Below are 72,089 nucleotides of genomic sequence, written 5' to 3' on the forward strand. Positions count from 1 at the left end.
GAAGAAGGAAAAGTATGCTTCAATCATGCTGTCCAAAAGGTTACTCATTGGCAAGTCTAAAAATGGAACAAAGGTGGGGAAAATGCAATAACCAATACATCTCACTTGGACCCAGTGAATGGGTCACTAGAATGGGTCAGTTGGAAGAAAAAGAAATAAAGTTACTAATCAGGTAAAATATAGTAGGATGAAATACAGAGCAGCAACCAGCCATTGGCAGGCCTGGGTATACTGGGCACTGGATCTAGGATGTTATTAGGTTGGAATGGAAGAACAACTACTCAGATGGGCTTGAGATGGCTCAGTGCTTTTGAAGATGAATGTCAAAATTATGACTGATGGATGCACTTGTGATAGGCTGGGAGTCAGCTATGAATATGATGTCATTCATCACTGCACTCATATTGGAGGTGGGGTAAAGCAGAAAGTGTGGATCTGGCCCATGTGGGCACAAACATGTCTAAATCATACAATCCAAACAGAAGTTTTCTAAGCTGATGCTCACTAATCATCATCACCTATATTTTGGATCTCCAAACGCCAAAATAGCTGTGTCTCATATTATTCTCACACATATATTCATATGAGAATTCATACACCCAACAGAATCTTTTCTCTCATGATAAATCATTAATTAAGTCTTAATGTTGCATATTCCCCCCTGCCCCCCCCCCCCCAAAAAAACCCAATTCCTTGTTTTAGTACTACCACTGACTGGAATGTAGCATGTGTACAAACTATGAAGTCCTGTTTGTATACTGTACATCTGTAACTTCCCAGATGACATTGTTTTCTGAAATATATTTTAGAACTATTTATTTTTCATTAAACCTATACCTTTACACCCCTGTATGTTTTCATCATCCTCATTCCAAAAGACTGGACTAATTTCAAACAGATCTACCACCTCTTCATTTTACTAAGATACAACATTATTTTCTTTCTTTTATCTAATTCATCCTCTTCATCATTTATTCTTTTCTAATTCCAAGTCACATCTTTTGGCCATCATTAAATGGGTCCTCAAATATTAAACCTAATACTCACCTTGGCTTTGGTCAATTGAGGGCTTCTCACAATACTTTTTAGTAAAGTGCGGACTAAATCAGGGATTTTCAAAGATTTCTCAGCCCGTGGAAACTATTTGCTAGAGTTAGGGTTTTCAACCTTGGCAACTTTAAGATGTGGGGACTTCAACTGATCTAGAACAGTGTTTCTCAACCTTGGCAATTTTAAGATGTGTGGACCAATTCCCAGAATTTCTAGTGTGGCCGGCTAGGGAATTCTGGGATTTAAAGTCCACATACCTTAAAATTGCTAAGGTTCAGAAACACTGCTCTAGAAACTGCCTTGCAAGCCACTAATTGCACTTCATCAGCTCAGAAGTAGATATAGCCCACTAGCCACCCACTCAGGATACTTTTATTAGATTATTACTAGGATTATTACTCTAATCAGAGTATTTTGTTTTGAATCTAATTTTGCCCATCAACCTCCTCTTCACCTTCTGGGCAAGGACGTGCTGCAGGGCGGCTGCGCTTGCCCGCTTCCATCTCCTTGCCAGGATGAGTCTTGGATTGTTTTGTATCAATTTCTCTCAGCCGGTCGCACTTTTGCTGCCCTCAGGACGGGCTGAGGAGAAGGCGGCAGGCGGGCCAAAAGAAACCTCCCCTTGGATGGGGCTGAGGGAGCAACCCGAGTTGGTTGTAATCACACCCCCAAAGAGGAGAGTCCTTAAATAGGGGAGGAGAGATGGTGATAGCGCTGTGGGCGCTGCTCCAGACACGCCGGGACCAACTGCTGGGAGCTCCCGCAATCGCAGCCTCCGTCCTCAACGGCGGGCTGCACTATTCTCCCCTCCCCGCCTTTTTGCACCCCCCCCCCACCGTCGGCCGCCTGCGCCCGTCCCGCCAAGAGGCGCGCACCATGGACCCCCCGCGGGCCGCGCCGCTCGCGCACATTTTCAAGGGGACCTTCGTCCACTCCACCTGCACCTCGCCGATGGTCATCCTGCAAAGCCACCTGTTGGGTATAGAGGAGAGCGGGAAGGTGAGCCTGGGAAAGGGCGAAAGGAGGGGAGGGCAGCGTGAGGGCTCCTGGCTCGCTGCCGCTGCCTTCTCTGGCACGTGGGGGGGGGGCGGGGGGGGGCGAAGGATGCGCTCGGGGCGGCGAGGGTTCCCGCGTGGCGCGCCTCATGCGGAGCTGAAGGGCTACGAAGGAGGAAAGGTGGCACTTCGGCCGGCTGGTCGACGGAGGCTGGGAGCCGCACTTGGGACCGAGAGAGAAGTTTGAGGACAGGGCTGTGGAAGCGATATTTTTACCTGACCCCCCACCTGCCGCCCCGTTGGCATAAACCCCGGCGGTTGTAGAAACCTCGAGATAGAAGACGAAGAAGGCGGAAGGGCGGGTGGTTGTCGTGATTCACATAACTTACGTAACACCTGTGAAGAAGGTGGGGGGGGAGAGAGAATATGAAATTGGGTTTAATCCGATCTATTTTCCAAGCAGGGACCTCGTTTTCGGGTTCTTCAGAATCGCCCCAAATGATCAGCCGAAACAACAGACATAGGATTGAGAAGACAGAGAGATGTAGTTGTTAGAAAACTGGTGGTCTCCAAAACATGAAAATCTCTTCCCGTCTGTAAATGGCAGTTTAGGAAGGGGCGCAAATTATGCCAATTATAAAGAGGACCTGATAGACTTAGAGAGATTCATCACAATACTCTGCCCCCCCCTTTTTTTTGTTTGTTTGAAAGGGTCACAACAGTGTTTTCAGTGCTGGCGATTATCAAGCAGCGTAAGAAAACATGATAGAAATAAATAATAAATACTGCTGTTCATCATAACCCCAGCCGGTTCATTATTTGTCAACACAGAAGAGAAATTCTGCGGTTACGAATATATATAAAGAAACACTTGTCATCTTTGGGTGTCTTTTTTAAATTATGATTTTATAGGCATGCAAATATTTAACAGGAATTAATTTATATTCAGTCAGGTTAAAAAGTCATCTGTGCTCATTTCCTAGAAAACATCATGATGGATGTGTATATGGTGAAGAATAAATTAGTATGGGGAGTGTTGAGAACTTGCACTGGAATTTGCACTGGAAAATAAAGAACTATAAAAATGTTGAGACGATAGAAAAATAAATGACTAGATATTTCAGGACAGTGTTCAGTGCTGATCCTCTTGTTAGGCTCACCAGATTGCTCTAATCTAAGATATTACATTAACATCATGTTTAATATTACTTTATAGTATGAAATCCTGAAGTGTTTCAGATGCATTTTTTTTCATTATTTCACCTATTCTAATTTTTGGTTCCACTAGCCAAATCAGCAAAGTCAATATTTGTTTAACTATTAGATAAGCAGTATCAAACAAAGCTTCCAAGCTTTGATACTTTGGCCATCTGGCTCTATATAGCATTAGATGCCAACAACTCTAGTCTAATTAGATGCTCATTTAACAAGAAGTGTAATTATATGTTCCACATTCATTGGTGGTATACAGTTTAAAGCTTAATGAAGCATATCATTGTGCAAGCTCATACACTTTCAAATATGTGTATGCGTGTAGAGAACAGATGATTGCAGTGACTAATATATGAATGTGTTTGGCATAGCAACCACATCTACTTGGTGGCTCTTGATTTTGTAGACCATTTAATCCATTTTTGCTATAGTACAATGTATTTTCTTGGCTCTCTATGTCTTTTTGTACACTTGCAATAGTTATTTTATGACATGGCAGTTTTTCTCATAAAATAAGAGGCAGCTAACATCATTAGATTACAGCATACTGCCTATATCAGTTAGGCTTTGATAAAAGTGCCAAAGTCCCGTTCAATAATGGTTTGGGTTGTGGCCCATTTTGGGAGAAATAGCAAGAGGTATAAAGGATGAAATGGTGCCTTACCTGTCTGCAATGCTTTAGGCAACCATTTTGTCCTGTGATATTCCTTCCATCCCATAAGAGCCAACACTGATTCCAAATTTTGGCTCTGCCAATCCTGTGATGGCCACAGAAGGAAAATTGGCAGGCCATATTTGTACTCCTCATCTAGCAGATGGTTTTGGTCAGCTGTTGTACTCTGTTAGTATACTTGAGGCTTTTAGACCGATTTTCTTCTATTGAAGGCAGAGCCAACAGAACATCTTCTTAAACAATTTACTGCTTTCTCATACATATAGCACAAGTTGTAAGAGACAAGTTGTAGCTCCATCAGTTTTTGCATATAGTAGGGGAGAAGAGGAGCCATCTTTCTGCTAACAAGTGGTTGAGCCAGTTCTCTCACACTTATTTTTTAATATAGTCATATATTATCCTTGCTTACTAAACCATAGTTGAGGGGAGGTTTCAGTGGACTTTGGTCTTAGAACAATCCTGGGATGAATGCCATGCAGCTGTCAATTCTGATGAACTAGTGATAAAAATGACACTGGAAAAATGGTAATCTGACAGAAATTTGGTGATTTTTTTTTTTTTGCTTTATGTTTGATGGCTCATTATCTTCCACTCTCTTTTGAAAATTATCGTTTGACATATCTGGTTGCTGCCTAGAACAATGGAAACAAGACTATGTGAAAGGTATAAAAAGAAGGAGGTGATTGGTTTTAATAGAAGAGAATATACTGCATGTAGCTCAGGATGTATACTAGGTACTATAAATGAACAGGGAGCAAACCCTATACTCATTTGCACTGATGATGTTACCTAGCTGGGTAACGAAATACCTGTAAGCAAATAACCAAATTCAAAGAGCACCAAGGACTCCACAGGGGAATATTGGTTCTGGAAAAGTTCCAGTGAGTCTAGTTACTGGAAGGAGACCACCAAATGAAGGCAGATGGGCTTCTCCTGTTCCATTCCTAGGCTATGAAACATGCTCCTTTGGGAGCTGTGATTAGGTTCCACTCTTGTTTTTAGAAGATTGTTAAACAGATTTTTATATTTTTAGGTTTCTTTAAACAAACATATGCAATTATTCTCAGAAACAATCTTAAGAGAAGTGAAGCATAACTTTCTAACACTCCAAAGAGGGAAAAATAAAAACTGGATTATTGAGTGATGGAACATGCTGGGATGCCACGGATTCAAATTCTGCCCAGATTTTCATCAGCATCCCTAATTAAGAACAAAAATTAGATAATTTATTTTCCTCCTCCTACTTGTAATTGTTGTAGATGTACTATTGGAAAGGAGGCACAGAAAGAATCAATAATTCATCCTACCGTTTTTTTATGCTGGAATTTTTGTTTCTTCCTGAAGAGTTTTCTTAATTCTGGACATGCAGGGAGGTTCAAAATGGAAAGATATGATGAGGCAGAAGATAAACCTGTCCTTGTCTCACTTGTCTCATTCCATGTAAACTTATAGGTTCAGAGAATAACAATTAGGTAATGTACAGTTAGGCAATGTACAATTAGGCAATGTGCAGGCTCATCACAGCTAGTGATATAATGATTGCTTAAAGCAGTTAATAGCAATTGCTTTTAGGCTTGGAGCCAGAGTGGAAATTACCTACCTAATAGGGATGAGTGTCTGAAAAACTGGCATCCATTGTTTTATCTCACGGAGCTCACTGATGCTGTGGAAGAAATAGTAAAACCTAAAAATAATTATATTTTGTTTTAGTATGCCTATGCAAATTCAATGAAATGTAGAAGCACCTCATTTCAAATCACATCTTTTTGAAGGTTCATGCGGAAGTTGCTCCTGGCTGTCTCTATATGTGTAAAGTAAAGTGGTTCCCTGTGCATCCACACACAGGCACACACAAGACAAACTGGGGGACGCTTCTGCAGTATTCATGCATGTTTGGCTGGAGTAAGAGGCTGCATATTTCATATCTTTTTTTGAAGGATGGACACACATAGCCCTATGTGATGGTTCATTTAATTCAATTAACATTTGGCATGGTATTTAACCATAGCTGTATTTCCTCATGTCCTTATTGCTCAGAGTTCTTCACTAGAATACAAATGGCCATAAAAGTGAAAATGCAAGAACCTTTGTTTGGCAGTGCTATTAAAAAGGAGATACATGGATAATTAATTTTGACTTTTACAATCTCTGTTTCGCTTTTTTTCTTCTTTGAAACCCTTGTACTTAGCTACCGGTATGTAAAGATAGTCTCTGAATTACAACCATTCATTTAGTAACCATTCAGCAGCATGTTCTTATGACCACTCCTTGCACTTATGACTATTGCAGCATCTTCATGGTCACATGATAAAAAAATTGGGCACTCAGCAATCAGCATGTATTTATGATAGTTGCAGTGTCCTGGGGTCATGTGATCACCATTTCTAACCTTTCCAACTGTCTTCTGACAAAGTCAAAGGAAGAAAGCTGGATTCACTTAATGGCTGTGTGGTTTTTTTGCTTAACGACCATGGCAAAAAAGGTTATAAAATTGGGCATGATTCACTAGTTTCAATTGGGGGCATAAATCAAGGACTACCTGTACTATACAAGAACACATTCATTTTCAGTGAACTGAATATTTGGCTGCTTTTTAACTTTGAACAGATAAATAATCTGAAACAACTGTGGCAGGGTTCACACAGTGTTCCAAGATATTCTTAATGTTTTCTAAAATTGTGTGGGTACATGGGTACATATATATACTAAACCAAGACAAATTGCACTTTGGATTTACTCAGTGTGTTGAACCTAACTTCTGTGTATATGGATGGAATATCCTACTGAAGAATACTTGCCATGTGTCTTGGAAGGTAAAAGAAGGCTTTTCATTTAAGACAATTTACAATAATTGGGATTGAATCAATATTATCAATAATCAATATTATTACTATTTTTTAATTCAAATATACACCAGTAAGGCACTGATGTTGATATAATATCCTTCAATAGAACGTATCATTTAGAATATATAAGTATAGTAAAATAAAGTCAACTTAACTTTTTATGACCTAAGTCACACCTTTCTCTAGGTTCCTCCAACATGTCTTTTCCCTGTCCATCTTTTCCTCAATCTAATAATTTAAAATTAAACTTTCATACTTCTGTCACTATCCTAGTCTGAAATCCTTACTTTAGAGTGGCTGCTACCTTTTCCATTCCAGCAATACAGTATATGCCTTTGTCTGGACAATGCGTGTACATTTTATGTAGTTGATAATTAACTTTTGTTTCAGTTTATTTATCTTTATCTTACACAATCTTATAGTTCATTCAAGTTCAGCAATTTGGGGATGCAACGCAACTGGCTCTTGAACAGATGACTGCTGTAGTAGCAGACACATTATTTTACGATCTTGCATCAGGCATGTTTTTTTCAATGGAATAGGTTCACTATGATACATCAATGGATGAACATTTGACAAATCAGATAATGTTTATACTGTATGTATATTCCTTTATGAACTAACCTTTGCTTTACCATCTGATTAATGTATTTTATCAAACATTGCTGACAAACAACAGAAGTAGACATTGATCCTATTGACCAACCGTTGAAATTTGTTTTTAGCAACTCTAGTCTTTGTGGGCCATATGCATTTGCTTTCTTCATAAAATGATATTTGCATAATAAATACATTATTGCACTATATGCTGTTCTATAATAACATTATTACAAAATTGCTGTGCTATAAATATAGCATTGGCAGCTTGTCTTCCATGACAACAGTTCTGCTTTCAACAGTTACCATCTGGTGCTACTGTATATGTTTATCTTTATTTCATTTTTTCTGGTTATGAAATTTGTATTTAATCAGAGCATTAATCCCCCCCCAGTTTACTTCAACATCTCTGCAGTACAGGATTATTTTAATTTCTTATCAAAAGATCTGAATGTATGTGTAAATTATATAATTACATGCTCATGTGGAATCATGCCATATTATTTGATTTATAGTTACTTATCTCACATATGTGACTCTATGTGGCTTACAATGAAATAAATAAACCTAGATACAAAAAATTAAAATATATAATGAAAATATTCTCCTTTAGGATACTTTATTTGACAGTGCCAAATAGAATAGGAGATACAATCTATCATAGAAATGAAAGTTTTACAGCACAAAAAAGGCAATGAATCTGCCTCTTTTTCACCACCCAAACTATTTGCGAAGTTGAATAAAATCTAATGACTAGTCTAATGACTAGTTAAAAGTAATGAAACAAGAAGACATTTCCAATTTGTTCTTCGCTATAGGAATTATTGCTGATACTGCAAATAAAGCATTTGATGTCACTGAAAGGAATTTAGTTGCAACTAATCTAATAAAAAGAAATTCTGAAGACTTAATGTGAGATTATTATATCTGGAGAATGCCAAACATCATTGCATCAATAAAGCTAAAAATATTACACAGTTATATGAAAATCAGAATACATTATATTTTGCGGTAAATTACTAAATGATTTATTCCTGGATATTAACTTTAACCTCAGGACATGGAAAGTGTATATCTTTCAGGGCACTATCATCATCTGGTAATAAGTGTATCAGTAAATGTCTATGGAGATTCTCAGTCATCCAGGTCATGATTGTCCCAAAGGTGCTTTTTCAAGAGGCAAGTGGACTTTCTAGTTTTTCTTTGAAGACATTTCACTTCTCATCCAAGAAGTTCCTTGCAAGCACCTTTGGGACATCTGGTAATAAAAAAAAAAATCAAGACAATAAGTTTTAAGTTTATTATGTTAAAAAAGCTATCAATCCAAAGGCTAAAACAAAGAGAAAAATTATGTTGTAGAGCAGTGGTTCTCAACCTTCCTAATGCCGCGACCCTTTAATACAGTTCCTCATGTTGTGGTGACCCCCAACCAGGGGTGGGTTCTAAATTTCTTTTACTACCGGTTCTGTGGGCGTGGCTTATTTTGTGGGCGTGGCTTGGAGGTCATGTGACTGAGTGGGCGTGGTTAGCTGGTCATGTGACCGGGTGGCCATGGCTATGTGTCTAGGGACTACTCAGAGGGCTGAAAAAAAGTCATTTCTGACAGGTCCTCGCACTTTTGACTGGTCCTCACACTTATGACCATCCTCACATTTATGCCTGTGCAGCATTCTTAACAACCATGTCACTCATTTCACAACTGCTTCTCTTCAACATGGTATAAGATAGGGCAAAAAACGTAAAATGTGAGGACAGTCGTAAATTCGAGGACTGGTCAAAAGTGCGAGGACCAGTCAAAAATAACTTTTTCAGCCCTCTGAGTAGTCCCTGTGCACAAAAGGACTACCCAGAGAGCTGAAAAATGTGATTTCTGACAGGTCCTCGCACTTTTGACCGGTCTTCGCAGTTATGACTGGTCATCATTTATGCCCATTGTAGCATTCTTAACAACCATGTCACTCATTTCACAACTGCTTCTCTTCACCACGGTGACAAGATAGGGCAAAAATGTAAAATGTGAGGACAGTCGTAAGTTCGAGGACTGGTCAAAAGTGCGAGGACCAGTCAAAAATAACTTTTTCAGCCCTCTGAGTAGTCCATATGCATAAAAGGATACAGCAATAGAGAGGGATGAAGGAAGGGAAGGGAAATTAGAATAGGAGTGAAGGTAAGAGAGGGAGGAAGAGAGGAGGAGAAGGAGAAAGAGGAAGTAGGGAGAAGAAGAAGAGGGGGGAAAGAGAAAGTAAGCAAGAAAGAAAAGACAAAGGTGGTAGGTTTGAGGAGAAAGATTGCTGTACAATAAAAAAGATGAAAGGGAAGAAAGCCAACCCCAAACAAATATAAAGATATTAAGATAAAGAATGAATTGTTAAACTTTAAAGAATAAAAGAGAACAAATAGGAATAAATAGCAATAATTAGAAACACACATACAAACATACAACATATTTTCTTTGAACAGAGTATTTGGCTGGTCCACAAATTTAAACAGTTGTAGGAGGTTAGCAGCCACCCCTTTCCTAGAAGAATGAAATATTTTGGGAAATATTAAAAAGGCAGAATATTATATTTCCCTGGATGAGAAATGGAGAAGCATATTTTACAGACAAAGCAGCTCCCACCTTCCTGCCCCCCACCCTTTGTTAATGGGCCAGAGGCAGAAAGTCAATCCTTTGTCAAAGGACATTTGAAACACAATAGCAACAGAAACTAACACAATGGGCCCCATCAAGCCATGTGATCCTGTCCACTATTAAAACATCTTTCCAACAGTCTCCATGTTTCCAGTGTCTTTTTCCCCACTTGGAGCAGAACCCAGAAGGATATTTCTTCCAACACAATATTTAGTCATTTCAATTAAATTTACAATTTCTATATTTCCTTTTTACCATATTTATTCCTCAACTATTTTTTTAAAAAAACAATATTACCCTTCATCCTCATCTCTAATCTTAATCAAATTCAATTTTTCCCTTCTATTCTATATTATACCCCTTTGCATTGTCATCTATTTTTATATCCATCCTCATATTGGTTAATTATGTAATACAGTTGTTTAATACAAATTCAACATTTTAATATAAATCAATTAGTTATATAACTATCTTTTTTGTATATTTATCAATATGAACATGAATATTCCAATTATTTCCATGCAATCCAATTTCTTACAAATCAATTAATTATATTTACCAATAATAATAAACCAAATAATTTCCCCCATATATTCCTCCAAACCACAACTTAACCATTTCTGCTTTCAACACAATATACAATTAATAGTATCTCAATTATTACAATTCCCTAGTTAAATAGAGCTTTTTTTCTTTTGTGTTTTAAAATCTTGAACCTCCTCTTGCCCTAAATTTCCCATTGTTTGCAGTTTTGTACCTACCTTTTTTGGTGAGAAAAAAGAAAAAGAAACCTCTCTGCCTCATTTTGTCACGTTGCAGCTAAGACTCTGCTTTCGCTTTCTCTTTTCAGTATAGCTAGGGGGAAAAAAACTTGCTCCAGGAATTTACCTCTTTGCAGCTAGCTCTTTGAAGCCCCGCGGCAAGAATTTAAAGTTTTTTTCCCTCTAGCCATCAGCTGGGACTCCGGAGCAGCAATAGATTGGGAGTGGGCGGGGTAAGCGAACAGCGACCGGGCGATCCAGCAGAGGCAGAGGGTGAGTGAAGGCGGGGGAGGGGCAGGAGAGGGCTTTGGCGACCCCTGGGAAATGGCCGTTCGACCCCCAAAGGGTCGCGACCCCCAGGTTGAGAACCGCTGTTGTAGAGAAACAGAGTCCAAATATTTTAAGATTTAGCATCTGAAATTCTGCAGAAAAGAGGCCCATTTAAAACTTACCTTAGAAAATATGGGAGAATTTATCTCTTTGATATTCCTCTTCAGATTAGAATTCAGTCTAATGGGAAGGAAAAAAAATCAAGTCTATAATTAATAGATGAATCAAATGAATTTAAAATGAAGTATCTTGAACTGATCAATCAAGATAAACAGATCATGCCAAATCCCATCCAAAGAGCCACTGAGAGGAGGAAGAGCAGAGACAGGGAGAAAGAGGAAGATCGACTATCAGCTCTGGAGTGGAAGAAGAAAAGAAATCTAAAAGAGGGGAATAATAAGTGATAATAATGTTAAAAGGAATAATATATATACTGTAGAGATGCTGATTTCTATACAGCATTTAATGATTAATAGCTAAGTAAGCATATCGTATTTTTCAAAGTATAAGACGCACCTTTTTTCCCCCTAAAAGGGTGAAAGTTTGGGTGCTTCTTATACACCGAATGTAGCCCCGCCCACCCACTGGCCCCCACCCTATGGCCTCTGCTTCCCAGCAATTTACCCCCTTGCAGCAAGCAGCAAGAAGAAACAGCTTGTTTCAGCTTCAGCACAGCCTAATTAGCATAAGTTGATTGTCCGTTGGGGCCTCCCTATTCTCAGCTGTTTCAGGGATTGCCATTGCCTATTGCTGTGCGGGCCTCTGCTGCTTGCTGCAAGAGGTAAATTGCTGGGAGCAGAATTTTTTTCTTGTGCTGATCAAGGTATGCTGAAAATGAAAATGAAAGTAAAGCAGGCTGTTTGCTACAATGAGGCAAAATTGCTGGGAGGCAGAGGCAGATTTCTTTTTCTTGTTTTCTTCACCAAAAAAGGTAGGTGCGTCTTATAGTCTGGAGTGTCTTATACTCCAAAAAATATGGTATAAGAACTTTAAAAAGGAAGTTCTTCTTTTCTTTTTCTTTTTAGTTAAGTAATTCATTGCAATACAATACCTTGAAATTACAGGAAAGCAGAAGTAAAAAGCAGAAGCAGAAGCAGGAGCCTGGATAGCTCTGCAGACTAAAAGCACTGTAATTTAACACCAGCTGTCTGCAATTAAAGTAAGTTCAAATCTTGCCAGGCTCAAGGTTGACTCAGCCTTCCATCCTTTCTAAGGTAGGTAAATTGAGGACCCAGTTTGTGGGGGCAATAAGCTGACTTTGTATAAAATATACAAAAATATGAAGGTTATTGCTTAACGAAATGTAAGCAGCCCTGAGTCTCCGGAGAAGAGCGGCATATAAATCAATTTTTTTTTAAAAAAGTCTATAGTTACACACAGTGCTCAGAATAGGTTTATCTGTGTGACAATTGTATTATCGCTTCTGGAGGTGACAGCTCTTCAGATTGGCCTGTCTGTGGTCTACAGCAGGAATTCCTGTTATCTTTCCTTACATCAATCACTATATTATTATTAAAATAGTGTGTTTTGTGGACCACCATGTAAGAAAGCCATTTTAACATGTTCTTGTTTGAGGATAGCAGAAAAGTAATCAATCTCTATTTAGATTCCATATTCTAACTGCCAAACATGCAACCAGCATTTGCTCACCTTGATCTCTGCAAAAGTTTTGTAAGGCTTGAGGTTCGAGAGGAGTGAACTAGAGTCAAATGGTCATTTCAAAAACAGAAAAAAGTCTCTTATTTTCAAGCAAGCAAGGGCTGCTCCAAATATCTATTAAATCAGAATAGGAAAAACAAATCTCAAATTTAAAGACTTGAGTATATCATCATTATTTACATCTTTCCACTTATAGGTAGAAATGAGCCATTATATGAGGCTTCATTCTTTTTTTCAATGAAGATTTGATTTAACTGATCCATATCTATGTTTTCAACTAAGACAAGACAAGACAAGATATCAAGCTAAGCAGGAAATGTCATGAAATTTAAATTTAAGCCCAAGTTGGGAAGCCTGAAATGATCACAGTTTATATTCAGAGAGTATTGTATTATGCAAAGATGTCTGGGAATTAAATTGCATTTCAGACAATGCCCTAATGCAGCATCCTTTATAATATTAAATATAATGCAGAAAAGTTATATGTATCTTAATTGCAATATCACATACGTATTTCCCCTGCTCTTTAAAACATCAGCAAAGTTGTCTGGATTTTAAATTGGAAACTTCTGATTACAGTAATTAGAAAATTTTGTAATTAGTAATTTTGTTTAAACAAAATGTCCAGTCATGGCTGGCTTTATAGGCTGAGAGGCAGAATTGGTAGAAATGTTCAATAAAGGAAGAGTAGGCATTCCTGTTAATATGAAATGAAATCAGCAAGTAAACTCGTGACTCCTAAAAGATAACCACTGTAACTTCTTTATTGCCTGGTTTCAAAGTCCGGAGAAAAGGTGATATTTTACATGCACAAGTCGTAGGAAGAGAGAAAAAACACAAAGAAAATTGGAAGAAGGAAAAGGGTGGAGGAAGAAATAGTTTGGTAACCTATTTCTGATATTGTGAATTGTATTTATTTAATAAATTTATCGGCTGCCCATCTCATACACATGATATGAATTTTTGAATCTCTATGTATCTGACTGATAGAATGACTGAGTATGTCCAGATTCTTGGCAGTTTACACCATAAAAAAAAAATTAAAATAGCCATGGTTAAAGAAACCCCAAACAATATTGGGATGCAGATGTTCCTGGTGGCAGAGAATATTTCTATGGAGTAAAGCAGCTGGTGCAGCATATTTAGTTGGCTCTCCCCAGGTGTTAGAGAGAGGAGCATCTCTAAAATAGAGAAATTACTTGTACAATGTCTTTTGTATTCAAAGATAGAATATCTTCTTTCAGAATGTTCCAAACTTAGCTTATGGTAATTTGTACTGAGATGAACAATAAACTGTTACTGATCTATGGGATATCACAAGTTATTTAATTCATCACTATTACTGTATCTGTGAATTTGAACTAATAGCTGTGTCTACAAGAAATGCTTAACCTGATCTTCTGAAGGTCCAATGTATAACTAAGATATCCAGCCACACCCGCTGAAAGTGAAAGTATTATAAGGTAACTCTAGATTATTTAATTTCAATCAGGGGCAGGATTAGCTCCCTCTGAACAAACAAGAATTCTGAGTCAAAAAGAGGGCGAGGATAAACATAATGATTTTTTAAACTAAACTAAACAGTGGCAACAAGAAATTGCCAGGTGTGCTGCCAGCTATATTGGATCCTGGGATACCAGCTGGGATGATTGCTCCCTATTTCATTTGGCTGGTTCCTGCATTAATGACATACTTTTTACAGAACCAATGACAGGAATACACCACAAGCCCAGAGGAAAACATCTTTGGTGTTAGGCTTCTTCTGTTATCAGACTTGATCTCAACTGAAGGTACTCAGACACTTGACTACCACAGGGCTAAACAAGTATCATGGCTGCAGTCTTAGAATGAAGTAACTGAAGTTAGTGGATAAGACTTAAGTCATTGCATTCTTTGCAGTTCAAATCCACCATTGCTACTTCCTGCCTTTTCCATGGCTTACCAAGAACTTCTGAAGTATCTAGAAGGGTGACTGCCTGGGGTTTGGCAGACAAGGGAGATCCTGGGCTCCTTCTTGCCCAACAGTTTCAAACTTTTATATAGGTTAGGTGTTGTGATGGAGAAAGTGCAGAAAGGGTTCCAGGAATTCCTCCTTCTCCTTCCCCGTTCTCCTTCCCAGTGAGGTATTTCTTCCTCTCTCTACTTCCATGTTTGAAAGCTCAAAATCTTTGAGATTCAGAACAGTATGAATGCATGATAGTCCTTCTTCATTGCAGAAGGCTTTTTCCAGTTGGAGTCAATGAGATCTATGCAGTTTCAGAAGCCTTCTTCTTCACGCAACAAAGTATCCTCTGTGAGATAATGGAAGACTCTGCCCCTGTACCTCCCCCACATCGTCACTCTGCCCAAGCTTCCTCCCTTTCTCCTTCCACTAAATTCCTTTCTGTCCCCACCCCACCCAAAATCAGTTCATTGATCAGGTAATTTGGGTTTAGGAGGTATGACAGATAGAAATGTTGAAGGAAATGCATTTCTTATATGTTATGTTAGCCATTGCCTCCCAGAAATATTTAATCTCCTCCAATGCCCCACATGTTCTCATCCTGCAGTGTGCAGTGTGCATCCAGGCTGCAGTCTACTTTAAAATCTTCCTTCCCATTTATCAATGGTAGATGTCCTAAAAGCAGTAAAACAGTGGAAAAGTGAGTATATTTTATAATGTGACTGGAAGCTGCAAGTGGAAAGAAAATGGACTGATTTGTGCCACAATGGAGAATGGTCCAGCTGATCTGTCATCCAGCTTCTTAAATAATTGTATAGAAGGAAATGCTTGATAGGCAACCAAAAACAATGTTTGACAGCAGTGGAAGGTTGTCTTCTTAATATTTTGTTGGAAGACATGGCATGGCCCAGCCATAGAATTACTGAATTGTTTGAAACTCCTGAAGGAAATGGGAGGCTTCTGTGATGACTATAGACCAGAAGATGATTAGAAAAAAGGAAAGATAGTATTCATAAATAACCTTAAAACATAAATTTTAATCATATTTTTAAAAGAAACTTAGCAAGCATAAAAGAAATGGCTGGTCATCTTTCTGAAAGTCAACACTTCCAACAAAAGTATAGTTCATAAGTAACATTCATCTCTCTTGTTGTGGACAATAGGTTAAGGATAGCAGCTTTCCAGTAATTGAAATAGTGTGAACCACAAGACGAAGATCAGGTCAAGAAATCAATCAACACTACATTAAGGCTACAACTACAGCAATTTTATTAAAATTGGCTATAGTAATACATAAATCTTGCAAATGTGATTATGCTTTATCTCCTTTTCTAATACTTATTTTGAACTATGGGGGTGTCCCTCAGAAATACTTACAGTATACATACCTTCTTCATTTTTTTGGCTGAAGCAATGTTTTCCTTTTTATTGCTTTTGTAAATAGCTCTTCCCTCTTCCTGTCAAGGCCAACTTTTTTACTACCTACAAATAGGGCCTGCCAAAATTATACCATGAACTGTGGGCTCCTATCACAAATCAGGTGGTTGGGCAATCTGTTACTTCAAACAACTTATTGAATTAACAGATGGCCTGTTTAGGGTGCATATGAGAAGCCAAGCAGGGGATAAAGTGAACAATGTTAGAGAAGAGAACAACAGCTACCAAAATAGTATGGTATTTAGATTTTTGAGAAATGGTAGGTCACTTATAAAGACCAAGGAAACCCTTTGAAGGTCCTTGCAGGTGGAAAGTCTGTGAGCTTTGGGATAGACAAATGTCATTATGCCATGCAATTCTTAATTTTTGCTCAAGGCAATCAAAAATGAAACAAAAAATATGGTTTGTTTTAAACAACTCGAAATGAAATTCAGTGGTGAGAAAAATAAGGTTTTACACTTAGGCAAGAGAAACCAAATGTACAGGTATAGAATAAGTGGACCAGTGGTGGGTTTCAAAATTTTTCACTACCAGTTCTGTAGGCGTGGCTTGGTGAGCGTGGCTTGGTGGGTGTGGCAGGGGAAGGATACTGTAAAATCTCCATTCCCACCCCACTCCAGAGGAAGGTTACTACAAAACCCCCATTTCCTCCCGATCAGCTGGGACGGGAGGCAGAGAATAGATGGGGGCGGGGCCAGTCAGAGGCGGTATTTACCGGTTCTCCGAACTACTCAAAATGTTCACCACTGGTTCTCCAGAACTGGTCAGAACCTGCTGAAACCCACCTCTGAAGTGGACCCTGGCTGACTAGCAGTAACTATGAGGTGGATCTTCAAGTCCTAGTGGATAATCTCTTAAATATAAACCAGCAGTGTGCTGCATCCGTCAAAAAAGAGAAAGCAATTCTAGCCTGCATCAACAGAAGGATAGAATCAAGATTACATGAAGTGTTAGTACCACTTTATAATGCCTTGGTAAGACCATACCAATTGCATCCAGTTTTGGTTGCCACAATGTAAAAAAGATGTTGAGACTTTGGAAAGAGTGCAGAGAAGAGCAACAAAGATGATTTGGGGGGTTGGAGGCTAAAACATATGATGAATGGTTGCAGGTATTGGATATGTCTAGTCTAGTGAAAAGAAGGACTGAGTGACATGATAGCAGTGTTCCAATATATCTCCCAAGCACTTGAAGGCAGTGTCAGGTTCCAAGTAATGCATGTTTTGACTGAAGGCTCCACCCCTCTCCAGTTCCAAGATGTGTCAAGCTGAACTCATATTAGGATGTCCAAGGATACAAACAATCCCATACCCCAGTCAATTTCAGGCTTGACAGGCAGGACAAGAAGCAATGGATGGGGAGCTTCCGGCTGGCACCGCGGCGATTCAGGTGGGGAATTAGTGGGGCTCCTCAGAGCCCCGCAAAAACCCCGTCTGTCAAGCCACCGGCGGCAGGTCTGTGGACCTACCCTGTCCTGTAGGGACAGGGGGCTAGAGAGGGACCCCTCAGATGGCTGAGAGGAATGGGCAGATTCCTTGGGGCCAGAGGCTTGCCCTCTGTGCTGGCGACAATGGATGCAGCAGCCGTGGCGGCTGCCCCGAGACTGCGGCAACCGGAACAAAAGGATGTGCAGGAGGAGAAGTGGAGAGCTGAGCAGGGAGCTTGAAAGCCGGGTGAATGGACTTCTGCCCATGCGAGAACTGCCCGTAAATCCTGGATTATAAAAGTAATCCAGGATTACTTTAAAAGCTTTAACAGTGGCTGTGAACTACTGGGGCAAAAAGACTCAAAGAAATGCTGGAAGAAAAAGACCTGTTGATGGATTGTGTTAATTACTGACTTCTTGGAAATGATTTCCTTATAGATTTGGGTTTTTTTCTTTTTTTTTTTGTGTGGCTAAATGAGAATGAATTATGTTTGAGAGAGAGAGGAAGGAGAAGAGGAAATAAATATGCTTTTAAAAGCAAAGACAAAAGACAAACGGGAATGGACAAAATGGTTGCCAGCTGAGAAGGGAAAGTGTAAATTCCAGACTGCTTGTTACTTGAAAGAGAAACTTGCTTGTTACTTAAAGTGGACTATTTTGAGAAAAAATTCAGGAGGCTTGGCTTTGGATATATATATATATATATATATATATATATATATATATATATATATATATATATATATATATATATATATATATATATATATATATATATAATCTGTTTATTGGAGGATTTACTGATGATCAGAAAGAAGAAACTAAATGGAATAATGAAAACTGAACTAATAAGTGTGGCAATAAGAGAAAAACGGTGCGGCAATAAAAGAAGGACATGATGATACCATATATGGAATAGCTAACCCAGAACTAACTTTATAGAACTTATAACTTTGATGACATTGAAATGGAAAAGAAACATACTTAGACAGATTGGAGAAAGAAAAAAAATTGGAATATATTATGTAACAAGATAACAAAATACTACAGTTTGATTTAAATGGATGTAATGGTGTCTGGATGTTTGAAGTTTGAATAATGTTAAGAGATACTTTTCCTCTTCTCTTTGTTCTCTCTTTGTTTCCTTTTCAGTTTTTTTATTTTCTCTTTTGTCTTTTTTCCCCTCTCTACTTTTTCTAACTCTTTTTTCAATCTCTTTTGTCATATTTCTATTCTCTTTCCTTTCTTTATTTTTGCTTCTTTTTTCTTTTTTATTCTAACTATTATAAATATTGTTATTATTCTCTCTTTTTCTTTACTATTATTTTTATTGAGATGGATTTTATAAATATACAAACAATTTGATTAGAAAATAAGAGTACAAATGATTGAAAAACATGATTTTTGGATGCTCTAATGCCTTTTTAAATTTTGAATTCTTAATAAGCTCTATTTACAGACCTAATAATTTAGAAGAAAATGTTTTTCAAGGTGCTGGATATTAAAAAGAACTATTTACAGACTTAATAATTATAGAAAATTGATTTTAAAATGACTTAAAATGTTGTTACTTATAGAAAATAAGAAATAATAATGGAATGGGAGAAAGCCTATGAGAGAATAGGAGCTAAGATATTTGTTGATATACATTCTTATTTTAAATTAGTAAAAGATATGGAGGAGAATGGATTGAAAAATAAATATGGGTAATACATTGTGAATTAATTTAAAGTTAAAAAACTGAATAAGAGATGTAGGAATGGAGGAAAACATAAAGCTGGACAATAACTAAAACAAAATGCTATGAACCAGCTAAACAAATGAAGTTAGGAGTGGAGGGAAGCATGATTCTGGAGAACAGTGAAAGAAAAGCTGTGATCCAATCTTACAAATAAGGTAGGAGTGGAGGAAAGCATCATACTGGAGAACAGTTAAAGCAAAACTGGGAACCAGTTAAAAATAATTAAAAAAAGAGTTAGGAGTGGAGGAAAGCACGTGCTGGAAAGCAGCTGATTAAGTTGTGAACCAGCCAAAAAATAAACCTAGGAGGAAGTGGAGGAGATAATACTGGAGAATAGTTAAACCAAACTGTGAACCAGTTAAACAAATAGAGATAGAAGTGGTAGAAAATACCACTGGGAAATAGCTACTTAAATTATGAATCAGCTAAATTCAGACTTATTAGTATTAGAGAACAAGCCTGAAGTAAATGAAATAAAGTATTTTGGGAGTAACAAATTATAGATGGAAATGTTGATTGATTTTGAAATGACTTCAAGAGAGGAGGAAAATATTCTTTGTCAAGATCATGGATACTAGCTGCCATTTAAGAGAAGTAGAATATAGATTTGATGTAATGGGTCTTAGGAAGGAATATATATGAAGTATTGGTTGTTAAAATGACAAAGATTTGGAATGGTGTTTGTTTGAAAATAATTGTTTAGAATTTTGGGTGATATAGTAGAATGATAAATGTTTAGAATAAGATTCTTTCTTTTCTTTTTCTTTCTTTTTTTTTTTTAAAGATGTAAATGGAAAAATTTGGAACAAAATTGGTTGAGGGAATGTGAGTAATTGTATCTATTTTATACTGGATCAAATCTTTGCTCTAAAAAGATGTATTTTATGTTGTATGTTTAAAAAAAAAAATAAAAAAAAAAGAAGAAGCAATGGATGGAAACTGATCAAGGAGACAACCAACCTAGAATTAAGGAGGAATTTCCTAACAGAGTGAACAATTAACCAATGTAACAGCTTGCCTTCAGAAGTTTTGATGCTCCATCACTGGAGGTTTTAAGAAGACATTGGACAGCCATTTGTCTGAAATGGTATAAATTTGAGCAGGGATTGGATTAGAACACCTCCAAGGTTCCTTCCAACTCTGTTATTCTGTTATCAGGGGTGTCAAACTGGCGGCCCGCAGGCCAGATGCATCACATGCAGGCCACACCCACCTCAGCTCTGTGTAGGGAAAAAAGTCACAAAACGTCACATGACAGCAACATGACACCATGAGTTTGACACCTGTGTGTTAAATGATGCTGGTTATTACAGAGTTTTCCTCTCATCAAAGGAAAAATCCTTTATATACAGTAGGTGGCTGTTCTATCACAATCCCAAGAAAAGAGGGGGCAGTGGCAAAAGGACAACCTCTTACAGATCATCCAATCTAACCTGCATACACAATGTTTCTCTAGAACTATCATGTTTAAGTAATTGATTTGTTAGTTTAATCTGTTGAAAATCCTGTGGTTTTCAATTGAATTAGGAAACAGATTGTAAACATTTGCTAAAATTTAGTTGTAATAAAACAATTCAGTTTTAAAAAGCAATTCAACGATCAAGTATTGGTTTCAAATCATTAAATATTTTTAAAATTGCAAACAGTTGAGACTCTGGAAAGCGCAGAGAAGAGCAACAAAGAGCAACAAAGCAGTTTCTAAATTAGGGTTAATTAGGTTAATTAGCACTGTCATATCTGGGTGGCAAAAATCTGGAAAACTCTAGATGACATCAAGAAGATTAAAAAATCATTATAAAAGATTACAGATTATAAAAATAATCTGTATTTTTGTAGCCATGTATGATTATATTAATTTAAGCCATATCAGAAAACAAAATAAAACTCTTGGGAAACAGCTCACAAAAATTAAGGACTGGTTTATAGAAGATTAGTGTTTGTGACTTAGGTTAGAAAAATCTAAATAGAAAATTATGGCTGCTGGCGTACCCATTTTAGGATCTGCTGGTAGAAACCCTTAACAGATTCTTCCAAAGGGAATTTAATCATGGACAAAAAATAATTTTCACATATGCTTTTATAACATTAACCAAAGACAGAAGACTTGACTTCCTAATTTGCGGAAGCATCAATTTGCAAGTCTGCTTCTCAGTAGGTTTACTTCTCAGTAGAAAAAAAGGGATGAAGGAATCTCAAATGGGAGAGGAATCCAAATCACTGTGAAAATTATTTTGTGGAAGCTGAATGGATTTTGGAAATGTATTCCTTCTAAGCGACACAAAAAAACAGAAATGTTAGAGGAAAGGGTAGAAATAATTATGCAAATTTTGCATTAAACATGTTGCAATATTTATAAAATATCAGCTTGCAAATGCCAACAATATATATATATATACACACACAGTGTTTACAGAAGGCAAAGTAAATACACAGATATATAAAACATTGTCTTCTGCAAATATATTAGTTTTCATATTTACAACTCTATCTCTCACACACATACAATATATCATATATTATTTAGGATATATAAAAGAAAATTGTCTATTTAAAAAAAAACAATAAAATGAAACATTCAATATGAATTAATTTCTACCATTAACAAAAATAAAATAAATATTTGCTAAATTGCCTTGCATACAGAATGATATAATGTATGTATTTCATTCTTTTACCCTTGTCTTAGATCGCATTTTTTGAACCAGCTGATGGACAAGACAAACTAGTGAAGAAGTGGGGATTTAAAGCAACTGATATACAAGAACTCAGTAATAAGTATGCATTTGTTCTATATTACATTCTCAACAAATTATTTGTCAGGTTTTTTTTCAAGGACAAATTGTGGCTTATAAATCTACTTGACTAAAAGCAGAACAACCAGTGGCACCAGTTTGGCTATAATAGCAAAGAAGCTAGGGACAAAGCCAAATAGGATTGATGAAATAGTATGCTCCACTACAATTGTTTTTAGTGTATTAGAAGAGGATCATTATGCAAGAATTTAAATCTTAAATCTACTGAGACTTTGTAAGATTATTTCTGTTGATTCTTGTTTATTCTTGTCCTTGTTCTTTACTTAGCTGAAAAAAATAAATCCATTTATGTAATTTCCTTTCTCTTCCTCTGCCATGAGGTATTCCAGTTTATTAATTTTTTATGGCTTTTTAATTTAGTAAGAGTTGTACAGGCATCAAATCTATTGCAGAAGTGTTTTGGACATTGTTTGGTCTTGAAAAAAAAGTCATACAACTCATTAAAACAGTCACATCTTTTTTAAAGCTTCAACCTGTAATTATATTTATGAATATCAGAGGGATGCTGTGCTGATGGGAAATCTGCCAATTATAAATAATTGGCAAACTGTGTGCAATACCATTATCAGTTGTATCATTTGATTATCTATTTAAAATATTTGTGTAATGCATTGCACAAAGAAATCTCATAACAATTTGCACTTAAGAGAAACTGTTCAAACAATTGATAAAAAGTTATATTAAAACACTATAAATGTAAAATAATAATATCTCTCTCACACACACAGACACACATTAATACAGTACTGATGCCAGCTTCGAGCTTATCACTCAGGCTACATGAAAAGATTTAGGGAACATTCACCTTACATCTGTTTGGAACCCGCAATTGAGCGTGTCCAGAGATATTTCACAAGAAGAGTTTTCCACTCCTCTGCTCCCAACAGAATACCTTATGCCACTAGACTTGAAATTCTGGGTTTAGACAATTTAGAACTATGCCGCCTTCGGTATGACCTAATCATCTGCTACAATGTCCTACCTGTCAAAGACTACTTCAGCTTCAACCACAACAAAACATGAGCACACAATAGATACAAACTTAAAGTGAACCGCTCCAAACTCGATTGCAGAAAACTTCAGCAACAGAGTGGTTAATGCCTGGAATGCACTACCTGACTCTGTGGTTTCATCCCAAAACCCCCAGAATTTTAACCTAAGACTGTCTACTGTTGACCTCACCCCATTCCTAAGAGGTCTGTAAGGGGTGTGCATAAGTACACAAACGTGCCTACCATCCCTGTCCTAATGTTCCCTTTATCTGTATTCATTTCTTGTATTCAAATCATGTTTATACTTATATATATTATCTAATACATGCTTGACAAAATAAATAAATGAAATAAATAAAAAGTTTAAGGTGCTCCTGCTTTAAATAAGCTTAAAAAAAACATGTCCCACTGAGACACTGACCACATCCATTCCAGAATATTTGCTGGAATTACATAAGATGCAATGTTGACAATAATATATGAAATATATGGTGTGACAAAAATAAATATTTTTAGGCAGCTGGTTCAGTATTATGTAACTTAAGGAATTATCTTGTGATGGGCCTGCCTGTATTGATTACGAAGTCTTGATATTACAATTACCACAATCTTACTGCAACAAGAAATTATAATTCAAAGTACTTTGTAATTAACTATGATGGCAAGGGTTCCTTTCAAGAAAAATGTTATTATCTGAGCCTGACTTGATATTTGAGCCAGAAACTATCCATATCTTTCGTTCCTTCTCTGGAATTTATATCAAAATGTCTTGTCCATTTTTGTGGGCAGAGAATGCCAGGATGTTTGTTGACTATGTCAACCAATCAACAATTATTTTTACTACGCACTGATGTTAAGTCAATGAGATTTCCCAGTTCACTGCACAGTAATCGACAAGTTCTTTAGCTACCCTACTGCAAACTACAGTTGCTTCTATCAGCAGCAGAATGTAACTTGCCACTGGAAAGGCAAATTTTACGGCAAATCCTAGACCAGCATATCTCAATCTCGTCAATTTTAAAATGGATGGATGGCAGCCAGAGGAATTATGGGAACTGAAATCTTCCCATCTTAAAGTTGGCAGGGTTGAGAAACTCTTCCCCAGATGATTACACTACAAGGTTCATGCTCAATCTAGTACATAATAATTCTGAACATAATTGCAATAAATTCTTAAATACTGTGCAAGTCACCCGCTTTGATTGAAGCAGTTTATTTTGGGCATAATCCATGTAGCAGCTGTGACAGTTTATTTTATGCTTACAATGACTTCCACTTCATTAGCAGTGAACAGTTTTTTTAAATAAAGACCTTGGTCCTGCCCTGTAACAAAACATGAGGAAAGAACAGAGACAAGGAAGTTACACAAGAAACACTGGGTGTTCTTCAGTAATTTTTAAATAGGATGACTTCTGGATAAAGTTTCTTAATAATTGTTTATAAAAAGCCACCAGCAGATAAATCATGTAGAATTACAATATGATTTATAAAACCATGATAAATAGTTTAAGACTTTTTGGTGTTCTCATCAATTAGCACCAGATACTCAAAAAATACAATATACAGAAATGATAAAAATGAACTAAACAATGGCAGAAGCAAAACAAACAAACCCACCTCCCAAATTCTTCACTTAAAGATCCAAAACTAGCCAAGCCAGCAATGTTGCTACAACTTCTCATCACATGACTCTGGGGGCACTACATCCATCATAAATATGAGCAAATTGCCAAGCATCTGAATTTTGATCATGTGACCATGGGAATCTTACGACAGTTGTGTGAAAAACAGTCGTATGTCACTTTTTCAGTGCTGTTGTAACTTCGTACCATCACTAAACAAATGCTTGTAAGTTGAGGACTACCTGTATAACATGTCTTATCAATGACTTGGAGATAACAAATTGTGTAGCAGGCTTTATTATTTCAGCATGCTTCCATTTCCATCATATTGAAGATCCTTGTGAAACAGTTTATTATAAGCAGAAGCTGAACTTGCCTTTCTCCGTTTCCACATCTTGGCACATCTTTATGTACATTTTTGTGGGAAACTAGGTTTTGTAGGCACGCTAGACATATTTTTGTATCCCTCTCATACAGTACCAACAAACATTAAAAAAATGTCAAATCCTCTTCAGCCAAATCATGTTTTTGCAAGTCATTGCAAGCATTGAAATTAGGCTGACTCACTCTTGTTAAGGTTTAGTCATTGTTAAATTGTTTTATTGTCATATTTTGTTATTGTAAACTGAGAGTTTGTTGAACAGAAAAGTAGATTTCAAACTTAGGAAAGAGTATAAATATTATTCCTAATTAGACAACTCATATAGTGCAGTGGTTAAAGTGTTAAGTAGGAGTAACAAGTCCATCCTTCCCCACAGAAGCTCATTGTCTGACTTTAATCCACTTATTCTCTCTTAATTCAGCCTATTTCAACAAACTGAGGGAGAAAATTGGGGGGGGGGGGAAGCCAGGAAAATGAAGCGCCATGTAGATCACATCTAGATTACATCAAATTCTTGAATGAAAATGTGTGTGTGTGTGTGTGTGTGTGTGTGTGTGTGTGTGTGTGTGTCTGTACACACTTAAAACACTTAATCTCTCTCCTGGCTCAAACTGATTAAGGGAGGAGAACTTGTGGCTCAGAGGTTAATACAACTGCCTAACATGCAGGCAGCCCAAGTTCGTAATCCAAGTAAGGGTATGGCTAGCTGATGAGAGCTAAATAGAACTATACTAGTCTCCCTTTATTTCTTTATCAGCGAAATATAAATTATATTAATATTTATTATATATTAATGATATCAAAGTGTAGTTGAGAGGCAGAACCAGTTTCCTATATGCAATTATGTATATACAAGTTATAAATATATAGAAACAGCACCAATTACTTTGCATAATGCTGGCAATAATACGTATGACCTAACCAATCACTACATTTATCAGTATTAACCACATATAAATTAATATGGTATTTGTTCATGTGAAAAGGTAATTATTCCTTTTCCTTAGTAATAGCATATATATGGTCTTCAGGTGCTTTGGTTTCAAGCTAAGATTATTCCACAAGCATATTAAGACATCCAAGTGAGATTTGATTAGGGGATCTGAAGAAGCAGGAGAAAATGATGCATCATAATGTCATAGCACAATACTGTATTTACATGCTTGTGTCAGACATCATGATGATGTAATACTGTGCTGTATGTAACTGCAACATATGTGTGATTACATCATCATGAATATATGATAATGTTAATATCACTGTTACTGAAATCACTGGATTTAATAAAATGCAAATAATAACATTTGGAAAGTTGATGTGCTTGTTTCTCATACTTTTTTTTCCCAGTGAATTCTTCATGCCAGGTTTGGTTGATGCACATATCCATGCCCCACAGTATTCCTTTACAGGGATCCGAGGAAATCTGACTCTTTTGAAATGGTTGGAAAAAACCACTTATCCAGTAGAGGCTGAATTCAAAAAAATTGATTTTGCTGAAGAAGTATACACTAGAGCTGTGGTAAGACAGATGTCTGTCTGTCTACTTGTCAGTTTGGCCCTATCTATTGTACCTCTTTTCCTTATCACTATAAACATCTCAGGGTTCTTTCCCTACTATTACTATGGTTTACAATTATATAAAAAATATTATTTGGGAAAGGTTATGATGAATTTTATATAATAATTTGATAATCCTTTATCTCTTCTTCTGAATTCTTCATTTCTAAATCAATACAAACATACAAAGAAAAAATTCTTCTTCCTGATTCCTTACAGTTCAACATGTATAATTCATGAATAAACAGGAGCAATTGAAATATATAGTAAACATTATTCTAAAGCTAGAATTATTAAACCTCTATGTCATGGCCTGCTCCCAGATAATTAAAGCATGAGCAGATAAAGCTAAAAATTGCTTTAAAACTTAAAATTTAAATTTGCTTTGAACATCTTGTCTGGCCTCCATTCTTCTTCTTCTTCTTCTTCTTCTTCTTCTTCTTCTTCTTCTTCTTCTTCTTCTTCTTCTTCTTCTTCTTCTTCTTCTTCTTCTTCTTCTTCTTCTTCTTCTTCTTCTTCTTCTTCTTCTTCTTCTTCTTCTTCTTCTTCTTCTTCTTCTTCTTCTTCTTCTTCTTCTTCTTCTTCTTTTTTGAAGAGGATTAAGATCTGGCTCTGTAAACTTGCCTGGATACCCAAGAATGATATGCAACCTGGGAGTGTTGGTGGCTTGAGGGTGCTCTCTCCATCTTTTGAACTTTGTCTAGTTCTGTAGGATTTTATGGTGTTTATTTGTAAGCCACTCAGAGTCACTTAGGGTGGGTTGTGAGATGAATGGTGTATAAATTAGATAAATAAAATAAAATGCAAAACTCTGGAAGAAGAGTTTGGTTGTCTGGAAGAAGCCCCACTGAAGTCAGAAAGATATAAAAAGTTGAGTAATTATTTGGGCTTGATTTCAGGAAAGTACTGCAGAACTATCCATCTACAGCTCTTTAAAATAGCTGCAAAGTTCAACTGTACAATTCTGGAAAAAAACATGGCTCCTTTAAAGAGCTCATAATATGTCCTTTCTGAAACAGTTTTAAGGAATCAAATCCAAAATGCTGCCTAACCCTAATGAACACATATGTTTATGCAGCTGGAAATCAATGTTTTATACAATTAGTTTTGCATGGAGTAGTTTTCAACTCTTTAAATACAAATGGATGATTTCCTAGTTATTACACCTGATTTATAAAACAGGAAAAGCTAAGTAAATATAATACTGTTGCTTTGGTAGAATACTTTATGAAACACTAATTAGATGCATGCATCATTTTTAATCTCTGCTCGTGATCTAGCCATTTTTAAGTGCAACTAACCTCAATGGTGAAATGGGGCATGTAATTTTTTTCTCTCTTTGAAATCTGTGGGATTTAAAAAGGGAACCAACTCTGAATAGATTGGATTAATGAGAGGTTAGACATGGGGCTGAGTCACAATTGAGCTGCTTAGAGTCCATTAAATATAATGTAGTCTTTGTTCTATAATCAATTTAAAAATGACCACTCTTATCACTCCCCTTCCCTTTAATATACACTCTTTTTGCTTTTCTTCTATTTTTTCTGGGAAATCAAATCCGTCATATGGAAAAACAAGATGCAAGTTGATATAATTTGTAAAAAACATATATTTCAGGAAAAAATTAGGACAAAGTAACACAGTTTGTACAAAGGAAAAAGTAAAACGAGTCTATAAACTGTACACACTTACATATTAGTCATTCAGATTAAACAGAGATAAACCAGCTATTCTGATTTATCACTGGCTATATTTGCACAGTGGATTTGTTTCACTGTGATTTATTGAATAAATTATAATGCTTAACAATATGCTAAACTGGAGGCAAGAAACAGCATATTTGTTTTGTATAATTTGAACTAAATCTTTGTACAGGAAAAAGAGTAATAGTTTCTGCTTTGTTTGCTAAAGGCCATAACTGAATCCTTAGTAGTTCTCAAGAGACAGAAGGAAAGAAACAAGCCAACCCAGGAAAGATAGAACTCAAGGACACATTAGATATACTGTTAAGTTAATACACCGTTAAGATTTTTTTTTAAAAAAAAATAGATGACATGTGGTAGTATGAGGTATTTTTTCTATAATGTCTATAATATTTTTGTCCTGACAATTGTCATTGATTATATAGATGTGACAGGTTTTTTTAGAAAATGGTAGTATTATTCACTGCATTATTCTTTCTTGAAACAAATAGATTGTGAGGATTTTTTTTTTCTACAGAGACGAACACTCAAGAATGGTACAACTACAGCTTGCTATTTTGCCACAATTCACACAGATGCTGCTTTGCTTCTGGCTGACATTATAGGTAAGATTGTAAAATTGTCAAGAACTTTTAGAATGGGCTAGCAGAAAATAAATTGGGATTTATTGGTCAGTGATTAAAAGTAGATTGGTAAGGCTTTATGAAGTACAGTTATCTAATAATAACAATAATTAAAATGTATTTCCTCCTCAAATTAGTTGTCAGTAAAAGAACACATGAAGGAAAATCAGAACTACTATTGATTTCAAATTCCTGAACTAAGTTTGTGAGGCATCTTTTCTTCTTCTTCTTGGTATATGTCTGTGTGCCCACATTACTAATTTGTATCTGGTTTCTGGGTTAGTGGAACTTGAGAATTTTACTTTTTTAAAAAAAGTAAACAAAAGTTGCAAGTACCGGTAGATCCTACTTTTACAGGTAATGAGAAATTTTCAAAAGTTCCAAGTATAATTCATATTGCTTTTATCATTGTGAACTGGATCAATTAAATGATATTCCTGTGTTGAGTATAACACACTTCAATCCTTCAATTATTTTCTATGCAGTTAATAATATAGGGGTTTATTTTCTGGAGTCATCACTCATACAAGCTGTACATTCTGTTTCAACAGCAGTGAATATATCTAGGAAACTTCCCAACTAGATATGAAAATAGTTATTCTTTGCTCTTAGTCAATGAAAACTGCATAACAAAAGCTAACATAAATTCATCTAATTACCAAAAACAAACCAACAAATCCCAGTTAAGATTGTAGTTTTCATCCTTTTCATGAGAAAATGTTTCCAAAAAGTATGTATTTTTCTACTGTTATTTTTATTTACCTTCTACTACTTATATAGCATTTTTTCAATGTTTGAAATATTTTGTTTTGCTTTCAATTCCTCTAAAAGAATCTACACTGGGAATAAATGAAATAAGTTTTAACTAAGGAATTTATAGCTAACATCTCACAGTGGTAACTACATTATATTAGATCCTATATTTTGTAAATGCTTTCAGGCGGTGGGGGAACTGTAATGGTGTGGCTAAAAAGACACAAACTACACAGAGAGATAATTATGAATTGCATGGAACTCTTTCTATACTATTCTATTCCAAATGAGTGCCTGGAATTATGAGATATGCTTGTAATGTCAGAATTTATTGGCAATTTTTTTTTTTTTAAAAAAAAGACTTGTTAACATGAGGATCAAGGAAATTATTCTTAATCTTGTTCTTCATATTTTATAGATAAATTTGGCCAGAGGGCATTTGTGGGTAAAGTTTGCATGGATATCAATGAAAGCTTCCCAGAATACAAGGAGGCCACCAAAGAATCAATTGAGGAAACTGAAAGGTGAGCCAGATAGTTCTTCCCGTATAATTTAAGCAGCAAAATTTTTTAAGAATGATGAAAGAAAGAGGACATGGATTACCAAAAATTAAAGCAAAGACTAACATGTGACATCTGTTTCTATTTTATGTGTTTCTAACAGGCTCATACCACACTAGGAATAATTTCACAGTATTTGGGATTTTTCTCAAAAATATTGCCAAAATGTTTGAAAAAGGAAGAAAAGCAGCTATAGAGAAACTAATGCCGGTATTGATGTAGCAACAGCAATAGCAATAACACTTAGATTTATATACTGCTTCATAGTGCTTTCCAGTCCTATCTAAACATTTTATAGAATCAGCATATTGCCCCCAACAATCTGGGTCCTCATTTTAATGACCTTGGGAGGATAGTAGGATTGAACTGCTGGAGTGGAATGCAGAGTTAGCCTGCTATAATACTGCATTATAATCACTGTGCCACCATGGCTCTTATATAACACATTTATGGGCATATAACTTTTCTAATATCTTAATGGTCATTGAACTGAACTCAAAGCTCATGTGTGAATAAGATAAAGTTATAAGCAGAACAATGCTACACTTTTATGAAAGTTCAAGTATTAAAGGTATTTATTTCTTTATATGGCTGCACTTCTTAAGCAATTTTGGGTGACTTACAATGTATTTCAGACAGCAGTGACTGATAATGTATATATGAGCATAGTCATAGATTTCTGCTCATGCGAAGAGACATCCTTCTCTTCAACTTCTATGTAACCCAATTGATTGATTGATTGTTGGTTGATTCATTGGATATAGTCACCCATCTTGCTTTGGTAATTCCAAGACAACAATATATAAAAGCACAATCAAAATAAACAATAAAACAGCATTTTAAAAAACTATGAAGGCAGACAAGATAAATCTCTACAAATAACTTTTAACCATAATCATATGGGCTCCCATTATCTACATGATTCCCAAGCCTGGAACATATCTATGTCTTCAAAGCTTTTAGAAAGATTAACACTGCATTGGCATTCCATTGGAAAATGCTTTGTTCTGTTTGCCTTGCTGGGAACTTGAAAACTAATAAGTTATAGTAGAATATATATATATATATATCGTGGGACACACTCAGAAACTGATTCTAATTCTGAAGAAAAGGTTTCAGCAGAACCTGTGGAGTTTCAGCCTCAGGAGACACAAGAATCATATAAAAGTAATCAAATATAGGCATCACATGAACAGCTGGAGCAATCAGATAAGAATGACATAAGGCTTCCCGGACCATGCATTCTGCAAGTAGAGAGGAGAGCAAAGCAGAGAGGTTGCCAAGAAAGGGACAAATCTCTTGAATTTTTATTTTTATTTTATTTTATATCAAATTTATATACCACCCTTCTCCCTGAGGACTCAGGGCGGTGTACAGCCAAAGTAAAAACATAAACTACAAACATTAAAATACAATTAAAAAGATATATATATATATATTTGGCCCCATAATTAAAAGCAATGACAAAACAATTAAAAACATTTTTTAAAAAGTGTTAGGCCAGCCCGGCTTGCTGAAAAAAGAAAGTTTTAAGAGCACGGCGGAAGGTACCAAGGTCTTGGATTCTCCTTATCTCTGGGGCAGCTGGTTCCAGAGGGTAGGTGCCCCCACAGAGAAGGCCCTCTCCCTGGGGGTCACCAGCCTACATTGTTTGGCTGATGGCACCCCGAGGAGGCCCTCTCTGTGGGAGCGCACAGGTCGATGGGAGGCCGTCGGTAGCAGCAGGCAGTCTCGAAGATATCTAGGTCCTATGCCATGGAGCGCTTTAAAGGTGATAACCAACACCTTGAAGCGCACCCAGAACACCACTGGGAGCCAGTGCAGCTCACACAGGAGAGGTGTTATATGGTAGCACCATGCAGCTCCCATAACTACCCGCGCGGCCTCATTCTGGACCAGTTGGAGCCTCCGGGTGCCCTTCAAGGGGAGCCCCATGTAGAGAGCATTACAATAGCCCAGCCGGGAGGTGACGAGGGCGTGAGTGACTGTGCACAGGGAATCCCGATCAAGAAGGGGCCGCAACTGGCAGATCAGGCGAACCTGACAAAAAGTCCCCCTGGCTACAGCCGTCAGATGTTCCTCCAAGGACAGCTGCGTATCCAGGAGGACTCCCAGATTGCGAGCCCTCTCCGAGGGGGCCAAAGACTCACCCCCAATAGTCAGGGATGGACTCAACTGACTATATCGGGATGCCGGGAACCACAGCCACTCAGTCTTGGAAGGGTTGAGCTTGAGCCTGTTCCTCCCCATCCAGATCCGCACAGCCTCCAGGCACTGGGACATCACTTCAAGGGCATCGTTGGGGTGGCCTGGGGTGGAGATGTACAGCTGGGTGTCATCAGCATACTGATGGTACTTCACCCCAAAGCCACGAATAATGGCAGCTGACTGCAGCCTGATTTAAGATCCAGCCTTGATCCTCGTTTCTTTGCTGGAAACAATTGTCTGATTTGTGGCTCTTGCATGACAATTCAGGTGGATTCTTCCCATGAAATTCTGATCTCTGGAATGACTGACAACCCTCACCCAGCTCTTGGAATCTTGGAATGATTTTGGAATGTTCTTCACTCTTCATTTCTCAGACACTCTGTTTTGACTTGTAGGCTTTGACTGTTGTTATGTCTTTTACCCTGAGTAAACTATGAACTACCATAGCAAATACTGAGTCAGTATTTGAAATCAGAAGCAGAACAGTTTGTTTCCAGCCTCATTAACTCTCAGCTGACTTGGGAGTGAAACTTTAACTAACAGTCACACTGAGAAAAATAAACAGTGTAGAAAAACATGCCATTGGGAATACCCAGCTGACTCAGCAACTTGCTTTACTCACAGCCCAAACGCAAATATTACCAGTCCAGTCAGCATAAGCAGTGACTGCAGCAGCAACTACTCCCCACTCTTGCAGAAAATGTCCTATTGCAAGGGTATCAAACTCAATTTCATTGAGGGCTGCATCAGGGTTGTGTTTGACCTCGGGGGCGGGGATTTGGGGCGTCAGGGTGGCTGTGGCTAGAGAGGGGGGACATGGCCAGCTCAAAGTCACTTGTGTCAGGGGCATCTGTGTTGGCCCATGCAGGCCTGGGGGGTGGGATCCATTGTCTCCAGCGGTGGAATTTCTCAATGCCTCTTGCCTTGTGATCAAATGCCATTTTTGCTAGTAGTTTGTGAAAACGGAGCTCGGGAGGTGTGTGCATGGACGTCGGGCTCCATTTTCAGCTGTGACAGCCTCCTGCAGCCCTCTGCCAGCGAAAATGGATGAGCTCCGTTTTTGCTGCCAGAGGCACCACGGGCCAGTCCTTTGCTGTTTCCAGGATGGCCCCACGGACCAGATCTAAGCACCCCATGGGCTTTGAGTTTGACAGCCCTGTCCTATTGCCTGTCCAGAAAAGCCTGATGGGATGCTATATCAATTTTTTAACTTTTGGGCACAATTCAATCTATATATGAACATGTATGGGGAGGATTTTTCAACAGAAAGACATTGAGGTGGCTTTATAATAAGCTTTTTATCTAGAATTGTTACTACCGGTAAATGGGTCACATCACTGTTAACACAACAGAGCCTCCTACTCAATGACTGCTGGATTTAGTTGACAGATCTAAACCCATTTATTCTGACCTTGTGACAGCACATTGCCAAAATTTGAGAACTGAAACAAGGGTGCCACTCAGTGGCTGAATATGTAAGAGCTTTCCAGCTAATCTTCCAAGATCTGGCTTGGATGAAGCAGCACTTATCAATCATTTTCAGGAAGGGCTGGCAGATGAAATTCTGGATGAGCTAACAAGACATGCAGGAATTAGTTCAACCATGTTTTATAATAGTTAACAGCAAAAACTAGAACTTGAGCTAACAAACATCTCTGCCCACCGAGCTAGCAAACATCTTTGTCAAGCATCTCTGTCCACACCTCGCCTTGAGAAACCATCTCAAGAGGAGCCCATGCAAATCAGGGTTCTCACCCTCATCTGACTGATACAGAAAAGGCACAAAGGTGCAGAGATGGTCTATATTTATACTGTGGGAGCCAGGACCACCTAGCTCCTACATGCCCTGCCAAGAGACCAATTCACACATTTTTCTAGGTAGGTTATAATGAAATATTTTTATGCATTTGAGAACACTATGCGCAGAAGCATGACTTTAGTAGCCACATTTTAAATAGCCTGCATTATAAAATGCTATCTAACCAGAAGTGTTTGTAGCCATGTCTAATTAGTTTAGAAAGAGCAAAGTTCTGAATTACCTCAAGAATTATATTAGCCATCACAATGCAATGACTGTGGAACCCACCCATACCTGATCTATTTTAAGATTTTAAGAACAATGCTTGTTTCTCTGTATTGCTCAAAAGCAGATAAATGTTAAAAGCCCATGGCGGAGAGAGAGATAGTATCAATTAAATAATGTAGGATAGATGTGAAATTAGAATTCACATTTTCAGAGTATTGTCAATGAAACATATTTATGCCATACAAAATGCCGCTTATCAAAACAGAACACTTCAGTTTTCTGATACAGAGCCAAAAGTTCTTACTTTCTAAAAAATATGCCCATAACTATAACATACAATTATGCTTTCACTTGATTTTGTATGTTATCTATTTAGTTGTCACAGGAAACAGTAATAACCAGTTGTCTACTGTTAATTATCAACAGCTTGTGCACATTTAAGATCAAAATCCTTAGCTGGTGCACATTTGCACAGCCTCATTAACCACCACAGAAAGTGTTGATTTCCTGCAGTCTTTCCAAATATGGCAACAGGGAATTCTGGAAGTTGTAGTCAAGACCCTTGTGAAGCGTACTAAATTGAAATAATAATTGATTTCATGGTTGATGTCCAGACTCGCACATTCATTTATATGTCTTTTTCTAATTCCCTTTTTTGATCTTTTCAGATTTGTTCAAGGAATCCTGGGGAAAAAAGTAAGTAAGCTGACTTTTCTTCCACAGAGCAGTATATATAATTTCTTTATATCCTATGTTTAGGTTTTTATGTAACAAAATGATCTTGCAATATGAAACCATGTATTGCCTAGATGTCTTAAATTGAACTCCTGTGTACTGCTACAAGTCAGGGATTATAAGCGCTCGTTCAGATAGGATAACAGGAGGTCTCATGCTTTGCCTAGAATGGTATCCGTCTACAGAAGGTATTGCTTTAGTTTTTACAGATCTGCCAAAAGTGAAAATCAAACTGAAAGTTCTAATCTATCAGAAGGATAACATTAGCTATATTTAATTACATATGAACACTATGCAGCTATAGTTTTATCCTGGTCTTTACATTTTATTCTTCAGTTCCCATCCAATTTCTTTTTTTTTGAGACTCCATACAGCTCCCAGGAACCAATCTTTTGTGCTACATAGCTTTCTTCTCATTTTCAGATTGACTTCTAAAATGTTGGGGTAATGTTGGTGTGTAGATCAAAGGATGGGCCACAGGAGATGAGAGGAGATAGAAAACTTTACCTTTAAAAAAAAGAAGCCACAATGACATTCAAAGAATTGAGTCAGTTACAATCACATTTTTGGGGGGAATGAATTCTGAACTTCAGAACATTAATTTCAGTGAATGTAGTGAAGGTTAATTTCACTGTCTCTTTTATGAATTATTTTTGTAAAATAGGCCATATGAGTGGCTTATTTCACAGGCTTGTTATGTGGCTATTTTGTTTTGATAAAGATATGGGAAAGTATTCATTACTGATACTTTACCTAAATAGCAATTCGGCCTTATTTATTTAACTTTTTTCTAGATAACTCCCCACAATATATCTTTGAGATTGCATTTAGTTATCATTATAAATATATGAAAATAATAACTCTGTTAGATACATATTAATTTTGTGCTAGATATGAATCAATGACTTTCTAGAATCAAATAGCACTGTATATAATTATTAGTTTAAGCCTGAATTTGCATACACTTGGTGCTTTATTTTTATTAGCTGATAATCATTATTTTGCTATATTACATTATATTACATTGTTTTCATAATAGTGGGGTTGAAAATGAGCTTAAAGGCCTTTTAATTATGGTTTAATAGATTATACATATACAGCCATAGATATAGCTTAAAATGCTATTGTGCTCACATATTTATCGTCTATTCTTTCTATTACTTGAATATCCTTAGTATCCAAGAATACTTCCTATAATAACACCCCGTTTTGGACTATCTTGTACAGAGGAATTACTTAGTAGCCTTGGTAACCTGGCAGAGACTCATGATATTCATATACAGGTAAACCTTTTGCTATTGTATTTACTAAAATGTTATTCACCCAGCAGTTTTCAGAGTACTGGTTCTCTCACTCTAAAGTTAAATTGTGACTCTCTTCTTTCTATAATCTGCCCTATATAATCTCCAAAACCATCAATCATAACTTCATTTTTTACAGAAAATGTCCACAAGGGTTTTCCAGTCACCAGTAAATATACATACGCTCTTTTCTCTATTTAAACAAGTCAGTGAATTCCATCATTTTCACCAACCATGGTTCTGTTGTAGGCATTGCCGAATCTTTCCATTTTTATGTATTCAATATTCTTGTTTACAGTTGTCATATATTAAAAACAATGTTCCATGACTTTTTTTCCAATTGCTTATCCATCAGTCCCAAAAATTCTGGTTTCAGTTGAATTTATCCTCTGAATATCTGTGTGTATTTGAACTCCAAATTTTCTAGCTTTTTTGCATGTCCACCAAGCATAAAAAAAATGACCCTTGTAGTTCATATTTCTAACATAAATTTGAAGTATTTTTATACATTCTAGATAGCTTTTCTGGTATCTTATACCAAGAGTACATCATTTTATAAAAATTCTCTTTAAGATTGTAACATAGTGTAAATTCCAGCCCTTTCAACCACACATTTTTCCATTGTCCCCATTGTAAATTTTAATAATTTTTATACACCTTATCATACATTTCTGTATTTATCCTTTCAATAAAATTTTAGGAATCAGTTCATTTGTATGCAAATCTCTTTCAAATCAGTCTTAAAATGTTCAGTGTTGTAAGCTGCCCAGAGTCGAGATGGGGGAATAAATTTTATAAATAAATAAACAAATAAATAAATAAATACTATAAATTATCATTATTAACTTTAAATTTTTTGAATTGCTCGAAATAAGGAAACCATTGTCACGCGTATCCCTCTGCCATCCGTTCTGTTGATTTTATTTTATATACCACTGGACAAAATTCTGTTATCTCAGGTTAAGTTAGCCATTTGTGTTTGCCATTTATTTCTTGTCTATTACAAGTAGTCCTTAACTTACAACCATAATGGAGCCTGCCCACATGATTGCCTCGCTTAATGACCCCCATTCTTGATGCAGTCATTAAGTGACTGCATGGATTGTTAAGTGAAGCACAGGGTGCCTCAGGGTTGTGGGAGGCTTAGGCAGGCCCAGGCCTGCCTGCCCTGGGCCTGCACTAGGCCTCTCCCACCCCAAGGCACCCCTATCCTAAGCTTCCTTGCGGTCCCAGGAGGCTATAGGCCTGCTTCTCACCCCACTGGGTCCCTCTCACTCCTCCCTGTCACTCATTTACATTTTAGTCAGAGGTGGGTTTCAGCAGGTTCTGACCAGTTCTGGAGAACCAGTAGCGGAAATTTTGAGTAGTTCGGAGAACTGGTAGTAAAAATTCTGACTGGCCCCACCCCCATCTATTCTCTGCCTCCTGAGTCCTAGCTGATCAGGAGGAAATGGGGATTTTGCAGTAACCTTCCCCTGGAGTGGGGAGGGAATGGAGATTTTACAGTATCCTTCCCCTGCCACGCCCACCATGCCACGTCCACCAAGCCACGCCCACGGAACCGGTAGTAAAAAATTTTGAAACCCACCACTGATTTTAGTTCTTCTGGAAGCTCCAGTGATCACATTGGGGAAGGAGAGCAGATTGTTCTGCCCCTCGACTTTCCTGCCTGTCTCTGTCCCAGAAGCGGGTTGTCTTTTTGGGAGAATCACACAGAAAGATCTTGCCACAGTTTTCTTGTAATTTTATTATACATATTACTACCTATGTTAAAGTCAGTGGCATGAATCTATTTAGATGCAGTATTTGAATACCATTATGTCTGTAAGCTGGTCTTGAGATCAGAACAGAAAACTATTCTAGATAATTTGAGAAGACAATTTTGATGCTAGATACCATTGTGTTGGTCCTTTTCCTTGTTTTTCCATTAGCCTATCTTTTAGGTAGAATATGACTGTTTCAAAAGCACTCTGATGAGTCAATCTGCCTCTGACATTCCCTTTGAGAAAAACAAATCACACCCAGGAGCTTAGGACTGATGAATTGCTATTATGTTGACATTTAACTTCTGGAAAATGGGAGTTCATTACTATTAGATTGTGATTCATATTGCTTTTAAATTTGTACAGTTATACTTCTTTGGGTTGGGTGAGCTGGAAATGGAATTGTTTATTTTTATTTCCTGCCTTTATTACTTTTTTATAAATAAGTCAATGCGGCAATAAGTCCTTCCTCCTCCTGTTCTCCCCACAACAACATCCCTGTGAGTGGGGCTAAGAGAGTGAGATTGTCACACAGGTCACACAGTTGGTTTGCTTGCCTAGTGTGGGACTACAACTCCCAGTCTCTTGGCTTCTACCTTGATAACCAACCACTAAGCCAAAGTGGTTCTTTAATTATTATTAATTAATTAATAATTCTTTTCTTTCATGCAACAAAACATGAGAGAACTTCAAAGACACAATTCAATGTTCACTTTGTGGTTCTTTGAGAAAAAGATAGTCTAGTCCCGTGATGGCGAACCTATGGCACGCGTGCCAGAGGTGGCACGCAGCACTCTCTTTGTGGGCACGTGAGCCGTCGCCCCAGCTCAGCTTCACCGTGCATGTGCACGCACCTGCTGCCGGCCAGCTGGTCTTCAGGTCTCTACCACGCATGTGAGGGGGACCAGGGGGACCAGGGCGCATGCAGGGGGGCAGGGCGCATGCAGGGGGCCCACGTATGCATGCAAGGGGGGTGGGGGGCATGCCTGGGGCACACATGCACGGGGGAGAGACGCATTACATTTTGGGGGGGTTGTGCGCATGCTTTGGGCACTCAGTCTGGAAAAGGTTAGCCATCATTGGTCTAGTCTATGAAATAACAGCTCATTGTTAATATGAAGAAAATGTGGGGATTCTTTGCTCTCCAAGGATTGGACACACCACAGCATAGCAAATCTATACAGAATTCTTTATTACAATACACACCTTCCCCAACAACAAGCTCTTGCTCTGTATTGTCACTCCACCCTTTTAGGATCTTGAAAGGTGATGTTGCCACATGAATGTTTTTAATGCTCAGACCTTTATACTCAATCTTTTAATACTCAGCCCAAGCAAAAGTCTCAAAGTCTTTAAAGTAACACACAATCTTTTTGTGTTTTCCTAGACATTCTTATTGTAGTTGGGATGAGTTGCTGCTTCAGTGTGGTTGTTCCTAATCTAATAATTGCTCCTTCCAGGTAAAGGCCCAGTAAGGACTCCTATCAGGATATGCTGCTCACTATAGCTTGTGATGCTGGCAGTTGAATGAAAGTCCTCTTGTCTGCTTGTAATAGCTGCCAATTGTCTGCCAATTTGCAGACGTCGTCTTCACTTCCTCATCTTTAGGCCATTTACTTTTACCTTTCCCGGTATACACACACACTTTCCCAGTGGTGTGATTCAAATAATTTAACAACCGGTTCTCTGCCCTAATGATTTCTTCCAACAACCAGTTCACCAAACTTCTCAGAAAGTTAACAAATGGTTCTCCTGAAGTGGTGCGAACTGGCTGAATCCCACCACTGCCCTTTCCCCATTTAATAACTATAGCATTTGCAGATCCTGCATACTGCAGATCCTATTAGCCAAGGAATTTCAGCTGGCAGAATCCTAGACTTCTCTGCTGTGGATCCTATCCTCTGGAATATTTTACTGCCTAAAATGAGATTGGTTCCCACCCTTCTGAAAGAACCTCAAAACCTGGCTGTACCAGATGGCTTGGTGACCCAGTGGGGGAGTTCCATATTGGAGGTGGTGGATTAATTAAAATTCAATGTTCCCCTCTCCCCTCCATGTGTCTGGCTCCCTTCTTTGCCATCTTTTCTCCTTGATTTTATCTATTAATGTTTTTATCTGCTGTGTTTTTATAATGGATGATTGTATGGTTTTTCAATGTTTATATTGTAAGTTGTTGGATATGAGATGGACGGCAAATAAATTTTATAAACAAACAAACAAACAAACAAACAAACAAACAAACAAACAAACAACCCAGATAGACTATTGGAACAGTGCAATTAAGTTTTATTAATGAAATATTTTTACTTGACAGGAATCCTTGCATTTTTAAATAGCTATCATGTTTTACTCAACACGAGGCAAGAATTTGCCACACTGAAAATATGTAAAGTAGCTAAGTAAGAAACAGATATGAAATCAACGGATGAAGGGGGCTATTGCTATGATGGCGACTGGACTATATAGGTTGTTGTTATGATCCTGGACTGCTCTAATATCCCTTAAATCACAAATCATTGCATTTCAACATCCATTTGTTTGTCTTTAATTACAATGTATAGTCTTTTTTTCTTTGTAAAGTATGATTCATGAATTTCAACCGTTGCTTTCCTAAATCATCAGGTACTGTAAAATAAAATGACTTCCTGCTGACCTAGTTCAACTTTGTTTTCCGGAATTAAGTTAGATCATAAATATTGGTGTGTGCCAATTGAAAATTATGTGAAAGAAATATTTTAAAACTTGAATAAACACAGCACTATTCTGCTATGCATTGAAGCAGCCCAACATTACTCAGGCTTCTTCTATGCTGTCTATAATAGCTGTCTCTTTAAAATACTGTTCTCAGCTATGAAGGGATTCCATCAGCTCTTTCCTCATATTAAACATCTAACATTCAATATTCCAACTTTTCAAAATGTGGTCTAGATTAAGCAGCTTTGCTTCATACGATGCTCCCGCGGTTCTTTATATCATTAATATTTGTAAGGATTTTAAAATCTGTTAAAGCAAAATGTTTCTCTTCTATTTTTAATTTTTTTGCATCGTTTGTCTAAAAAGCTTCTCAAATAATAATTTAATTTACCATAAAACTACCAATAGTACATGACATGATATGAATTTTATAAATATTGTTTTCATTTAAAAATGTAGCTTTGTATTGAATAGCTTCAATAGCTTGCATGTATGAAGACATTCATATTATTCTTTCAAGGTGTGAAATTATGTGAAATACTGACCACTGTCTCTGTGTTTCTCCCATCATCTTACAGAGCCACATAAGTGAGTCTAAAGGGGAGCTCAGACTTATAGAAAGCACGTTTCCACACTATCAACATTATACAGAGCTATATGATAAAAACAAGCTGCTTACAAACAAGGTTGGTTATTTGTATTAATCGTGAAGATATTTTGAGTAATGCTACTTTTGGAGTTACAAGTGTTGAGTTACTGCTGAAGTAGAATCAATGTTGAACAAGCCAACAAAATGGGCATTGTTCAGTTTTATGTGTTCTGATCTTTCTTTATCTCATCATTTTTATAAATATCTTAAAACTTGTGGATAAATTATTTATGTTAGAAAAACAATAAAAAAACCAATGTTTATTTCAAGAAGCTATTTATCATTCAGCTCTGGGTTGCATAAGTTCAGATGTTTACTAGGTAGTGGCAAAGGGATACAGAAAGTTCTATCCCTTTGGCAGTTGGCTGAATGTATAAAATATATTGTTCTGTTCTTTGTCTGTATTTAGTTCATTTATGCTTACCTGACAAGACAGATAATTTGGTATCTCACAAAATTTTAAATGTTTTTATATATATCAGCTACCATTTACAAAAATGCATTTCAAATACATACTATGCTACTTTTTGAATATTTTTTTAAAAAAAATAATGGATGCCCTTTCCTTTTTTTTAAACCTTCCTATATTTTTTCCTTGTAATCCAACCTTGTTCTATTACGTTAAGCTCACAACTTTAAAGTTCTAACTGCTCCCAGTTTTCACATGCTATTATAAGAATTGCATGAAAATTCCACATTCCGCATGAATAGCACATTCATGTTTATCTACTCAGAAGAAACTCCCACTAAGTTCATTGCATATTGCTACCATAGAAGTAAGCAGTGGTTGTCAAGGGTTATACCGTGGGCCTATTAAGATGAATGTTTATTTACTTTATCTGTAAATGTGAACATCTGAAAGAACAGTATTAAATATAAGCTTCTAATTAGTAACCCCAAATGGGTGCCACTTTAATTGCCTTTCAGTAAGGATTTGGAAGACCGAAATTTTTACTAAAAATGTTGAGCAATATGTGATGCATTACAGGTTATTGCTGTAGTGATTTTCACAATAGATCCTAAAATTGTTATCTTAAAACCTGAATTGTCAAAATGAAATAATTCAAATAAGTAAAGGTAATATTACTGTATTTACTTTTAGACTATAATGGCTCATGGCTGCTATCTTTCTGATGAAGAACTGGACATATTTAAACGTAGAGGAGCTGCCATTATACATTGTCCTAATTCAAATATATCGTGAGTAACATAGTGTCACAAAGTAATAACACTTTCAAGAAATGAGTTTCTGTTCAATCTTTCCCAATCTGGTGTTCTTGGGCTACATATTGACTTATTCTCACACTCCTAAATAACGAATATAAAAATGGAAAGCACAAATTTGTGATAGGTTGCTTTAAAAAATGTCAGTGATGAGTTAAATCACAGGTGTCCAACCTTTTGGTGATGAAGAATTGCCTTGGCCCACATATAAAATATATAAACATAATTAATGTATACAAATGACATAATAATATTAAAAGTTTACAATCTTATGGGACCGCATTACTAGATGTCCAGGGCAACATGTCCAGGGCGCATCTGGATTAAATATTGGAAGCATTTGATTGTCAAATTTTTCAGGTATGAATCTTGGATGTCTTAAAGTGAGACAGGGAACCTAAAATGTACTCATCAATTCCATAAAACACATTCTGGTTATTTCCAATGGTTGATCCATTCAATCTTCTTTCACATATTTATAATATCAGAAAAATCCAATTTATATGCTTGGATTTTATTGATTTTATGCCCAAACTTAAATACCAGGATTATAGACATTTCAGAAATGATTCAAAAGACTTTTTTAAAAACATTCATAGGACCCCAGCATTTATCTTCTGTTCATTAAAGCAGCCATGCCTTTTCCCCCCAGACTTATGTGGGAGTCTGAATGTCTTTAATTTAAGGGATCTGGTAATTAAAATTAATGTAATTCTTAAAGCAGCCACATCTTTTTTCCAGGTCACACAGAAGCATGAAAATATTTTAATGAACAGTACTGAGGTAGTATGTTCTCATTAGGTTTTCAAACTGAATCTTTTTGATTCAGCTGTATTAAATATAGCATAGCCTAATTAAAGTGGAATATGTTCATAGCAATAACACTTATGAAGTTATACTTAAAGCAAGTCCTGTTTTACATCTTGTTCTAGCACTTTGTGAACAGCTTTTAATGCATCAACACATCTGCTACAACCTTTTTTTTTTTTAACTTAGAAAAATGATATCCTTTCATTCTTCTATTTTCAATCTAGATTAAAGAGTGGCCTTTTAAACACAAGGAAGATTCTGAACCACAATGTAAAACTTGGATTAGGCACAGGTTAGTCATTTATTATGTGTTTACTTTCAGGTACTTTTTTAAAAGATTAAAAAAGAAATGGGTCACATACATAAGCCCACAAGGCATATGAAATGCAGATAATCCTTGTTTACTCACTCAGTGACCATTTGAAATTACCAGTATTCAAACTTATTTAAAAAGATATATCAATAGGAATGTGAAATATTCCATGAATAAAATGGAATTATATAAATAAAATGGAACTTTTTCTGACAGCTGCTTGGGAAAGTGCATAACTGTCTTATAAAAATATCTTTACAGTAAACATTTTATATGCTTATATAACCTCCCAAAGTCACTTGATTGTGAGATGGCAGCTATATAAATATGATGAATAAATAAAACATAATAAACCAAGCAGTTGCAACCATCTACAGGTCCCTCCAACCACTGCCTGATTATCACATATTTATAAACATCAGGCCCATCATGCCATATCATCTCAGATGTTGACCCTGGATCTGTTTATCACTTGCCTGTTTGCCATCCATTGAGGAACAGCTGAGGTATAGAATCTTGGCTTTATCCTTGAGATTACAGCTATAGCAGTATCACTGTCCATCCTGAACTGGAATGGCCTGTGGCAAGAATGCTCAACTTCTGTCACCTTATTAGTACCACCAGGCCTGCCCATCCAAATTTTTTTACTACAGGTTCTGTGGGCATGGCTTGGTGGGTGTGGTGTGGGTTGGTGGGCATGGCTTGGTGGGCGTGGCAGGAGAAGGATACTGCAAAATCTCCATTCCCACCCGGCTCCAGGGGAAGGATACTGCAAAATCTCCATTCCCACCAGGGGTAGGTTCTACTTACCTTTACTACCAGTTTGAAATGGGACAGTGTGTGTGTGTGTGTGTGCTTCAGCGCATGCGCAAAAGCTTCCTGATGATGTCTGGGTCGGTGGGTGGAGCCTCCCACTGGTTTTACTACCAGTTCTTGTGAACCGGTCTGAACCGGGGGCAACCCACCACTGATTCCCACCCCACTCCAGGGGAAGAATATTGCAAAATCTCCATTCCCACCCCACTCTGGGGCCAGCCAGAGGTGGTATTTGCCGGTTCTCTGAACTAGTCAAAATTTCCACTATCGGTTCTCTGAACTGCTCAAAATTTCTGCTACCGGTTCTCCAGAACCTGTCAGAACCTGCTGGATTTCACCCCTGGGCCTGCCCCTCACAAATGGGTGGAGGCTGGGCTTTTTGGGGGGAGGAGATTCAGGAGGTGAAATGGGTGGCTTAAAAACTCTTTTGTTTCTGAACTCTTCACTGCAAAACAGGGAGAAAACTTTTTGTCTCACAATTTAAGCTTTGGGACCCCCAGATATATGCTGGCAAGCTATATCTGATCTTTGGCAACACTTTTTGCACCTCTGACCTAGAGCATGGACATCCTCCTGTACATAGTGAATTCCTGGAAGATACATTTAAATTGCCAGCATGATAAAAAGCCTGGATGAGATCATACCTATATTGTAATCATAAGCATCTGCCTGCATATTTAATGAAACTCCTGTTTCCATCTAACGCATAAGCCTTCCAGATTGATTGTAATGTCCTCTATTGTTAGATGTTGCTGGTGGCTATTCTGTTTCCATGCTTGATGCTATCAGAAATACGATTGTGGTATCTGAAGTCCTTCATCTTAATAGTGAAACAGATGAAAAAGGCTTAACTCTGAAGGAGGCATTCCAACTAGCAACTCTTGCAGGAAGTCAAGGTAATTCTCTTCTTTTTAACTGTCTATCCCCAAAACACAGAAATTACATGTGATATGTAGCCTGGCTTGGAATAAACTTTCCATTTGAATGTTAGCATATCTTACATCCTAATCACTTCATTATACTGACCAAATGCACCGAGTATGTGTAACCATAGTTTTCTCACTCATGATTTGTGAAAGAAAGAAAGAAAGAAAGAAAGAAAGAAAGAAAGAAAGAAAGAAAGAAAGAAAGAAAGAAAGAAAGAAACAGTTCAGACATCATATAAGACAAGATTAAAAATACTAAATCTCTATAGCTTAATATGACATTGTTAACAAAACTGCTAAAATATGTGTATGCCCATGTGGTGTAGTAGATACAGTGCCAAATGAGGACCAAGATGCTCTACTCAGTACTACTTTTTACTCTGAAGATCCAGTGGATGATTTTGGATCATTTGCTATTTCTCCTTCTCACATAACTCACATGAGTATTTTGTGTGGAAGATTGGAGATGATCTAACACTGATCCAATATGCTATGAAATAAGGGAGAATATAAATCTATATGAATGAACAAATAGGATTCTCATTTGTTGAGCTCTATAAATAAATTTAAAATGTTTAAAATATTTGAATGATGTTTTCACAGACTACAACCATTTGACACTTTATTTTTCTTTCTTCTATGGCTGGGATTCAAATTTGTTCCCCTGAAGCTCCTTTTCCTGGTTTGAAATATATGATTTTATGGTCTAAATATCCATAAATTTACTTTGATCCTCTTCTGCTTCTCTTATTAAACTTTGACAGGCATGTGGCTATTGATATTCTACTGCCCCCTGCTGTTTAATATGGAAACTATATTAAAGAGGATTAGGAAAAGCACCCTACAAAGACACTAAAATTTAGTATTTCAAAAACAGTACTCCTCAGAATTGATGCTGGATCAATTCCATGCCGAATGTTCATCCTTCTTTTGGTCATCAAATTTTATTTTATTTTAAAGAATTTGAGACATTTTCTCCTCCTCTGTTATTTAGATTAGAATTATAGTCATAACAGAACTGCAACGAAGAACACAAATATAACCTTTGTAAATATATTGTTGGGTCCTTTCTATTGATTTCAAAAATCATCACTTGTAATGTACTTAATTTCATGGTGTATAATAAAGAGATTTTTTTTTTTTAATTTACAGCTTTGGGATTAGATCGTATAATTGGAAACTTTGAAGTTGGCAAGGAATTTGATGCACTACTTATCAACGCCAAAGCTTCAGATAGTCCTTTTGATCTATTTGCTTCTGACCATATTGAGGTAATCAAATACTGCATAACTGAAGTACGTTGCATATGTATGGACGATCCACATATAATGGAATGTCTAGCAGGCCCTGGGAATAGGCAGGAAGGAAACAAATGCGAGAGAGACCCCTCACCCATGCAGACGGAAAGGACCATGAGAAAGAGAGTAACTCTATCTTAAAGTATAAGTTGATCTAAGTGGTGATTCTCAATCTTGGCAACTTTATGATGGGTGGACTTCAACTCCCAGAATTCTCCAGCCAGGATTTGAAGTCTACCTATCTTAAAGTTGCCAAGGTTGAGAAACACTGATCTAGAGAATTCCTTCAACAGTTTTTTAAGGTTATGCACTTTACCCTACTGGCAGTATAGACCATCTCAGAAATAATTCTTGTTCCTGAGTCTACCTGCCTCATAAGTATCACTCAAGCCAATGAGCTTTCTGGTTGTTTTTCATAAAAACATAAGAATTTTGCTTGATCAGGCAACAATCCATCTATTCAGCATCCTCTGTCACACAGCAATCAAACAATTGTAATAGGAAGCTCATAAACATGAAGAAGATAGGGATATCTCTTTTGCATTATTACTTTCTAGAAGCTGATATCTATGGCATGCATTCCAGTGGTTTAGGAGGTAGTTAATTAAGACTAGTGCTTAACAAACAGCAGAATTTTCCATAAATGTATCTAATCTCCTTTTAAAAATCACCTAAATTAAGGGCAATCATTGCAGTAGCTCATAACGAATTCCATAATGTACCTTTGGAAAGGTAAACAAAGTAGCTCCTTTTACTGGCCCTCCTCCCCCATTTACTTTGAATGAATAGTTCCAAGTTCTAACATTGTGAAAGAAAAAGAAATATTGGTCTATATTTTTCACACCATCCAGGATTTTATTATCTCTATCTTACCTCTTTTTACTGCTGTTTGGTCTAAGTTAAAGCACTAGAAAAGCTGCAAATTTTCCTTACAAGTCAATCATTTTAGATCCTGTTTTTGCATGTTTTCCAGATCTACAATATATTTGGGGGATGTGTGATAGATTTTATGTCAGAGCTCTTGTATTCTTTTGATACAAAACAATTGGCATTACAATTTTTCATTACTTTCCTAATGATTGCTAGCATAAAATTTGTTTTGTTTCTTTTTTTAAATAGTACCCTGTTCCCCTAAAATAAGACATTCCCTGATAATAACCCAGGTCGGGTTTTTGAGCCCAAGAGCTAAAGTAAACCACCACCCCCCGAAAATATTTAAATGCAGAGCTGGAAATCAAGTAAGACAGCAAGAGGAGCCCCATCTTACTCTAGGCGCCCCAAAATAATCAGACCTCCCCGAAAATAAGGCCAAGCGCTTATTTCGGGGTTCAGAAAAATATAAGACAGGGTCTTATTTTCGGGAAAACACGGTAGCAACCTGCTGGATTGATTTTCTCACTTTCCTGTTAATTTTGACTCTATAGTAACTTTTTCTTTATCAGTTGCAGTCAGCTCAAATTATATTAATATGTTTGTTTTAGAAGAAACATGGACCATTTTCCATGATTTGATTTCACAGCATTTGCTACTTAAAAGCCAATTCATTCATTTGGAAAAGCACTGTTGGAATTTCTTATTGAAAACTTATTGCAATTTCTTACTGAGATTAGTACTCTTAAACTTGGACTCATAGATAAAATGTGTTGCATCTCTAGTCCTGGTAATTTCACACCATTTATTACCAAGTTAAAAAGTGCCAATCCTGATGTTGATCCTTGGTGATCCTATTTTGCATGTCTCTAATACAGTCTCTAATTATATGTTGATTCCAGTTCTCTGTTTCCTATTCTTATCTTGTGATCATGAACTCACAATTGGAATTGTTTGCTGAAAAATTTTGAGGGTTTATGAAACTCCAAGTATACAGTATTTGTGAGATCACTCCTATCTCTTAAAAGTTTAGGTGGGTTGATGCTGAATTTATATTAAAATATTTGGAGATGCTTGTAATCTTTTTCCGCACAAGCCATAAATGCATGTTTTTAAAAAACATTGATTTATGAGAAAAAATTAATCCTAATAGACATGCTGAAGTGGAACTGAGGAAACCCAAATTTGACTCCATTTGACCAAACAGCTCACTTGCCAGTCCATTTTTCATAACCAGCAGTGTATTGGGTAGTACTTTTATGAAGTTAAAAAACCCTAACCCTAACCCTAACAGTTAATTGATTAAATAAACAATCTCAGAAGATTCCTAGAAAAATTGCAACAATTAAACTGAATCAATATCAGTTCACTTCATGGAACAGGTCTTTTGATGGGGCCCATCACCCTGAAAATTCCAAGATTTCGTTCAAAGAAAGGAATAGGACACCCCAACAATGTAAACAAAAATATAAAATGAAAGAAATGAAAATACTTATTGAAAAATAATTTGCATCAGAAGAAATTTTATTTTAGTTCTTCAATATTTTACAATGCTGGGTATTCTTGGATTCATAGTGTATTTGAGTTTTTCTTTTTGTGACATTATGTTTGTTTAATTTTACAAATTATTAATGTTTTATTATCTACTTTTACAATAAAAAAGAACTACATTTTGAATATTTCCCTTTTCACCCCACAGGATATAATTGAAAAATTCCTGTATCTTGGTAGGTATACCAGTTATAATTTATACAGATAGTTTCATATGATTGCAAAGTAGGTTTTTTCTTCTATTTTTATTAAAGTAGTCTCCTTTACTCTTAAAAAATTCTTAAAATATCAGTGTGTGTGTATGTTTAATACTTATTAGCTTTATAGTATAATGAAATGTTATCATTCACACTGAGGATTAATTCTTCCTTTATAGAAGTGTTTTTTAAATCACTTGTAAAAAAGATGATTTCTGTGCAGTACAAAATGCTGGAGCAAGATGAATTTACAGATTCAAGACAACTTATTTTGTCTTATATTTTCTTTGTATTCTTGGCATATTGTGTTTGATACATATTGCTATTGATCCCTTAAAGTTGAAAGGATTATTATAGATGATTCTCATTGATGTCTTCTTGTACAAATCACCTTTTTTGTATATATTGCCTTTGAACTGAATCCAGTATGTCTTCTAATCCTTTTAATGTATTCAGAGCAGCTTTCTCCAAACTGGTGTCTTTTAGCCTTGTTGCAGTCAACATGGGAATTCTTGTAATGGTTAACCCAAGCTTAACAGAATCAAAATTATTATAAAATAATCATATCCACATCTATAATATTTCCCAAAAGAATTTGGATGTAATTTATTCCAAAGTATAGCACTATGGCGATATTTCCTGCCATTATGAGAGTCCCTGCGATTATGTCTATGATTTTCTGGTTTATCTATGCAGCAACATAGTTAGGAGATGATAAGATTGCTTGTATGAGTTCAGAATTCTTTATGTGAACTGACTCCAGATATGAACTGTGCATGATGGCACCAAACTATATCTTTAACTGTAAAATCTTACTTCTGATGTGAGGACTCACTGGGGGGGGAGGCTGGGGGGAAGGAGAAACAATGGAACAGACTTCTGGGTAAAAGCAGATGGTCAGGGAATACTTAATTCTGGGTATCCTTCAGTACTTCAAATCCCACTCCATGACCTTCATTAAAAATCACTGGGACAGAATTGTATCTGAAGAATCTGCTACAAATATATACTCTGGAACTTAATCATGACTATGGGTAATTTTCAATTTTATCGTAACTTATTTACATTATTTAGAAGCTGTCCAACTCCAAGCAACCCTGGGTGGCTTACATTTTAAAAAGCAGGAACAATGAAAACAAATAAATAAAAAACAGATCATAGATATCCAGCAGAGAAAATATAATCAAAGTCAAGTTTTTGGAAGAATGTGAACTATGCATGTTTATAAACAAAATTCACAATTATACAGAAGTTAGTAATAATGGATGCATACTTTAAGGAAATAATCTCATTCATCTTTATATTTTCAGGTGATGACAGAAATATCGAGGGGGTGTACGTGGCTGGCAAACTGGTGGTTCCATTTTCAAGCTCTGTGTAAATTGGATTCCCATTCTGAAAAATGCTCAACTAGTTATCGTTTGGTTTGGAAGAACTGGGTAGAAATGCAGTGCCTTGTTGTTATGCTGATTTTATTTAGTATGTTTCTGATATGCAGAAGAAAGATTGTCAACTTGGCAGTGACAAAACAAAAAAAAAATATGCCAAAAAATCTATCTCGTTTGAGCAGGACAGGAAGCAGCCCCAATTTTTAAAATAAAGTGAACTTGCAATTGGAATAAATCTTTCCACCTACACCTTAATAAAAATATTCAGAGATGGGTGCAGAATGTATTTCCTCTCTTCAAATATGAAAACCCAAATCCTAAAAATGTATCTGATGAGAATTTAGGGATCTTATTTGTGAATATATTACAATTACTCTCATTGACTTAGAAACAAAACACACTTGTTTTGGGTGGTGTCCATTTTCTATAACTTTCCTCCTTGAATAGACTTCATGTGATCTTGGCAGGGTTTCCCAATCAGGAATTGAAAAATCTGTTTCCTTTTCTCTCTACTGGGGAGTGACATGTCTCCTGAAACTTTTACCTTTATATTTGTCCATCTAGAGCCACGATGGCGAACCTATGGCATGTGTGCCGAGGTGGCATGCAGTGCCCTCTCTGTGGGCACGCAAGCTGCCGTCTCAGTTCAGCTCCACCGTGCATGTGCCAGTGCATCCTGCCAGCCAGCTGGTCTTCGGGTCTCTGCCATGCATGCATGGGAGGCAGGGTGTGTGCAGGGACACCAGCGCATGCATGGGAGGGCAGGCGCATGCTCTGGGGCCACGTGCATTGCATTTTGGGGGTTCGGGCACGTGCATGTGCATTCACACACGCACACACTTTGGGCACTCAGTCCAGAAAAGGTTCGCCATCACTGATCTAGAGTGCAGATTGCTTAACAGCAAATATGGCATGATGAATGAGGATATAAAAAGAAGAGAGTCAGATCCCATGTTCACAGTTTATGTCATCCAGGATGGCTTTGTTCACAAATAATGCAAAGCTGTAATGTGGTTAATTTAAATTTGGATTTATATGATGGATTCATTATGGATGCATTTCAAGTGAGAAAAAGGCCCTTTTTAGTATGAGGATAAGGCTGTAGCCTTGATACTTTACTGATATGGGTCAATTGGGTGTAATCTAATTGGAAGTGTTTGTTCAAATTGTAAATTCATTCTTACCCTACAGTTCAAAGCAATCTTGACAATCAAATCAATATGGAAAAGGGGGCTTTTGCTTTAGAATATGATCTCTGAGTTTAATATTTGTATAACTGCTCTATTTTCTCTGATAAAGTATATAAAGTACATGGGATAAATACTCAGTAAATACAAACAATAAAACTATTTTTTTTAATCTTGCAACCCAGACATGGCAGGTATAAATACGATAGGTTTGCACAAAACACCTTTGGAGGAATGTGTGCCTTTTAGGATCATTATTGGTTTTTTAGTTTTGGGGAGGATAATTTTAGAATTCTATTATGCAGCGGTTGCCTCTGAGAGATTCTCAGTGGGAAATAAACTTTTGTTGATAATTGTATAAATAAAATAGAACACTTTTTAAAGGGATTTGTCTCTAAACGTTTGGAAAGCCTGTTGAAAACTGTCAACCATCTCCCAGCACACACAACGCCTTCTTCATCCGCCTTTGTTCCCTCCCAGCATGAAGTTTAGCTGAAAAGGTTGGGCAGCCAGAAAAAGAGCCTTGGAAATTTACTTGGGGGAAAAGAGAAGCCTAAATGTCTTTTATGAAAAAGAAGCATTTTGAATTTGTGAAAAAGAAGCATTTTGAATTTGTGAAAAAGAAGCATTTCCGTCTTACTGTACCATTTATTAACCTTCTGTTTGAAGATATTAATGAGAGCGAATATAATTTGTGCTTTGTGGAGTTAGTTGAATGATTTTGGTGTGGCAGTTGGATTTCAGCAGTATAAAATGTTGACTTAGCTTTAATATGCACGCTTTACAATATTTGCAAAACAGAAGGCTAGGGGAACTCAGGAAAGCAACTGCACTTTATTTACTTATCTATTTTATTTTACTTTTTCAAATATAGTAAGTCTGTGCATTTTTTTTTTGCACAAGAAAGGAGAAAAAAATGGTCCAACCTCTGCATTTATGCCAAAAAATAAACTTTTATTCCTGCTGATAAAAATAATAAGTCAAATATGCATTGGAAGTCAAGGAAGGAGAACTAGAATATTTCACAGAACTATATTTGTTGCACTAAGAAGTTTTATAGTTTTATAGACAAAGTTTATGAGTATCAGCATGTTAGTGAACTCAGCTGGCCATGAAATATGATGATTAAACCATGGCTTAACATGATCTGTTCACCTATTACAGGCCTCATTCATAAGATATGCTAAAAATTGTCTTTATATTATTTTAATATATACTATAGACTATATAATATATACTGTATTAATAAGAGTATATTATTTGATTATATTAAACTAAAATATATACATATGTGTTGACAAAGTCATATAAAATTGAAATGAAGGAATAAAGAAAAGAGGAAAAAGCTTGGGAAATTAAACAATAAACAAAGTATTTAAGACAGAACAAAACTTTCAAGTCCTCTTATATTCATTTTTTCCAACAAACCAAATAAATGATAGATTAGCATCACCTACAAGCCCAATTGCCCAGTTAGATGGACTTTGCTCTTGATGTGAAAACAATTATGATGTGTTTGGAATAGGAGTGAAGGAGTAAACATTCTCATTTATACTCTTTGAAAAAACAAATTACCTGGATACTATGTTCTGCTGTTGATATTGCCTATCATGTACTGATTTCCATCACAACGTAAAACAATTTTGGCACATTTTTCATCTCGTTTTGTCTGATCCTCAAATCAATGTAACTAAAAGTATGATCCTTTAAATCGTATCTGTTTATAAAAGTATAGCATTATCATATCACTAACAGATTTGGAAAGCTGTTTGGATATATTTATTGCTAATTACAGTGGGAACATGTGGGAGAGAAGTTGACCTCAGCAGCTTCGGGGTAGGCGGGGTCAAAAAGGGCAAGGTGATGGTTATGGAGTCTGAATTGAAGCCACGCCCCTTTCCCTACACCTCCTGCAGATGGCTTTCTCTTTTTCACCCGCATTTCAATCTTGGTATGGAGTGTGTTTGGCATGAAGAATGCTATAATTTTATTGTATAGCTTTTGATTGATGGAAAAAAATGTGAATTAATCTTGCCAGATTTTTATTTTTCTGACTGTATACTTTCAAGGTGAGAAATGCAACCCCTCCCCAAAAAATAATTTGTTGCTGTGTATTCCAACTGCTTGATTGTCAGTAGTTATAAATGAGCCCCTCTCTGCTTGTTTAACAGAATAAAAAAGATATGTTTACTATGTTTACATTGGTTCATTTCTTAATGCTTTGAAGGAAGTGGAAACAGCATAATCCGCTGATTGACTCCGAAGGAACACATACATCGAAGAGAGGGAATCTATGGATGCTGAAGAAGAAAAAAAATCCTAAATAAGGTTCTTAAATAAACCAAACCACTCAAACTGAGGGAAAAACATATATTTGCATAAGGTTCATCTCCCTTATTGTCCAGTCAATAAGGCTGAGCACATCCTTTAAAACAGCTGCTTTGAAACGTGCTTTGGAATTAATGTTCAGAGTATGAAAACTAAATGATATGAACTTTAACTATTAATCCTAAACTACTATTCATTTAATTGATTAATTAAAACCCTAACTCCTCCTCAGCTGTCTCTCCCTCCCCCCCCCAATTATGCCAGCATCATCCAGGGGCTGTTTTAAGGTGTACAAAATCTGTTAAGCTTTCTCATTCATTGCCCTGGAGAGAGGTTAGGTGACTGGCACTGTGCTTTGTTATTAGGGGCAAGAGAGGATTACCATTGGGGACAGAAAATGTCACGCCAGGCCTGTTTTCTGCCAAGTGACACACAGCTCATAATGGCCTTCAGAAAATCTCTCTCAGCCTAGCCTAAACAACCCTCTTGCTTTTTGGAAGTGAGGTAAAGTTGTATTATTTCAGCAGGCTTTGATTCCTTAGCTGTGCTTGGGAGGCCATCGTTCGTAGTTTCTTGTCATAGATTTTTAATGTTTACATTTTGAAATTGTTCGCTGCCCAAAGTTTGTATGGATCGGGGAGGCTTGTGAATGTTTTTAACAAACAAACTCTGAACTGAACAGAAAGCTATAAATGGAAAATATATTTAAGTTAATACACATAGGATTGCACTGATACCGAGTCCAGTTCCATCCTTCTATGTCAGAGAATCTGTTGCTCTCAGTTTAATTTCCCTTCTACAAGTAATCATTGTAGGGATCTTACGAGGAGCCTGTCTGTCTCACAGCTACATGCTGGATAAACAGGGTAGAGAGAAAAAGAATCACATTCACTCACCAGCTTAGGATCAAGTCCTACCACCAGTGATAGTGATATTCCTCTTCTAGTGAAATTTTATCCAAAAGAATCCATTCCTTAAAACCACAGCAAAATGGCCCCCATGGTATGCCAATCTGAAGAGGGAAAAAAGTGTTTGAACTAATTTACAAGCTTCCATAGCAATAGAAATGTGGAAATCAATCTACTGAATCTTGTAGAACAGCAATATCTTAAATCAAGAGGTCAAACCCCACTCTCTACTAGCACTGATGATGTTACCTATTTTGGGGTATAAAATGTCTTCAAGAAAACTACCAAGCTCAGGGAGCACCAAGAACCACTCATTTCAATCCTGAGCTACAAATATTCTCCTTTATCAATACCTTAAACCCAATGGTGGGTTTCAAATTTTTTTACTACCGGTTCTGTGGGTGTGGCTTGGTGGGCGTGGCATGGCTTGGTGGGCGTGGCAGGGGAAGGATACTGTAAAATCTCCATTCCCTCCCCAATCGAGGGGAAGGTTACTGCAAAATCCCCATTTCCTCCCGATCAAGTAGGACTCAGGAGGCAGAGAATAGATGGGGGAGGAGCCAGTCAGAATTTTTACTACCGGTTCTCTGAACTACTCAAAATTTCTCCTACCGGTTCTACAGAACTGGTTAGAACCTGCTGAAACCCACCTCTGCCTTAAATCCTTTAGCCGTATTCAGTGGAAAATACAGAGCAATAATCTCATGAAGTATTTTTAAATCTCCACAAACAAACCATCGGTAAAAAGCAACATCTGCTCGCTTGTCTTGAAAATAACTTGTTTACCATCTTGAGAATTAAGTTGGTGGTTTTTTTTTTTTTACAATTTTTTACAAAAATAGATTCAAATTGTGTTGGTGTCGCACCATTCCCTCTGTGAAGAAAACACTAGAAACTTGCTCTTTGTTGTCAGAGTCTTTTACAATCAGCAGGAACACAACCCTTTTGATGAATTCAGAGCAAATGCATTTTCATGAATTTATTTCCACAACTCAGTTTTGGATGGCAGCACATGGGCTAGAGAAAAGACTGGAATGAGCCACTTTCCAGCATATATGAAAAATAATAGCCAATTATTTGCATATAAACATTTTTAACCATTTTTTTTTTTAAAAAAAGCAGTTGTGGCTTTCTTATTGTCTGAATAGTTTTATTTTCTGAAGTAGGCACATCGTTTGGATCTATTCATTTTAATCAAATCTATTCATCCACGATATTACACTCATGGAATCCATTACAATACTTGAATTCCTAAAGGAACAGCTTTTATACAAATCTCCAGCCCTCATAAAACATGGGAGATATGTGACCTCAATCAATACAAGGTTAAGGACGCTGCACTGGCAATGAAATAATAGTGTCTATAAAAGGTTTCCAGAGTTAGTTAGCAAAATGTTCTCATCTGTTTTGTACAATGCAACCTCCCATATTCATATTCAAATTACTGTATTGCTGAAAAGAATATCGCATTTAAATATCTCAAAATAGACCCAAACATGTAATCTCTCTCCATTTGATTTTCTCAAATCAAGGAATTTTTTTGATGGCCGAGTGAGAGGGAGAGGGGCATATTTTTTTGATGTATTTTAGGGAGGTTACTAAGGGGCCCCAAAGGAAAGAACTGTAACTTGGTGTCATCTCTGCAGTGTGCAACATTTTGAGAGAAACATGTTGACATATTTTTCTTTGATAAGGAAGGGAATGAGTCAGGCCTATTCAACCACTCACCGACAATATCCAATTATTTCCTCTAGTCCAGTAGAAAAACCACACACAATCATTTCTTGGCAGATTGTTGACAATATTCAAGAACACATTTTCTAGAACATGTTGGCTGGGTAATTCTGGGAGTTGAAGTCCACAAGTCTTAAAGTTGCCATGGTTGGACACCCCTGTTCTAGAGATACTCAGGCTGAAGTCCACAAGTCTTAAAGTTGCCATGGTTGGACACCCCACAAGGAATAAAAGTGGGTGTGATTGCTCTTCAGGCTTTGTGACGGTCAAAGTTAAAAACCTGAGAGTCACATTGCGTTACCTGAAATCTGGCTTGTGCATATTTTGGATTGGACACCCCTGTTCTAGAGATACTCAGGCTGCAAAATGAAGCTTGGGAGCGACACATACTTGTTGGCCTATGAGTTGCTCATTCTCATTTTAAATCATACATCACGTCACCTGCTTTCCTTAACAGGCCAGGCTATTTCCTGGAATACAAGTAAATACTGAATAAAATAGTGAAACAAATATTAATATCAGTTAGTAAGACAGCACAGTAGTTAAGGCACCAAGGTAAACCCAGAAGACTGGGAGTTCTAGTCCTGCATTAGGTATGAAGCTAATTGAGTGACTCTGGGCCAGTAACTTTCTCTCAACCCCAGGAAAAAGGCAATGGCAAACCACTGCAAAAAATAAATAAATAAAAAAATATCTGCCATTAAAAGTAAAGCAGTGTCGATAATAGTTATCTGAAGCCCTACTTAACTCTACTTGAGGGTCGTCTTCAGCTCTTGTGAATCCTCCTTAGCTGCTTCTCAGCTCACGGCTGAGATTCTATAAAGCACATTCCTCTTTCACATAAAGACAGCTTCTGAGTCCCCATGCTTGGCACTTCTGGGCTGATTTAGAAGTAGTGAGGTACATTTGTTGGTGGAATCTTCTCATTACAGTGCTTTTGTTCTTTCCAAGTTCTCTTTTGCCCAACTGCTCTTTTATATCAGCCAGCTCTTCTCTGCCTAGTTTCAACAGGTTTTGTTCTCTCTTGAATCCCTCCTTGCTTTACCCTGAAAGTAGTCTTCCACTATTCATGTAAGCAGCTGATTGTGAAGAATTTTAAAAATAGTGATACTCTTCTTATTTTTTCCCACCAAGTAACCAGGAGAACATTTCAGACTGGAAAGCATCTTTCACCTTGAAACGTATTCATGAAAAGCTTTCCTTGCAAATTTCTAAATTTCTAAAACTATTTGTTGTCGTAATGAAATAAAAAGTTCTTGAAATGTTAGTTGTATTTGTGACTATTTGTGTGTGCAACTTCGAATCCTTGCTGTCTCCTGGTGACTTACCTGGACAAATCTGTCATTTTCTTGGCAAATTTTCAGAAGTGGCTTGCTACTGTCTCCTTTCTGGGTCTGCGAGAGAAGGACTGACCCAGGTTCCCCAATTGCCTTTATACCTAAAGCAGTTTCTAACATGGTACTTTAGCTACTACATCAAGGGGTGTCCAACCTTGACAACTTTTAAGACATGTGGACTTCAACTTCCAGAATTTGCTGGCTGGGAAATTCTGGGAGTTGAAGTCCATAAGTCTTAAAGTTGCCAAGATTGGATACCCCTGCACTGAACCAAACTGGCTATCTTATTCAGTACAAAACATTTTAATTGTTTTTCTCAGGTATGTTCTAGGCTAGAATGCATTTAGCTTTCTAAATCCACATTTGTTTCAGTCTGAAACCTTTATAAATCATGAATTTAACCATGTAGTTTTTTTAGGTGAAAAAGACCACTTGTCCTTCCCATGCATTCTATCCTGAGACACCCATCAGTGATATATAGGAAGAATAAAGCATCTATCTCTTTCATTGAAGAAATGTGTTCTGTCTGAAAGGCAAATGTAGATATTGTGATATGTTATAGCTCTCTTCCTTCAGAAGATGGCACTCTTTTCTCCAGATCTTCACTATATCAAACCAAGGAAATTCAGCAGCACTACTGAAAGAAATTATTTGGCTTCTGAACTGCAATAAAACCACACTCTCTACAACTTATGAAAATATTTGTCAATAGGCTACATTTAAAAAAACACCTATCCTTCTGTAATAATACTAAGGACCTATTTATAATAACCAAATGTCTTGTAGAGTCAGAATACTCAAATAAGCCACTCCAACAACTACAGAATAACAGAGTTGGAAGGTACCTTGGAGATCTTCTAGTCCAACCCCTTACTCAAGCAAACAACCTTATATCATTTCAGACAAGTGATTGTCCAATCTCTTCTTAAAAACCTCCAGTGTTTGGGCACCCACAACCATTCCACTGATTAATTGTTCTGTCAGGAAATTTCTTCTTAATTCTAGGTTGCTTCTCTCCCTGATTAGTTTCCATCCATTGCTTCTTGTCCTGCCTTCAGGTGCTTTGGAAAATAGCTTGACCCCCTCTTCCTTGTAGCAGCCCCTTAGATATTGGAACCCTGCAACTATGTCACCCCTAGTCCTTCTTTTCACTAAACTAGACATATCCATTTCCTGCAACTTCTTCGTATCTTTTAGCCTCAAGTCCCCTAATCTTTTTTCTTCAACTTGTCAGCAGAGTACATAAATTAAGCTATCCGATTAAGTAATCTTTGTCACCCAAAATAATAACAATAGTGTACCTGTATAATCACAAACAGCATTTTCTTTATTCAGCATTTTCTGAATAAAGGCAAGATAGCGTTTTTCCATCATTATTGGAAAAAAATATCACATAAATACTAAAATATTAAAAGGACAGAGCAACTCTGCATCCTCTTGAAAATCACTACACTTGTAATATACCTGTATTATCCTTCTGGGATAATTCTCAAACACTGCAAGCAAAAATGTGTAGCTATTATTTGATGTAGGCTATCCTTAAATGATTAAACAGAAACATCAGTGTAGAGCTTACCATTAACCTACTTCAGAAATGAATGAAACCTGCTGGGGTTATGCAAATCATTAATTACTGATACACTTTGCCAGAACTTTAGCTGTCTTCCTGGGGATTAGTAGAATCTTTCAGCCATGCTTGTATCAATCTGCTCCAGCGATTATATTAGAAAAATCTTAATTATACTTGTATATAAAGCCCAATGTTAACAATAGCAATAACACACTTATATACCACCCCACAGTACTTTATAGCACTCTCTGGATGGAGGAATGCAGATATCATAAGAATAAGGGCATAGTAAAAGAAGTGTCAGACCATGCGACCTGATTTCAGCACAGATCATCTACAAGAGGGATCAATGTTCCATGCCAAATGGAGGTTGGAGATAACCAATACAGATAGTCCTTGACAGTGGTGGGTTTCAAAAATTTTTACTATCGGTTCTGTGGTTGTGACTTGGTGGGTGTGGCATGGGAAGGATACTGTAAAATCTCCATTCCCACCCCACTCCAGGGGAAGGACACTGTAAAATCTCCATTCCCTCCCCAATTCAGGGAAAGATTACTGCAAAATCCCCATTTCCTCCCGATCAGCTGGGACTCAGGGTGCAGAGAATAGATGGGGGCGGGGCCAGTCAGAATTTTTACTACCAGTTTTCCGAACTACTTAAAATTTCCACTACCGGTTCTCCAGAACTGGTCAGAACCTGCTGAAATCCACCTCTGGTCCTTGATTTATAGTCCACAGTGGAGACCAAAATTTAAGTTGCTAAGCAAGACATTTGTTAAGTGAGTTTTGCCCCATTTTACGACCTTTCTTGCCACAGTTGTTAAGCGAATCACTGCAATTGTTAAGTTAGTAACAATCTGGCTTCCCCATTGACTTTCCTTTCAGAAGGTCGCCAAAGATGACCGTGTGACCCTGGGACACTGCAACCTCATAAATATATGCCAGTGGCCAAACATCTGAATTTTGATCATGTGACCGTGAGGATGTGGCAATGATTGTGTGAGAAACAGTCATAAGTCTCTTTTTTCAGTTTTGTTGTAACTTTGAATGGTCACTTAAACATTGTCAATTGTCTAATGGTTGTAAGTTGAGTACTACCTGTAGTAATAATAAAGTTGGATTGAGACTTGTCTTCCTCCTCCAAAGTGTTGTGGCCCGCCAGTGGCCTGCGCGGATCATGGCTGATCCCGACGAGGAGGCTGGTGTGGGGTCGCGCCAGCAGCCTACGCAGCCGGTGTTCGCGTCGGACAGCGAGGAGGCTGAAGAGGATGTGGTGCCAGAGGCAGAGACTCAGCCAGGGCCTTCAGAACCTCCAGAGGCTCCTTCAAGTGGAGAGCGCGAAGTGGAGGAGCCTCTCCTCAATGCTTGAGCACGCAGGGCTGCCAAAAGGCAGGAGGAGGTCTCCTCGAGAGTAAGCTTTGAGGATAGTTGGCCAATCCCTTAGCCTATTTAAGTCGCATGCAGTTAGTAATTTCTTGCTGGAAACAACGTGTAATTATTAGAGCATTTTGGAGAGTGAGTGTCTTATCGTATCTTGTTTTCTGGGCTGGTTGCCAACCTTTGCTGGACTTTGTTTATTCTTGGTACGTTATAACTTTGATAAGGACCGTTGGTGTGTGTCACAATCCTTGGGAATCCGGAGCTGGGGCAGAACACAAGGCAGGTAGAACTACTGTTATCCAAGGATGCATTAACCACCATCCTTATCCAGTCTCTTGCAATCTTCCAGGTAGCCAATGAGAACCAGGATGTAATCTATATATGGAAGAACCAATGAAGAATCTGATCTACATCCTCAGGATCAACAGAATCAAATGGCTTTCAGTTAATTTAGCAACATATGGTTTCTATTATCTGTCAAGAATTTGTCCAGCAAGATTCCATTTCGGACTGAATATAAATGATTCTATCTTCTATATGCCTTGCAAATTTCTCAGAGGCTCAGTCAGTTAACGTCTATCCATCCTTCCCAGATCGTCTGGGTTGGCTTAAGCAGGGGTTCTGGATGGTAAGAATAAGTATTGATGCTTTGCTGTTTTTCCTTGGCTCACATCCATATTTAGACATATATACTCTTTTATCAACTTTCTTCCAGGTGTCTTTTGTTTCTTGATCTCATGGTGGGCCAAACTACTGTAATTTCCTGATTGTACTTTCAGGGGACACTCGCACAATTGACCAGTCTGCCGGCACTTCCTTTGCATTAATCATCGGATCCTTCTGCAAAACAAAGCATTCTTAGTCTGTAAGGCATACATAAAACTCATGAATACAGGCAAAACTTGCTGGTTGGGTATCTTTATTGTCATGGGGTGGGGGGGACATAAGAGCATAGCAATTAAGATAAAACTCATTCAACATCTTTCTTTTATTTAGCAAGTGCAATTATAATCTCTTAAAGGTAAAGGTTCCCCTGCACATGCGTGCTAGTCGTTTCTGGCTCTAGAGGGTGGTGCTCATCTCAGTTTCTAAGCCGAAGAGAAGACGTCTCTGTGGTCATGTAGCTGGCATGACTCAATGCCAAGGCTCACGGAGCACTGTTACCTTCCCACCAGTGTTCCCTATTTTTATACTTGCACTTTTTACGTGCTTTCGAACTGCTAGGTTGGCAGAAGCTGGGACATGAAATGGAGCTCACTGTTACATGGCACTAGGGTTTTGAACCACTGAACTGCCGACTTTCTGATCGACAACCTCAGTGTCTTAGCCTTGAGCCACCTCAATATATAACCTCTTACAGGTAAGAAAATTAGGATGGAAATGTGCAGTGAGAAAGACTTCACTTTTAAACCATTATCCTTCAAGTTGCAATGCCATTAAAACATTCCCAATAGACAACTGGAATTAGACCTGGAAGGGCGGCTTCCATACCTGTTTTGCTGCTCCTGCATACTTACCTGGGCATAAGAACCTCTGAATTCAGTAGGTCAGACTACAAAGGAAGCATGCATATGTTTATACTTGTTGAGCTTTCATTTCTGTAGTCATTTTCTCTCTGGGTGCTCTAGCTGTTATTTTGAATAGAGACACTAGTATGGCTGAAAGCATTTAGGCTGGAAATATGCATAGCTCCTTGTGCTCACAATCATTGATCAGTTGTCTTTTGCGAAGAGAAGAAAGGAACAATTCAGTAACAGCAATTTTAAGGTTTTCTTTGTGTGAACTTGCTAGTTTTGGTATCATGGGTTGTAGAATGACTGAAGGCACCAGAATGGAGATGACTCATCTCACCTATGATCAAATTAGATAGTATATTGAAACAAGAGTTTATTTCTTCTTTAGTAAACAGGGAAGAATCTCCAAGTTCTTTGAGGTGGAAGACAGGACGACACATTTACTGTAATTGTAAATCTCTTGCCATTTTAGGCAGAGCTGAAAGTGATCAGTTTAGTTTTACATAGTGCATGGAACAAGCAGGGCAAAATCTTCAGTTTTGGAACATTTGCATAGGGTACAAAACACAGAACATCACAAAGACTACTCTGAAGTTAATATACTCCATATTCGTATAAAACTGTACTTTGCATCATTATTCCACACCATTCCACTTGAAAATAACAAACATTTGCAATACTGCAATTACTTTCCCTCACATTTAAGACATCATGCTTTTGCAAGTTTGGTTCTAGATACAATGAGTTGACTCTGATATGAACTCTGATATGAATCAGATTGGATTAACTGTTTTGCTGCATGCCCTTAGCTTTAGGAGATGGATAACAATTTTTATAATTTCTGCTCTTAGGATTACTGTCTAGGATAAAGGATAAAGTTATTTGGAATACTGAAGCTTACTCTTTACAAACATATGTTGTAGATGGATTCCAGTCATAAAACCAGCATCTATTAGCAAGTCATTCAATATCCTTTACTTGGGAGTAAGATAGAGGGCGTTATGAGACTCATGTAGGTTTTTTTAAAAGAATGGGCAACCTGTGGCTCTTCAGAAATTGCTAAGTTTGAGACAGACTAAGGGAGCATGGATATGTGGAGAAAACGAGAAACAAATTATCTGTGACTGGGAGCTTTGCACACTACTGATAATTCTAGTTCTCAAACGAAAGTGGCACAAGCAAGACAGATGCATAACTAAGCTTTAATTAAAACATCCTTAATAAACCATCCCTGCTGAGGTGTTTGACTGGTATGATTTTTTTAGATGTGCAAAAAATCCAACAACAAAACGCTAATTTTAGCAGCAAGAAAACTACTAAGTTCAGCACTAATTACAGAAATGTGATCTTTAAAATTAGCAAGTACAAGTAGACGTGATTTTGATTTCTAAAACTTACTGGATTTTCTTGTAAATGTTAAAGCATGCTACAGCAAGGTGGGTTGCATCCTGCCACTGCTAAAAGATACAATAAATGTAACTAGAAAAATTAACAAATGGAATCTGGAGAGATTTTGGATACCTGTTTCTGTGATGCAAGGTGTTGCTAAATGCAACCCATATAAGTAGCCAAAATTAAAATCATGTGACACCAGCTGAAGATGCTGAAATAAAAAGGAATTCCACGTCCAATTCTTATGGAAATATACAATCACAAGATATTTGAGTTGACAACTGTGAAGACAAATCTTTTTCAATATGATCAAAGAACTGGTTTTCTTTCTCTGGATTTCCTAAAGTACTTCAAGTAGTTCATTATATCCTACTTTATATAAAATACACATGCTATAATTTAGTATGCATTGTCTGCTTTACATACATTTGAATTTTTAAAAATTAAGGATATACAGTATTTAAAATACATGTCAGTTTCTTTTATAGAGGTTGGCCAAGTGGCATGCATTTTTTCAAACAATTTTGCACTCTCATTAGCTTTTGTGTACTGATCTAATATGCATTTTCTGTTTTATATTGCAACATTCAAAGAACTACAGTTTTTGAAGGGTATGGTTTAGTTCATGGTTTTGCTTGAAAGTGCAGTCAGGTAACTTATCAGAGAAGAAAATACTGTTACGTCTTCCATTTCTTGATAACTAGAAAAGTTCTGTTTTCATTTTGAGGAGAAACATATCCTTAGTTTTTACTTCCAGCATTGAAAAAAGAAGAATGTTCCTTGTCTTTGAGTCCACTGAAATAAGAGATGTTGTCCACTACTCAGCTATTATCACTTTTTCCATTGTAGAAAATCCAAATAAGTTAATACAGGTAGTCCTTGACATATAACCACAACTGACCACAAAATTTGTTACTACATGAGACATTTAAGTGAATTTTGCCCCATTTTACGATCTTTCTTGCCAGTTAAGTGAATCATTGCAGTTATCAAGTTAGTAACATGGTTAAGTGAATCTGGCTTCCCCATTGACTTTGTCAGATTGCAAAAGGTGATCACATGACCCCAGGACACTGCAGCAATCATAAATATGAATCTGTTGCCAAGCACCTGAATTTTGATCACGTGACCATGGGGATGCTGCAATGATTGTAAGTGTGAAATATGGTCATAAGTCACTTTTTTCAGTGCCATTGTAACTTTGAACAGTCACTAAACGAACTGTTGTAAGTCGAGGACTACCTGTAGTTTTAAAGGATAGGTAACTTTTAAAGTTCATCAACTCCTCACCATTTCCCTATTTCACAAATCAGCCTTTTACATCAAAAGATATTTGAATAACAATCATACCCCAAATATTTGTCATGTTTTTCTACACATTTTAGTCTACTTTATCAGATATACCAGTTACAATTATCTCTTGAAACAGGTGAAATAGTAAAGCAGAATAATCAATTGGCAATTCACTGAACTTTTGCACTCCAACAGCACATTTTATCTTTAAGGGGTAGCATTTCCAAAATATTGGTACCGTTATAAAATCTTTCCTTAGGTAACTTCTATAGTTTGCCAATTCTTTATAGGTTTAGGCTAGAAACTAGAAGACCTTCTGCCTTGGGGACAAAGCCAGCTTGGTGACCTTGGGCAGATCATGTTCTCTCAGCCCTAGAAATCAAGCAACGGCAAACCACTTCTGGGGGAAAAAAAGCCATTGCAGGCAATCTCCAAGAATCGGATATGATTGAATGAAATAATAACAGATATTGCACATCTTTTGAGCCAATAGCAATGAAAGTTCAGCAACTGGTTCTGCATTGGCAAAATGATTATCCCAGGAAGCTCTGCTTATACTTCATTTTTGAAGCATGTACTGCCCCTTTCTTTTTCTCAGAACACTGAAAACTCAAATGCTAAGGTTATTTAGATTTGATACTCAAAATTCCTTCAAAGATTTTCTGACTTCAGAAAAGAAAAAGCAGGTTGATTTTATATGCTTCCACCAATATAAACTCCCTGCAGCAATCCTTCAATCCTAGAGAGGGCTAATAGGCACATCATAAATTGCCCAATGACTTCATTATTCCAAACAGAAGTCTATAATATTTATATAGTACTAAAGACATTTTTTTCCTTTCTTTGACAAGGTCACAATAGAAAATTAGAAGGATTCAGTCTTTTTACAAGTTCCAGTCACTCTTTTAACACCTAACATTAATTGCTGTTCATATCAGATAGCCACCAAGTCAAAATGTTTTTCATCAGTATAGTAAATCTTAATTTCCACAAGGAATTTTGACTCGTAGGATGACTAAATGGAGCATGTGTTTTGCATAAAACGAACAGAAAAAAGGTCTTCTTTATAATTTGAACTGAAGATAAATCTAAGTTATATAAATGCAAAAAAGTGTGCATAGTAGGCAATATATATTTTAAATATATTTTTTCTTTATATTACATACTGTATGTGTATTATGTACAGTATAAATTGCCTTTCTGTTTCTTTGTTCAAATCATCAGGAATTAACCAAACTACAAAACAGTTACGTCCACAGTTAGTGAATCATCAAGGGCTGCAATTATGGCCAGAAAATTGCTGCCAAAATGTCAACAAGAAAAAACTGTCAACTGGAGAAGCATGTAGAATGTAAGACATTCCCCCTTTCAATCATACTGATACAGCTGTTTTCAAATTTCTGTCAAGTATCTATATATTCCTGTTTACAGACTTTGCTCACCTGACTAGATCATCTTTGAGAGTGGAAACAATAAATAAACATTCAGCAATGAGAGAAACATATATACTATCGTAGTTAAATCCCCAAATTAGAAACCAATAAAGTTTGAACAATAAATTGCAACCACCTCTTCCCCACCAGCAGAGCATTCGTTACTCAATTAGTTTCCATGCCAATGAACCATCACAAAAGGAACTATATCCCTCTGTACATGATTTTATTATTTACATAATACAATATAGCATAGATGCTGGGTAGCATGATTATGTGCAATACATAAATATGAACTATCTGTACACATTTGCTTATCTAATAACTCAACTGAGGACAAAATTTAAAGCAAAGACCTGATGCTTTTAATGAAGAAAACTAAGACTGAACACTGCAATAGAAATCAGAAGTAGTGCCCTATGTATACACAACTATTTACAAATGAGAACAGGCATTACCACTATACTACTCTAAACTGTACTTGTTTATATAAAAAACACAAGTTTCATACATCACAAAAAACCCTTCCATTATAACACAGAAGTGATATTACCAGACAAGCATCAGTGAAGTATACTGCCTTTTCTAGAGTTGTTATTGTACAATGCTGTAGATAATGCAGCCCATGCAATACACCCAAGAACACTACAGTCCTACACCCAAATACTATTAAAATGATAAAAGCAGCCCCTCAGAGTGGTTCCAGGTACCACTTAAGTGTACAGCAGCCATATTGGGTATGATTTCTCCATGCAAAAGGGTGCAATCTCACTACATTTGGAAACTATAAAAAAATTAAAGGCTAACCTTCTTTTCAAACCAGAACACATTCAACTTAAGATGCATATGAAAAAATTAAAGGCTTGAATACATTTGCAAACTAGGTTCATCAGATGCAGGTGCTTATTTGAAAGAGCTGCTGTGATTAACTTTTATCAAAAATGTAGCCTTTATTTTGTAAACTGAAATCAATTCTTGTTGCATTGTGCTACTCAATGTATTTAGCTACTTAAGAGTAAGAAGCAGACAAGTCTTCTGTTGTAAGCTAGTTCATAAAATTTTGAAAAAAGTTTTCTTCAAGAACTAGTTTTTAACAGTTGAACAATTTTTATCACTTCCAAAGATTACATCCTCTAGAAGGTAATCTTAAACTGCAGTTTATGGCACCTGAACACCCATTTCCATTTAGAAACTGGCTCCTCTGCAGTTCAGCCTTAGAACAATGAAGTGTGGAAATTAAAGATGATTACGGTTAACTATGGTAAAAGTAGACTCATTTTTCTTGGTGTATCATTTAATCAAACAGGCACATTAGCACTATCCAATGATGATATACCTCTATCAACAATCCCAAAAGGCAAATCTGCTGCAAACATGCAGATTTTATGCATCTGTTTGGCACATGTGAACTAGACAACTCTGTCCTTTGCGCATGTCTGTTTTCCAATGCAGGTCTTACTCTTTCATTCATTTGGGGGAGGGCATGTATACATTTTAAAGGGCTGTATCTATCCAATTCTGCCTGTAACACCCACAATATCCTAAAATATCAATCAATAAGACAAACTAAAGTAAAACTCTGGAGAACATCAAAGGAAAATGGCCATGCATCTGCTCTTTAATGTTTTCCTAGGATATTTTAAAATAAAAACAAAGGAAGTCAGTCTTTGCACCAAGTAGGTTAGTTTATATTCTCTGGATTTTTTCAGCCACAACAACTGGATTCTCTTTCCTGATTTTTGCTGCAGCTTCTGCTTTGTAATCATATGGGCAGTTGTGCTTGTCAGAATAACGGTGAAGTCCACAAAACAGATTTCCACATCGGCAGTCAAATCCTGTGAAAACACAGAAATAGTACCTTGTAGTAAATTATGGTGTAGTCTTATAACTAAGGCATTATCTTTCTAAGCAATACATCTATCCTTATCCCTCCTAAGGATATTTGTCTTCTTTGAAAGACGTTTAAATGTTTCCCAAATACATTCTTTTAAAGCAAGGAGCTGGACAAAATGAACTCCAATATCCTACCTGTAAGTCCAACCTTCTTTCTGCACATAAAACATCTGTTCTTCTTTGGTTTGGGCATTTCAGGTGTTTTCTCTTCATTCTGAGATGTACTAGGTTGAGTAACTGAAGGACTTGGTTGAGTAACCACTAAAAGAACAACAGAAATTGGTTAAATATACATTTCTGCTTTAATCTGAACTTTCATCTCCATCACCTTTTCACGTGCTCCATTATTAAATAGGATACACAAAATATCCCTATTTAAGTTTGATATTTGAACGTGAAATGAAAGTTTCCAGTGTTTCAGATGTGAAACAAAAGACCAGTGTTCCAGAACTTCATTGAGACTGGAACAAAAATGTTCTGAATTTTCTGCCACCTAAGCAAAACTTGACTGTTAAAATTATGTTGCTTTGAATGCTAAGACTTGTATTTTCTATTTTTTTTTTTTTGGCAAAATGTGTATTACCAAGTACAGTAGCAGGACCAATTTCATCCATGCTATCAGATGTGTGATGCAGGAATGAAAGGAAAAGTGATTACCTAAACATAGGATGAAACTGCTATAATTGAGCACTAATCACTGACTTGCCTAGGTGCTGTCTCTGTGTTCAGAATAAGTTCTGGATCTGCTTGTTCAACTATTACCAATGCAGAAAGATGCACATGCATTGAATGTATTGTGCAACTATTATCTATGTAGTTGAATTTTTTCTGGCTATTAATGCAAGAATGGTGCTTTATTGTTGTGGTTCTAATGCAATTACTGTTAACCTGTACCAAAGGATTAAAAAATCCACACTTAAACTGCTGTCAATATTGGTTACTATGAAGTTTTGGGAATTGTTTTTCAATCTGGGATATTATGTCTAAAACATCATAATCTGCTTCCAACTCAAAAAATTAACTTGTAGAAAATAGCTAGACCACCCATGGAACAGTCGGATCAGCATGAGCCAGAGAAAAAAAACAGAATGCTTCTGAGTTCCTTTATACTCAGATATTAAGAACCATCCTCTTCAGCATTTTGTATTTGGGCAATAGCAGGATAGCACCCTGAAACCAATACCCCATCTATCTTTGTCATATCAAGACACAATTGATTTGAAGCAGTGGAACATTGGTTGGAGTTGTTTCATGGAAAAATGTTAATATTGAAACAATTATTTCCATAAGAATTATTTGGTGAAAAACATTCTTGAAGATATTGGGTGTACAACCAGGCTTAAGTTATTTTTCTCCTCTTTCCCATTTCTCTCTTTTTAAACTATCCTGAGGAATATTTATATAAAGAGTTGTTTTAATACTTTGGACAATTTGAAACAATTTTGTAATAAATGAGTACAACTACTTTGGAAATCGAAAAACTTTTTCCAACACTGAGCTTTATCAAATGCACCAAGAATCAGAACCAAGGTATTTGGTGGCAATGGCTTAATCAGTGGATTCATAGTTCTGCACAGTCTGGCAATACATGTTGGGAGATAAGAGAACAGGTGTGGAGAATCCTTCAAATATTGTTTAACTCTAACTTCTATCAACCCCAATCAGCACATCCAATAATGGAGGGAAAGGAGACTATGATCTTCTGTTATTTGGAAAGCTAACACTTTCCTGGTTCTCACACAGACAGTAATATTTATAAGTTATTACAGCATTTTATTTTCTATTTATGCCACCTTTTTAGAAAAATATTTTTTACTGAAAGTAAATGCTTTGAAGTAGCTTTCTTTCCTCTATCATTGTTTCACATAGCAGCTACAACAGCTTGCTTAGAATAAACAGGAAAGCACCTGAAGATGTGTATGTATGTTACAGAGTTCATGTTACAAATGATGTTGCTATCATTTCAATACAGAGCTTTCATGAGTGCAGGACTATAATCAACTGTATGGATAAACTGGAAGTAAAAACTACAGACTTCTCTGCAACTTTCCAGAGATCAATTATCTCCTTCACTTATGGTATTGCCTACATAACAGAAAGTTTATTTTATTGAGCTAACTGAAATATGTATTAAACGTCTACAGGGTGACATATACTGATATAATTTAAATGATGAATTAAAACAGCCATTCTGCTGCCAGTGTAATCATTTTTAATGATGTAGAAATGTTTTACACATAAGTATATAAAATCTTGTCAAATCATTCTAAAATTTTGAGCTAAGACAGGATTAGATATTAAAATTTTTATTTCCTTTTTAAGAAAGGCCGCAAGGATGAATGTTTATCAATAGGTATGAGCTGCTTTTTATCTTAAAGCTACTTTGTCTCATATCCAACTCAAATTCACCCTTATGATAAAGTGCACCAAGAATAACACTATTGGGAAAACTCTTTAGACGTTTCAATTATTAAATATGTAAGAACAAAATATTGCAGAAAAATATGACTCAACCAGCACAAATAGTGCTAAGAAATCATGAAAATTATAATTCAAAATATTGGGAGCGTACAAAGTTCAAATGAATAAAATAAGTATGTCCACATTAACCATCCGTTTAATATTAACGAATATAAACAATGTGGTTATCATATCAATACATAATTCATGAAAAACATCTAATGTGCAATCAACTTCAGTTGGTGTGTAAATTATAATCTATGGAGGAAGAATGTTGTTGCTTAGAACATGGGGTGTGTGCAAATTTTAATTAACCTTTGTTTACAGATAAAAAGTGAGTTAATTAAATTTATATATAACTTGGTTGCTCATAAAACTGTTTGATATATATCTAAAATAGATTGTTTAGGCCGTAATTATTAATGCATTGATTATCTTAAATATTGTTTGTTGCTATTATCTAAACATGGATTTCTTCATTTTTAAGAAGCGTATTGGTATTAATGTTCAAGTAAAAAGCCTAACTGTATTTCTCACTTTTATCTTCCACTTATGCCAAGTAACCATTTAAAGTACTAATTTTCA

The 72,089-nt window shown here is 36.7% G+C and overlaps 2 protein-coding genes across 2 annotated transcripts in view; one reads left to right on the forward strand and one right to left on the reverse strand.

The window, feature by feature from the left end:
• The first annotated feature begins 1,960 nt into the window (after nt 1–1,960).
• Nucleotides 1,961–51,292, forward strand: GDA (guanine deaminase). Its single transcript, XM_070935603.1, has 14 exons — nt 1,961–2,049; nt 21,988–22,076; nt 26,458–26,629; nt 28,888–28,975; nt 30,165–30,270; nt 35,209–35,236; nt 36,451–36,558; nt 41,612–41,719; nt 42,785–42,882; nt 43,941–44,008; nt 45,592–45,741; nt 46,924–47,042; nt 49,639–49,666; nt 50,998–51,292. Exons 1-14 carry the CDS (start codon nt 2,002–2,004, stop codon nt 51,066–51,068), a joined length of 1,281 nt encoding a protein of 426 aa, XP_070791704.1. The 5' UTR covers nt 1,961–2,001; the 3' UTR covers nt 51,069–51,292.
• Nucleotides 51,293–67,360: 16,068 nt separating this feature from the next.
• The window catches only part of ZFAND5 (zinc finger AN1-type containing 5), an 11,116-nt gene continuing 6,387 nt past the window's right edge, over nt 67,361–72,089 (reverse strand). Inside the window, exons 5-6 of the mRNA XM_070938638.1 lie at nt 69,180–69,305; nt 67,361–68,986 (exon numbers count right to left, since the gene is read on the reverse strand). Coding sequence (XP_070794739.1) covers nt 68,838–68,986; nt 69,180–69,305 — 275 coding nt within the window. The 3' untranslated portion in view covers nt 67,361–68,837. The remainder of the gene's footprint in view (nt 68,987–69,179; nt 69,306–72,089) is intronic.

The sequence above is a fragment of the Pituophis catenifer genome, unplaced genomic scaffold (genome assembly GCF_029215685.1).
Source record: "Pituophis catenifer annectens isolate HBS135680 unplaced genomic scaffold, rPitCat1.0.hap2 SCAF_2, whole genome shotgun sequence".
Taxonomy (NCBI): domain Eukaryota; kingdom Metazoa; phylum Chordata; class Lepidosauria; order Squamata; family Colubridae; genus Pituophis; species Pituophis catenifer.

Excerpts from the sequence above, each read along its gene's own strand:
- GDA (XM_070935603.1), top strand. The coding sequence starts at position 2,002 with ATGGTCATCCTGCAAAGCCACCTGTTGGGTATAGAGGAGAGCGGGAAG. Across the intron at positions 30,271-35,208 it reads TCAATTGAGGAAACTGAAAG|ATTTGTTCAAGGAATCCTGG; the intron begins GTGAGCCAGATA and ends TGATCTTTTCAG. Across the intron at positions 45,742-46,923 it reads AACTCTTGCAGGAAGTCAAG|CTTTGGGATTAGATCGTATA; the intron begins GTAATTCTCTTC and ends TTTAATTTACAG.